This window comes from Bufo gargarizans, chromosome 6 (genome assembly GCF_014858855.1).
Source record: "Bufo gargarizans isolate SCDJY-AF-19 chromosome 6, ASM1485885v1, whole genome shotgun sequence".
NCBI lineage: Eukaryota > Metazoa > Chordata > Amphibia > Anura > Bufonidae > Bufo > Bufo gargarizans.
Genome location: NC_058085.1, coordinates 77,296,484 through 77,368,572, shown reverse-complemented (window position 1 = coordinate 77,368,572; position 72,089 = coordinate 77,296,484). Strand labels below are relative to the sequence as shown.

General features: G+C 43.5%; 5 non-coding genes and 1 pseudogene across 5 annotated transcripts; all 6 read right to left on the bottom strand.

The window, feature by feature from the left end:
- Positions 1-19,479: 19,479 nt before the first annotated feature.
- Positions 19,480-19,675, bottom strand: LOC122942667. Its single transcript, XR_006390630.1, has one exon. It is a non-coding gene; the product is annotated as a U2 spliceosomal RNA (small nuclear RNA).
- Positions 19,676-27,584: 7,909 nt separating this feature from the next.
- Positions 27,585-27,767, bottom strand: LOC122942801. The gene has a single exon (XR_006390720.1). It is a non-coding gene; the product is annotated as a U2 spliceosomal RNA (small nuclear RNA).
- A 6,660-nt stretch (positions 27,768-34,427) lies between these two features.
- On the bottom strand, positions 34,428-34,610 carry LOC122942777. The gene has a single exon (XR_006390704.1). It is a non-coding gene; the product is annotated as a U2 spliceosomal RNA (small nuclear RNA).
- Positions 34,611-40,024: 5,414 nt separating this feature from the next.
- Positions 40,025-40,203, bottom strand: LOC122942966 (annotated as a pseudogene).
- A 7,109-nt stretch (positions 40,204-47,312) lies between these two features.
- Positions 47,313-47,501, bottom strand: LOC122942942. Its single transcript, XR_006390781.1, has one exon. It is a non-coding gene; the product is annotated as a U2 spliceosomal RNA (small nuclear RNA).
- Positions 47,502-53,922: 6,421 nt separating this feature from the next.
- On the bottom strand, positions 53,923-54,116 carry LOC122942808. Its single transcript, XR_006390724.1, has one exon. It is a non-coding gene; the product is annotated as a U2 spliceosomal RNA (small nuclear RNA).
- Positions 54,117-72,089: the final 17,973 nt, after the last annotated feature.

Sequence of the window (72,089 nt, the reverse complement as noted above, 5' to 3'; positions counted from 1 at the left end):
GTGATGTGACAGACTGATGGGCTTGGTTTTCAGGTGCCATTTGTGCGCTTTCTGCAGAAGACTGGGTGGGAGATAATGTGAACGTGCTGGATCCACTGTCAGCCACCCAATTGACTAATGCCTGTACCTGCTCAGGCCTTACCATCCTTAGAACGGCATTGGGCCCCACCAAATATCGCTGTAAATTCTGGCGGCTACTGGGACCTGAGGTAGTTGGTTCACTACGACATGTGGCTGTGGCAGAACGGCCACGTCCTCTCCCAGCACCAGAGGGTCCACTAACACCACCACGACCATGTCCGCGTCCGCGTCCCTTACTAGATGTTTTCCTCATTGTTACTGTTCACCACAATAAGAAAAAAATTATTTGGCCCAATGTATTGAATTCAAATTCAGGCCTTTTTTTTACAGACACCTAACACTATCTGGCTATCTATTTAGGTACCGTATTACACTAATATAGGCACAGCAGTAACGACAGATTTAGCTGAATATACATTGTAGGCCTAGTATTTAGGCCCTGGATGACAGGTATACGTTTACGGACAGAATTAGACTTCGGAATGCACGGTAGCGTGTGAAGTTATTGAGGATGACCCTATCCGCACCTTCAATCTAATATACCCTTTTATGGATCGATTTAAAGTTGGCCTGATACAGCAGAAACCACTGATTTAGGGAATTGCTAAGTTGGGAATTGTATTTCAAACCAGAACAAAAATATATCCTTTGCCAGACAGCAGACAGTATTACAATTGGCTAGCCACAGCTGAAACACCAGATTTAGGGTACTGCTATTTTGGCAATTGTATTTCACCCCTCAATAAAATAGCAAGCATAGCCAAGCCCCTGATGTAGGATATAGCAAAAAAAAACAACAACACACTATTGATGGTTACATGGACTTGGTGGCAGCTTGTGCTGGCTCACCACAAGACACAAAATGGCTGCCGATCACCCCAGAAAAAAGTGACTGAAAAACGCTCTGGGCAGCCTAAAAACAGTGAGCAATTGAATAGCAGAAGATGAATGATTCACAGCTGTAGATCGATCACTTCATTAGGTGTTTTTGCTGAGTAAATCCCTGTCTAGTGCCTAATCTCGCCCTAACAGCAGCTGCATCCTCTCCCTACACTGATCAGAGTGACGTGCGGCGCTACGTGACTCCAGCTTAAATAGAGGCTGGGTCACATGCTGCACTGGCCAATCACAGCCATGCCTATATTGGCATGGCTGTGATGGCCTCTTGGGGCAAGTAGTATGACGCTTGTTGATTGGCTGCTTTGCAGCCTTTCAAAAAGCGCCAAGAAAGCGACGAACACCGAACCCGAACCCGAACCCGGACTTTTACGAAAATGTTCGGGTCCGTGTCACGGACACCCCAAAATTCAGTACGAACCCGAACTATACAGTTCGGGTTCGCTCATCCCTATTTATAATCAATATTCAATAGAGTGATAGGTCTCCAATTCTTTATCTGCTCCTTCTCCCCTTTCTTAAAAAGCAAAACAATCACTCCTTCTGTCCAAGATCCAGGTAATATAAATAAAGACAATACTTTTTTAAAAACCTCATACAACTCCTCTTTAATTTTATTTCAAACAACTTTGTAAAATTCTGCAGGTAAACCATCTAAACCAGGGGTCTTATTATTTGAAAAACTCTGTAAAACCTCAAAAATCTCATTTTGTGACATACTTTCAGTTAATGTAAAGTGTAGCAGGGCACACCTACACTTGAGGTCACACAGGAGAGTAGGGTGGATAGTTATATATATTTATTTATGTCAATTCAATACAACAAAATAATACAACAGAATAATCCGGATCACTACATGACATCGCAGACAAGTGATCTTGGATACAAAGAAATATCCCATTACAACATGTATCTCTGGTAAGAACTGCATCAGAGATACATGATTGATAGAAACCGCAGCGATGATGTAACATCACTGCAAAGGACGAAATTTGTTCGATCCTTGGAAATTACAGTAATAGCTCAATATTGCTGTAAAATCATATACCACTCTGTGCCTGGGCAAAAATATTAGTATCAGAAGGGTTAATATATGATGACTAATGCATTTTACACATATGTTGTGTTTCACATTTATACTATATTTTATATTTTATATTTTTTATGTACATATGGGTTTTTATTATAAGTATATTTCTGTTTTTTATTTGTAACACATCAGTATATACTCTACTTGTATATATACAGTTAAGGGAAGGATATGTGCTACAAAGAGCCCTGTGGGTTTACTAATCAGTCCACTCCGTGATTTCAACATAGCCGAATCAAACTAAGCTGGACTACACCTGGACATACCTCTATATAAAGTCGATCATTCTCATGGAAAAGTCAACCACTGAGGAAGGAGTCAAGTTAACTCCGAAACGCGTCTGGTAGGACAATTCCATGAGACTAAGGACGTATTGAAGCGCTTCAAGTCGACCAGGAGTAACGGGATTGGTAACCACAACTTGGTAGAAAAAACTGAAAAATCTTTTAAAACTCATCAGCCGCAGCAAAAAATGACCTGCCTGCGTGATTGAGTACCTGTGCAGGAATCGAAGTCTACCAAATTACTGAGACTGCACCTCTACAACTGACCACCGTGGATTACCGTGGATCCCTGAGTTTAATTCCTGGAGGATATACCGCAGCCTGAATAACGCATTACACGTGGGACGCCACGTGAAATTTCAGCACAGTCGGCACAAACCTACAGAACTGTAAGTAACAAAAGTGCCGAACGAGTGTATACACAGGCAGAGCGATCAGTTGCATTGTCAACTAATGGCAAAAGAAATCGGAGTGAGTGGCACTCTGACTATACGGCATTCAATCTATAACTCCTGACAATACAAACCTGACTACACCAAGTGTATTGGACACTATCAGTAGTAAGGAACTTGGCCATTGAGATATCCTTCCCATAGGATCACACATGTGTTGTTATATTTTAGCGATACCCATTTTTAGAGGAATCTAAGTCTATATAGCATATTGTTTAATAATTTTATAGGTATATTCTGTTGTATTATTTTGTTGTATTGAATTGACATAAATAAATATATATAACTATCCACCCTACTCTCCTGTGTGACCTCAAGTGTAGGTGTGCCCTGCTACACTTTACATTTACTAAATCCTTTTGAAGATTGGGTGTAATCTTCTCGCAGGTGCACCCACTCCATTTTTTGCCTAGGAGGTGAGCCTTCTCTAAGCTTTTTTTCATACTTTCAGTTAACATATCAATTTCTTCTTTACTAAAACGATTCTCCACTTTTTCCAAAAAGAAATCTCTCAAACACGCATCACAATTTTTTTCCAAAATATAGATTCCAATAAAATGTCTGTTCTTTCTTAATCTTTTCCTCAATCAACATTTCTCCTTCCAATTTCTCAATAAAATCTTTTTTACCTATTATTTTTTTAAACAAAAAACACTTTTCATCTTGTTCTAAAACCTTAACTCTGGAATTAAAGATAATTTCTTTCCCTTTTTCATGTAAAACCTTACTAATTTTATTTTTCACACGCTCAATATCATCATCCATATTCACACCATTCTTCTTAAGATAAAAACACTGAAGTTTTGCATTTAAATCTTCATAATATTCTTAATCTCTCCCATGCCTTCCTTTTACCAACACGAATAAAAAACAACTTAATCAGATTTTTATCGAAGTCCCACCATTCTAGAATATCCCTAAAACTATCTTTTTTCACACACCATTTTCTATACATCAAACTAAACTCATGTTTGACATGTTCATCCTCCAAAATATTTGTATTAAGTTTCCAGTGAGAAGATTTCTTAGCTTCCATTTCCTCACATTCTAACAAACAAATCAACAATTTGTGATCAGAAAAACAAGAAGTTTCTGTCTTAAAGGAAATTATTTTCAACTTATCTGAATTAAAAACATAATCAATCCTTGACTCAAAATTCTTGTTTCTCCAAGTAATTTTATCCTCATCCTTTTCCCCACACAAAACCCACACATCTTTCAAATTCACTGCTGCCAAAATCTCCTTCAAACATGAGAGAGATCCATTTTTTTTTTATCTAGATGACTGGATCTACACCAGTTAAAAAAAGACTTAAAGTTTAAAATAACTCACTTCTCATCCTTTTTTCCATATAACCATATACACAAAAAAAAAAATTTGTCTTTCTCACTTCCACCAATAAAATTCTCCCAGGACAGATCTCTACTACCTTTTCTACATTCCAGTCCTTAATACATAAAAACGCAACACCATCACTTTTAAATTGATTCCCACCAGAGAAAACTGCATTACCATTCCAATGTTCTTTTAAAACATTATAACACAACCTTTTTTCCAGGTTACATTCTTGAAAAAAAATAAAATCTAAATTATTTTTCTCAAAAAAATCATAAACTGCAGCTCTCTTCTGTTTATTTTTTAAACCCTGAACATTTAGGGAAGCAACACGAATCATCTCTAAACATTTAAAATAGGGCTTTCTCCCCCGCCCTCACACTGCTTATTTTTTATCTATCCTTAAGCCATCAGAATCCACTGGACTTATAAGAGGTAACAGATCAAGCAACTCCACTTCTCTCTTTTTTTCCGCCCTACCATCATCCTCAGAATCTCCCGAACAACTTTCCTCACGAGGCTTCTTTTTATTCTCTTACACTCTAAATCCATCCCTTCCTGATTACATGGCACACCACTAGACATAGCACTTGGTCCTATGCTAGAGATAATCTCATTTAATTTTGTCAAATCATCATTAAATATTTCAATGGGATCACTTCCTTCTCCATTACTCCTATCCTTAGATTTCTTTTTCCCTTTTCCATCTCTTTCCTTTCCCCAACATCTTCACTCTTAGAACTCTCCTCCACCTCTCCCTCCATCTCCTCCACTTGCACCTGATCAACAATTTGCGGCTCTTGTTTAGCCTGTTCCACCTGAGCCTTGACATTTCTCTTTTTTGGACAGTCCTCCGCTTGGTGAACTTTCTCTGGACAATCTTCACATCGATTACAATGAAAATCACCATGACCATATTTTTTTTACAAGATTTGCAATAAGGAGGCATCCCAGAAAAAAAAAAGATATCCTCTACTGCAACCACTATAGACCACCAGTGGAGGTCTACAAATCCCACTCTCTTCCTTTGGATCTGTTTTGAAAATTATTCCAGACACCAAATGGCGTTTTGCTGAACTGAACTAAGGACAGTTTTTCACAATAGTTCCACAGGAACGATTCTATTTCCTGGTCTGAAATAAAGGGACTGTACATCTGTATAGTTAATAATCTAAAATGAAACTGAAAAAGAGGGACAACTTTTATCCCCCAAAAAACATTATTCTCCTTATTAACTTCATAACGAGAAAAAACCTGCTCACATAGGAAATTACTCTCCAAAGTCACATCCACAATCCCTCTTGGAAAAAAGAAGTCTGAACACAAAAATAATCCTGGATATTTAGAATAGGAACAAAAATATTTCTATATAAGAAGTTTAAATCCTTACGTTCATGTCTTTCAGGCCATAATACTCTGAAAAGAAATCCGGACGATCTCCACCAGCGAAGCCACCTCTTCCTCTTCCGCCAGGTCTCCTTTCAGACTCCATCTTTCAGACAGGAAAGAAATCCTCTCTTCTCCTCTTTATTCAAAGAAAGCCCCACAACAGAGCTAGACCGCCTCTGCTTCCACAAGGAAAGGAAAATCAGGAACCGGACGACAAAAGATCTTCTCCTTTACCTCAGGACCCCTCTGAGAAAGGAAACAGCTTCTTCAGCGATCCACGGTGATCACCACCCGTTTATCCTGGGGACTAAGCCGTACTACCCAATAGCAACGAGAAGGTTAAGACCTGGCAATGAACCAAATCGATCCTCCAGGGCCGAGTAGACGGGTACCCCAAGAATACCTTCCAGCAAGAACCAAATGCTTTATTTGATTGAAAACTTATTTTTTACAATCAGTCGTCATACATACATACTGTGGTACTGTGACGCAGCACAGCACTCAATAAATTACAGATATTCGTCTTGGCGAGCATGGCATTGTTATGTAAAGACACAGGCTACCCTACGTTATACATCACAATGCATGCTACACTATCATACCTATTAAATCACAATAAACCTTACAACAAAGCATACAGACAGTGATGTGGGTGGGGGGTGGGAATGAGGGTGTAGGGAGGGGGAAATCACATGCCCAAAGCTTTATTGATAAGACAAAAACACACGGGGGGAGAAGGGGGGAAGGAGAGGGGTTTAGTCCTCTTCTTCGTCGACGTCCTCGGAGATGTTGTAATCCCGCAGCAGGCTGTGGATAAGTCTGCGGCAGTCGAGGACGGACTTGATCTCCCTCCTGAGCACGAGCCGGTTCCTGGAGACCCAAATAGCGTTCTTAAAACTGTTCATAAGTCGCCAGGCCTCCTGGATGACCTCAACAGTATAAATCCCAGGAAATAGTCCATACAGCACCAAAGTGCATTGCATGCTGTTCCTGGGCACAGAGTCTTTGAGTTCGTGTTCCAGGGAGTCCAACAGGCACTGTGCAAAGGGGCACTCCCAAAACAGGTGATAAGATGTTTCCTCCATGAAAGGGCACCTGGGGCAGTACCGGGTTTTGCACAGATTGCGGGCATGCATGAATGACCGGATTGTCAGTCCACCCTGGATGGCCATCCAAGATAAGTCCTTATGCCAGTTGGTCAACCTGTTTGATGACACATTAGTCCAAACTATCTCTACAGTGTCGTCGTGGATCGCTGGAATTGACTCCACCACATCCTTTGCTCTGATGAGTTTGTGGATAGTTTTTGGCTTCCACAAGTCGGGTTTGAGGCCCCCCAGCTGGTGTTCCCTCACAAAACTGACGACGTCCCCGTTGAACCAGGGAGCGTGCCAGTTGTAAGGGATGGAGCTGTCCCACTTGTCCCAGCCCAGACCCCTCCAGAGGGGCAGGATGAAAAAGCAAGGCAGAGCCGTTGGCAGTTCTTAGAGTCTGACGAACGCTGTCACAAACAAAGGCGGTCCGCAGTAAGGGGGGCAGGTCTGATATGCCCTTTCTGCCCTTGCGGGGCTCTTTGTGCATGATCACTCGTTTCACTCTGTCCATCTTAGATCCCCAGATGAAGCGAAACACTGTCCTGATGATGGCCCTGGAAATGGTGGCAAGAGGGGGCCATGCCTGTGTGGTGTACTGGAGAACAGGCAAAGCTTCATTTTGCAGGATGAGTGCTTTGCCCTCAATCGTGAGGTGTCTAAGGCTCTACAGTCCGATTCTTTGGTTGACTTTGGCCAAGCGTTCTTCCCAAGACTTGAGGGCTGCACTTTCCTTCCCGAACCAGACTCCAAGGATTTTGATGAAGTCCTATTTGATGTTGAAAGGGAAGGGGGCAGAAGAGGCCAGTCCCTGAAGAGTATGGCTTCTGACTTGCCGCAGTTGACTTTGGCCCCTGAAGCTTGTCCGAACTCCTCGCAGGTCTGGACGAGTGCAGTCACCGAACGCCGATCAGCGCAGAAGACGGTCACGTCGTCCATGTACAGCGAGCACTTGACCTCATAATGTCCTAGTCCTGGTGCGGTGATCCCTCTAATCTCCCCATTCTGCCGGATAGCCTCTGCGAAGGATTCTATAACACAAACAAAAAGGAGAGGTGAAAGAGGGCAGCCCTGCCTGACCCCAGAGAGGACAGGGAAGGGGTCAGTCTTCCATCCGTTCACCAACACCGTGCTGCAAATGTCAAGGTACATTAGGTCAACAAAGGAACAAAACCTCCTGCCTAGACCTAGCCTGCGCAGCGCCTTGCCCATGTACTCATGAGAGACCCGGTCGAATGCCTTCTCCTGGTCCAGTCTGACCAGGATGGCATGAACACGATGGTTCTGGATGTAGTGCACCGTGTCTCTCACAAGAGCGAGGCTGTCTGCGATCCTGCGGCTTGGAATGTCGCAGGTCTGGTTCGGGTGGACGATTCCGCCGATGACGACCGTGAGCCGGTTGGCTAGTACCTTGGCGGGGATCTTGTAGTCCACGTTCAGGAGAGAGATGGGACGCCGGTTTTTCAGGTCACATCTCTTCCTCTTCCGCTTATACAGGATCGTGATCATTCCTTCCCTCCACCACCATCTCCTCATAGAGTTCCAGCAGGTCCGGACAGATCAGATCCCCCAGCGCTACATAGACCTCTGCTGGGAGGCCGGCACTGCCCGGGGTCTTGCGGCAGAGAGCACCTCCCCCATGGCCTCCGTACCTGCAGGGTCAAGATGGTTAGTGATACCTGACAGGAATTTATCGGCAGCCGTCTCGTCTGTGTTCTTCAGGGAGTAGAGGTCGCTGTAGTAGTCTGTGACGACTCCTATTACTTCCTCCTTCCCCAAGCGCATGTTGCCGTCTCTGTCTCGGAGTTCGTTCAGGGGCGTGAGTTACACTTTTCACCCTTCTCCAGGTTTTCCACGTTGGAACGGAAGACGATGAGTCTGGATTCCTCCTCAAAGTGCCTTTTCAGGCTCTTTTTGGTCTTCTGCAGGTCCTCCCTCACGTCCCAGCCGCACCGGTGAAGATCTTGCAGGGACCGCAACTCACGCTGCAGTGCTCTGAAGGCCTTCTTTTTCTCACACGCCTGATGTTGTTGCTTGGCCTGAAAGAAACAACAAAACTGGACTTTAACATACTCCTACCAGTCACTAGTACATTTAAACAAGCATTTGTTGTTCCGCCAGGCTATGTAGGTGTCCCTAATCTCTGCCAGCACATCTCCCCGACTCAACAGAGCGCAGTTCAGCTTCCAGGACCCACAGCCCGGGGGGAACCCGGTGCCTAGGGTGCATTGGACTTGAATGGCCCTGTGGTCGGAGAAGAAGCAGGAGACCATGGAGTGCCTACACCGCCTGACTGCCCGAGAGGTAAACACAAAGTCGATCCGAGAATGGAGTGAGCCATCGGGCCGACACCACGTATAATTAATGAAGCCGTTCCCCATGGATCCCACAACATCCTGCAAGGAGCTGCGTCCGTCCCCGGCCATCACTACGGCCCTGGTGGTAGCGAGCTGCGGTCGTAGGGCCTAGAATAACTCCAGTCGCTCACCCTTGGCAGGGGAGGCATACACGTTGATGAGCCTAACCAGCTCTCCCGCCCAGGAGCCGTCTACGACAAGAAGCCTGCTGCAGACGAGCTCCTGGACAGAGTCAAGTGTGAACGTCTTTCCCCTGCGGAGGATGGCAACCCCAGCCGACTTACAGCCGCCACCACCGGACCAGTAGGAGGGGCCATGGGACCACTGCCTGGTCAGGTGATTGTAGGACCTAGAGGGGGGCAAAGCACACTCCTGCAACATGTAAACATCAGCAACCTGAGAAGTAAGGAAGGTTAGTATCGTCTGACGTCTAGACCGATCCCTAATGTTTCTAACATTGATGGAAAAAGGTTAAAGTTTGCCATCATGTAAGAGAAAGAAAAAGGTTAGCAGAGAACGATACAGCCTAGTTACCACTCCGGACGTCCAGCGGTTCTTCTATTTCTTGTCCGCTGTCTGTGGGTTGCCCCTGCAACAGCGCAAAGGTGGCTACAATCTCTTCTAGAGTTATCTGTTGCCGAATTGGGTCGGCGGTTGCCCGGTTGGCCACTATTTCCTCCACTTCGGTCTCGTCGAGGCTAATGGGGGGTGGAGGGTTTGATGTTGGGGTTCCTAGTTGGTGGCCACTGGTTCTCCCATCTGTTGTTCTGTTTCTTCTTTGTTGGTTGAGGCCATGTCCTCTACCTCGAACATCTTCTTTTTAGAGTGGTCAGCCACGGGGCTGTCCCTATCCTTTCTCTCCCCTTTCCTCTGGCTGACATCTGGGGAGACAAGAGGGGGAAATTCCTCCATAGAGAGGGCTACAGCAGCTGGAGGAGAGGTTAGTTCTGCTGTAGTGGTGACAACGGGGCTGGTTGGGCTGGGGGCACGGGTGGGTGCCACTGAGGTGATAGGGGGTTGGATGTGGATGCCCTCAGCGGTGGTGACGAGAGGGCGGGGGGCGGTTGGGCAGGAGGAGGAGGGAACGGGAGCATGGACGGGGGGAGATATCCGCTTACTCTCTTAGATGGCTTCTCTTTGGGCTGTGTTGCCGCCTGGGCCGAGGCTTGGGAGGGTTAGCCCAGGTGCGGTCCCTCTTTGGGCAGTCCTTGTACAGTCGTGGCCAAAAGTTTTGACAATTACATAAATATTGGAAATTGGAAAAGTTGCTGCTTAAGTTTTTATAATAGCAATTTGTATATAGTCCAGAATGTTATGACGAGTGATCAGATGAATTGCATAGTCCTTCTTTGCCATGAAAATTAACTTAATCCCCCAAAAAACTTTCCACTGCATTTCATTGCTGTCATTAAAGGACCTGCTGAGATCATTTCAGTAATCGTCTTGTTAACTCAGGGGAGAATGTTGACGAGCAGAAGGCTGGAGATCATTATGTCAGGCTGATTGGGTTAAAATGGCAGACTTGAACTGTTAAAAGGAGGGTGATGCTTGAAATCATTGTTCTTCCATTGTTAACCATGGTGACCTGCAAATAAACGTGTGCAGCCATCATTGCGTTGCATAAAAATGGCTTCACAGACAAGGATAATGTGGCTACTAAGATTGCACCTCAATCAACAATTTATAGGATCATCAAGAACTTCAAGGAAAGAGGTTCAATTCTTGTTAAGAAGGCTTCAAGGCGTCCAAGAAAGTCCAGCAAGCCCCAGGATCGTCTCCTAAAGAGGATTCAGCTGCGGGATCGGAGTGCCACCAGTGCAGAGCTTGCTCAGGAATAGCAGCAGGCATCTGCACGCACAGTGAGACAAAGACTTTTTAGAAGATGGCCTGGTGTCAAGAAGGGCAGCAAAGAAGCCACTTCTCTCCAAACAAAAATTAGGGACAGATTGATCTTCTACAGAAAATATGGTGAATGGACTGCTGAGGACTGGGGCAAAGTCATATTCTCCGATGAAGCTTCTTTCCGATTGTTTGGGGCATCAGGAAAAAGGCTTGTCCGGAGAAGAAAAGGTGAGCTCTACCATCAGTCCTGTGTCATGCCAACAGTAAAGCATCCTGAGACCATTCATGTATGTGGTTGCTTCTCATCCAAGGGAGTGAGCTAACTCACAATTTTGCCCAAAAACACAGCCATGAATAAAGAATGGTACCAAAACACCCTCCAACAGCAACTTCTTCCAACAATCCAACAACAGTTTGGTGAAGAACAATGCATTTTCCAGCACGATGGAGCACCGTGCCATAAGGCAAAAGTGATTACTAAGTGGCTTGGGGACCAAAACGTTGACATTCTGGGTCCATAGCCTGGAAACTCCCCAGATCTTAATCCCATTGAGAACTTGTGGTCAATCCTCAAGAGGCGGTTGGACAAACAAAAAACAACTAATTCTGAAAAACTCCAAGAAGTGATTATGAAAGTATGGGTTGCTATTAGTCAGGAATTGGCCCAGAAGTTGATTGAGCGCATGCCCAGTCGAATTGCAGAGGTCCTGAAAAAGAAGGGCCAACACTGCAAATACTGACTCTTTGCATAAATGTCATGTTATTGTCGATAAAAGCCTTTGTAACGTATGAAGTGCGTGTAATTATATTTCACTACATCACAGAAACAACTGAAACAAAGATCTAAAAGCAGTTTAGCAGCAAACTTTGTGAAAACGAATATTTGTGTCATTCTCAAAACTTTTGGCCACGACTGTAGACGTGGGAGGCCAGCCCGCACAGGTTGCACGCCACCTTCTTTGGACAGCCTTTGGTCTCGTGACCTATGACCCGGCAGATTCGGCAGGGATCCTCCTTGCAGTTCCTCAACTCGTGGCCCTTCTGTCCACATTTCCTGCAGAACTGTGGAATATCCGGGTAGTAGGTGAGGCCGTGGAAGTTTTCGAGGGAAAAAGACTGGGGCAAGTGCTGGAGGCAGTCTTCTGCGGTCGCGTCTTTGTTCAGTTTCACGACCGCTGACCACTTTCTGGTCCAGAAGCCGAGTCCGTTCAGGATGTGGGTGGGTTCCCTCACCACTGAGCAGAATCGATTCAGGAAAGTTGTGATGTCTTTGCCGGGGGTGTGTGGATTCCTCATAGACACCGTAATCCTTCTTTCCTCCCTCTGAATGGGGGCAATTCCCGACAAAGTGAGAAAATGTGGAGTCCAATGCCGCCGATTTCACCTTCTCCCAATATCTTCTACAGATGTTGATTGACGCAAAGGTCACGTAGAAGATCCCGGTCATAAAGGCTTGGACGCTGAGGGTCTCCGGCTCTGAAAATCCCTGGTCCACCAGCATCTTCTGGCATTAGATTTCCTCGGTCATCTCCGGGGTCTTTCCATCCACCTCCTTCAGCTTCATGGCGATGGTCTGCCGCATCCAGGGCTCCAGTAAAGGGGTGACCTGGCCGGGCTTCCCGCCGCCTTTCTGTCGGGCAGAGGTGTCTGGTCCGGCCCCAGAGGGTCCAGGTGGCTTGGGGCTTCTTGGCTGGTTCTGCAGCATCCTTCTTGGTCATGGGGGGCTTGGAGGTTGTGGCCATGGTTACTTCCTTCTAGCCCTCTTCCTGTGGTGTTTTCGCAAAGTGTCCCTTTGCTGCAGGGGGCGGGGCTTTGCCGAGCTTCTTTCCCTCGTCGGAGTCTTCAGTCCTCGTCGTCGGGGTTCCTCGTCGAGTCTTCGCAAAGTCTTCTCCCGAATCGCAGTTGGAGAAAATCGTCCGGTAGTCGTGTTCAGGCTGTTGAGATCCAAGTAAGCACTGTCTAACGTCGTACACCAAGACTATTAAGCCACAGGCCAAGAGGAGGTCGGCGACCAGAGCACTCTTGTTCCCTGGGGAATAGCCCTACACCCAATAGCAGCAGTGAGCTGAAGCTGAATTTAATCAACGATGCTCAAAGGCAGAGTGCGGGGGTATCCACAAGGACCTGGGCCGGCAAGTCAAGGCAGACTGATAAGAACAGATTTTTTTATGTTTCAATTTGTTCTTATAAACTCAGTTTTTCGCTAAACCTCTAAAACCTTCAAACTAAGGTTAGAGCATTAGAGTAGCTCATTCCACATATAGATGTTCCATCTTGTTGCTGCTGATCTCCCAAAATTCTTACGGTCCCTCAAGTAGTATACATACTGTACATCTCGCTGAGAGCTAATCTCACACAATCTTTATCTTCTATTATGTCTCTTTTGAATAGAAGAATATTCCGAGTCTTCCATAGCACATTTTTGATGCAGTTTAACATGATCCATAGTGTTCTTTTCTTATCAAGGTTTAAGGCACTTCCCAACCCATACATCACCACTTCAAAATTCAAGAATTTCAAATCACATGTGTGCTTTAGAATGTTTCCCACCAATCTCCATACTTTCTGGGCATAGGCACAATTCCAGAAGATGTGAAGCGTTGTCTCATCATTCATACAGTCAGACCTAGGACACTTTGATGTCGCGCTTAGACCCCTTCTATGTTGGAAGGCTCTGGTTGGAATACAATCGTGCATTATCATCCAAGATCTTTTAAGGTGTTAGACAAATATGGCATGTTGCATAGCTTCCAGCACTCAGTTGACTTATTAGATGGGAAGTTAGCTACTGGCTTCATTTGCTGTTCACAATCGAGAGTCCATCTTAGTCTTCTTGCATTTTTCAACAAGTTATGGTCATATTTTTCTAGATGGTATAATCATTTTTTCCAATTAATACGTACTGTTTTGGTGGAAATAATAATACTGATGTGATGTTAGGGGTAATTGAAGCCAATTCCTTTTCCTGTAGGAATATCCAGCTGCATATCTAAGGAAGTATACCCATGTGTTTTCTGTTTTAATTGATTTGAAACATAAGAAAAAAAGAACTTTAAGTATAGAAAACGTTTTAGGTTCGGGATTCCTTTTCCACCGTGTTTCTTAAGCTTGTACATCACCTCCCTTCTCAGTTTCTCCATTTTGGAATTCCAAATAAAATGAAACACAACTTATTATAAGATTTTGATGCAGTCTTCTTTAGGTGGAAAAACTTGACTTGGGTATAACAAGATTGGTATGATGATTTCTTTTATAATCAAGTTGTTTCCCTCTATGGACAGATGTCTCAGTTTCCAGAGTGGTTAAATATCACTCCAAGTATTTTCACTTCTTCACTTTGTATTTTTACGTCAGGTAAATTTATGTCAGACCATGTCCCCATAGTGAAACAATCACATTTTTGCTGATTCAGCTTAAAACCTGATGCAGAACAAAATAAGTTAGTTACTTGCAACGCTCTTTTTAGTGACGGGACAGTTGCACAAAGGATGGTGACGTCGTCCATGTAAGCATTTGTTTTTACAGTTATTCCACTTCCACCAGGTATTGGGACACCTCTAATCACTTTGTCTTTTCTTATCATTGCCAGGAGTGGTTCTAGTGCGCAGATGAATAAGATCGGAGACAAGGGGCATCCTTGCTTCACGCCTGACAATAAGGACACTTTATCAGTCAGGAAACCATTAACAGAAATTTGACTATATGTTTGCTTATACAACAGGGAGATCTGCTTGATGATGCTTTCAGGAAAATTCATCTGTTTCAGTACTACCCAGTCGTAAGCCTTCATGAAGTCCAAAGTCAAAATAGCCAGGTTCTGTTTTCTGTCCTTTTGGTACCATATGCAATCTCTGATGACGTTTTAGATTCTCACAGACACTTCTTCCTGGTACACCACATACTTGGTCCTTGTGAATTACTTTGTTGATTACTTGTTTGATCCTGTTTACTAAGATTTTTGTCATAATTTTGTAATCCACATTAAGTAGAGTTATGGGTCTCCAATTTTCTAAGTTGTTCTTTTCACCTTTTTTATGAAGTAGGGTCACAATACCTCTTCTCCAAGCACCTGGTAGTAGGTCACTCTTTAAGGCTTCTTTGAAGACCTGGAGTACATCATCTGTCATTATGTCCCAAAAAGTTGTGTAGAACTCTACCGGGATGCCATCTGATCCTGGCGTTTTCCCTTTAGCGAAGCTCTTTGTCACTTTATACAGTTCTTCCACAGACAACTCTATACTCAGCAAATCATGGTCTGTTCTTTCAAGTTTGTTCTCCAAAGCATTTAGTGCATCTGTCACAAAAGATTTGTCTATATCCTTTTTATTAAATAATTCTTGGTAAAAGTTCTGTGCCTCTCTTAGCATATCTTCCTTATCTTTTTTTGCCAGCAATTTCCGTAAAGACGCTTTTTTGTTCTATTGCCGTTTTGAAGAAAAATAGTGAGTATTTTTCATCTTCTTCTAGCAACTTCACTTTTGTATTAAAGATTACCTCTTTACCTTTATCATATATAGCTTTCTTAATCTTCTCTCTCGTTTTCTCTATTAGATCAGTCACATCAATTCCTGCATTCCTCAGCTTCAGATAAGTTTGCCATTTTGTATTTAAATTATTGAACCATTGTTTTTTCTTTCTGGCTCTACGGATTCCAGCTTTAAGGAAGAACTGTTTAATCTGGGTTTGATGTATTCCCACCACTTTAAAGTTGACTTGAAGTTGACTTTGAGTCTTGTCCATTTGCTATAGGCTTGAACAAAGTATTTCCTGCTATCTTCATCCTCTAGCAGTTTCGTGTTCAGTCTCCACACACCTCTGCCTTTCTCTCGTCCAGGGATTTGTATTTTAGTTTGGAGTAACTTGTGATCTGAAAAAAAATTATGTTTTAGAACCATATCTTCTGGTCAAGACTTTAGAAAATAAGAAATAGTCGATTCTTGACTGAACTGAAGAGTTCCCCATGTATAGCCTGGGTCTTCTCTATTCAGGTTGCGCCAAACATCATTCAAATTAAATTAAGTTGAGATATTGTCTTATCAAATCTTCTGGTTTATTCACTAGATCTATCTTTGTCACTCCGTACACAGTTCAAGTCTCCTACGATGATGATTGGTGAAGAACTGGCCAGGTAGGGTTGTATGTCTTCAAGCATTTCATTCTTTCATTCACTTCTGGAGAAGCATATAAGTTCAAGAGTTTTATATCCATTTCATTAATTTTTAGATCCACCATCAGGGCTCTTCCTGGTATTATTTCTGTGAAAGACACGACTTGGCACTTTCTGCCTTTCAATCAAATGCCAACACCAGAGGATTTATTGCTGTTATCTCCAGACCAGATTGAAGTACCCATAGTCCAATCTTTTCTCAAGGTAGAGTAGTTTTGCTCATGATCTATTCCACATTCCTGTAGACATATTATGTCGTGGCTTCGTGAAGACAGGCATAATAGCAAAGCAGCCCGCCTCGTCGGGCTCTTGATACTCCTCACGTTCAGTGAGGCTACTGAGATTGTCTGGTCCATGAAAGAGTAAGTGTCATTTTTACAGGTTGCTACCTCCTCCGTACAATTCTCTGCTATGTGACCTATGTCCAGACACTTACGATAAAATGGAAGGCATGTCAGGGTAGAAAAGCCTGCCTCTGTCTCGGCCAATCAAAAAAACCGGAGGGTGGGTCTTCTATGAGTTTCACAAAGAACTTGTATTTGACAGTCCATAACTTTTCACCGTTCATAACTTTATGGAAATAACGGACTTCTTGACAGAATCTTTTTAGAAACTGGGTGATGTCGCCCAGGGGAGTAAATGGATTACTCATATGTACCACCGCTTTCGCCACTTGAATAAAGTGCGATAAAAGAGAGTCCCTTTAAATCTTCATGCTGGAGGTTCTTTTGTATTTCTCTGTAGATGTTGAAGCAGGCGTGTTCAGTTTCCAAGGTGAGAACGTAGCGTCCGACTGAATCTTGCAAGGATAGGATATCTTCACGCTTGACCTTGAGGATGTCGATTAAGATTTTCCGGACAAAAAAACTCAGTTGCATCTTCTACTTCAATTTGTAAAGCGTTTCGGATTCGCTGCTCTCCAGGTTCAGCATAGTGCACAGAGGCCGCATAGACCATGGTTCCGGGAGAAGATAAGGCTGTCCGCCCACGGGATCTCCACTCGTTTCTGCCGGGCTAAGCCTCTCCCCTAATAGCAGCAGGGGGGTGAAGCTCAGGCAATAAACCTGAGTGATCCCCCCAGGCTGAGGGAGAGGGTACCAACAGAACCTCCAGACAAGACCAGTCAGTCGCAAAAGCAACTGATATTTGCCAAAAGGCCGAGACGCGATACCCAGTCGGCCTCGACGACGGGGCCGCTTCTCACCAATGCAGAGCACTTCTCAATGCAACAGCCTACAGGCCCCAGCCACAGCCACAGTCACAGTCCGGGAGGCTTCTTGCTCTCTCGCAAAGCAGCGTCCTCTGCCCAGCAATCACCATCATGCTCCTCTTTGTGTTCGCTATCTGCATAGATCCGCCCACTTTTGGCCACGCCGTTTCTTCGCACGTAAGTCCTTGTGCCAAAGCACGCCAAGCAGAAAAACTGATAAGACGAGTGAATGGAGAAGTAGTGAACAAAAAAAAAAAAAAGGGTATGCATTGTTGATTGTGATGTCACATTTAGTATTTTTCAGGTAACTGGAATTTCACTGTTCCACTAACCTTTTTTCCCTCCTCTTCTGAGGTAGACATTTCCAATTCTAATTCTTGTTTATGAATTTCCTTTTTTTCTTACATCTTCCTTGCTTTCAGATTCCTTGACATCTTCTTTTTCCTTCTAGGACAGGAACTGTATAAATGCTGATTACTTCCACATAAATTGCAACATTTTCTGTTAACACAGTCCTTAGCCTCATGACCCTCTTATTCACATTTATAGCACCACTGATACGTACGATTTTCTTTTTCATGACCATATTTCTTGCATTTTTTGCAAAATGATGGCATACCAGGAAAAAATATATTCCCATTAATAGAGCCTATTTTAAACAGGCTAGGGGGGTAAACATTTCTCCCCTCTTCTTCACAATATCTTGCTAGGAAATATGCAATTTCCTCCTTTGGTACGAACGGGCTATACATTTGTACTATCAAAAGCCTTTCTCTTCTTGGGTAATGTGGTATTATCCCCACACCCAATAAAACCGGAGCATTTTTAACTTTATCAATTTTGTTCAAAAACCATATACATTCTTCCTCAGACTGAAAAACAATATCATATATTCCCTTTTTGGGGAATTCAAGCATTGACAGTACCTGTTCCTTTTTAATTCCCACCAAGGCAAACAAGATCTTCTCCACTACGAAGCTTAAACCTTTCTACTTCTTCTGGGGGTATTTCACAATAAGACGAACAGCATTCTTGATTCTGCCATAGGATGGAACCTCTTCTCCACACGAAGCTTGATCCTTTGGTAGCTCTTTAGTCGCCATCTTTCTCAGGACCACACAAAGAACCTCACCCACTAGTAAAACCAGCAGGCAGGTAAGGTGATCGCCTCTCGTTACCTGGGGACTAAGCCGACCGCCCAATAGTAGCAGAGGTTAAGACCCTGGCTATAAACCAGGGCCCGCTCCAAAGACCGAGCGGCCGGGTACCCCAGGCACCTTCTTACCAAGACCCAATGTATCCCTACACTTGATCTTAGCCAAAAGGCCGAGAAGCGATAACCTGAAAAGGGTTTGCAGTACAGGCCGATGGTCGCCAATGCAGAACACTTATGAAGGCAACAGCCTACAGGTCCCAGCCCCAGACACAGTCCAGGAGGCTTCTTTCTCTTACAAACCAGGGAAAACGTGCGTCCTACGCTCAAAATTCACCAGCATGCTCCTCTTTGTGTTTGCCATCTGAATAGCTCCGCCCACATTTGGCCACGCCCTTTTTTGCACGCAAGTCCTGGTGCCAAAGCACGCCAAGCAGGAAGACAGATGAGAGGTGAATGGAGAGGTAGTGAAGAATTGTGAGAGAAAAAAAAAGGGTATGCATTGTTGATTGTGATGTCACGGCCCCATTGTTGAGTGTTCCGTCAGGGCCCTTGTGATGTCATCCACTGACCTGACCTTACTTGACCTCTGACTTGACAAGCCGCCTGTGACACGTGCAGTGTTCCGTCCATTGTCCAGACAAGGTAGGTCCAGCTGCTGCTGATACATAGGAAGTGCTGGACTACTTTTTAGCCTCCAAGTAATCCAAAATGGTTACATCCAGCCAACTTGCTACAAAAGGGTCAATTTCCAGTAACAACTCAGCATCCCAGGTGTGCATAACAGGCCCAAATCAAACCCAAGGTGCGTGGAGGGAGGTCACAACACTTAATTCAGGTGATAAGCAAATTAACTAACCCATCAGTCTTAATTGAATTTTGGGTGTGAGGAGACTGGCTGGCTGGGTTGCTTGGTGCTGGAACAAACCAACAGCTGATGCAATTAGGAGATTGACAGACTAGATGCAGGTACGCAGAAAGCAGCACAGCACTGACTGGGCAGAGAGAAAGGAGAAGCTGAGGTGCAGACTCCTGCCTGAGGCAGGACACATGCAACTTTCCACTTGCTTGCTGGAAGGATGCTTGCAATCAATCTATCTATTTCATTCTGTTTTTTTATACTGGATTAGAAGGGGTGCACCGGTCCTGGAGGTACTGCAATACCAGGTCAATGCGTGGAGTGGACAGAGCAAGCTCTTTTTCCATCTCCCTGTTCGAAAAATCCATTTAATATATGGTCCCCAGATAGGGGACGTATCAGATATTAAACTGATAAGAACCGATTTTTTTTATTTATTAATGATTTATTATTAAAACAAAAGCAATACATACAGGAAAAAAACTATATTAGGGAAAACACCAACATCAAAACACAACAGTATTCCACATAATTACTTAATCAATGATCTCCATTTTTTTAATTTCCAAACTCCCTCAGAATCTAGACCACAATCCCGTTTTCTCTCCCACAAATAAATCACATAAAGTCTTGACAAAAATATTTTGACACACTCATTCACAGGTATCTCTTCTCTCTTGAACACTAATATATTTCTGCTTTCCCACAGGCTTTCTATCACACATACTATTATAAGCCACAACATTCTTGTATTTGTCCTACCACACGCACCAATCCCAAACAAAGCCACCTTCCAATCCATATACTGAACTCCTGTCCTAACTAATCCACCCACTCTTCTCCATATTTAATTCGCATACCCACAGTCCCACAACAAATGTGTCACTGATTCACACTTTCCACAGCTTTCCCTTGGACACATTTCTGTCCTTACTAAGCCTCTTCTGTTATGCATCTCTCGCACTGGCAGAATATTTTGTAAAGACATCCACACTATGTCCCTCTGTCTATTTGATACTCCCTGTATCGCTAGTTTCTTCCACACAGTTGAAGCCACATCTGATCTTAAACCCACTATATCACATACATTCTCTCTCTCTCTTAGTTTAGCTAACACCTTTCTCTTATCTTTAAACTCTTCCATTCCTATTGACAATAAATCATACTTTCTAATAAACCTTTCAATTACCTCATACCACACTGGACACAGGCACTCTTGCATCCCTTTCACAGCACTTTAAACCATACATCATCCATCCAGACATGTATCTCGCCATACAAGCACTCTTATTGTTCTTCCCTACCAAGCACACAAGGCAAATCCAAACCACCATTCACACTCCTTTTGTGCACATGTTCTCTCTTTAGCCTCTCCATACGGCTCCCCCAAAGGAAAGTTAACACACATTTTTCGGCTTTCCTAACATTTCTTGAGGATTCCGGATATACCCCTGCAACAAAAAGGATAATTGGCAAAATCACTGTCTTTATGATGAGTATTTTCCCTACAAGTGAAAGGTCTCTCAACCTCCAAAAATTAAATTTACGCTCCATCTTTCTCCCACATTCTTTTCAACTCTCACTCCACTTTAAATCATCATTGAAAAAAATACCTAACACTTTCACTCCACCACTTTTATCCCCAAAACACTTAAACACGCATTTGCTCCAGTTCATTTTAAACGCAGACGCTCCACAAAACATATCTAACCATAGTCTTCCTCTCCTTATCGCAGCCAAATTATCACTTACAATCACCACATAATCCATATATCCATATATCCTAACACACTAACACATCTCCCCATACTCCCTGGGATCAACAAACCCCTCATTACTTTGTCCTTTCTCACCAAACACATTAACACTTCAACCACACTAATAAAAAGCACTGTCTCACACCGCTCCTAACATTCACCTTTCTACTTAGCCAGCCATTCACCAAAAATTCACTCAATACATTTTTATAAAGACTCCTCACACCATCCACAAACTTTCTTGGAAAACCCATCCTCTCTAACACAGCAAACATAAAAAAAATGTGCCACTCTGTCAAAAGCCTTCTCAAAATCAATAGCTAATAACATACATCTCTGCCTTCTACTCATACAGTCCCCAATCAAATCTGTCAGCAAAACTAAATTCTCAATCATACACCTCCCTGGTACCGCACACACCTGGTCTTCATTCACAACCTCACCAATCACATCTCGCATCCTGGTCGCCAACAATTTACAAAAAATCTTATAATCTACATTCAATAGACTAATCAGTCTCCAATTCTCTAATCTGTTCTTGTCCCCCTTTTTAAAGATCAGAGCCACTACACCTTCTTTCATCGAGTCACAAATCACTCAATTCTCCCACATATACTTACATACTTACACAAAATCACTCGCTATCCAATCTCACACTCTCTCATACAGCTCAATCGGGATCCCATCCTTACAACTCCAAACAATCTTTTTTACCTCTTTTACAGAAATATCCTCACACCGAATCTTTTGACTTTCCACATTCAGTCTCTTCTCCAACACACTCAACACCTCCCTCATTAATCCTTTATCAATCCACTTTTCCGCATACAAATTCTCAACTGCCCCAATCACACTCTTACCTCTAACACACTCCCCCAAACTATTGACTACTTCCAGCATCTCCTCTCTTTTACCACATACTTATTTTTAAAAAGAACCTAGAACGTCTTTCATTCTTCTCAATCATCTCCACTTTTGATCTGAAAATTATCTCTTTACCCTTTCTCTCCATAAACAACCTTCTCTCCTTTCTTTGAATCAAAATGGGTGGTTGGCTCTCACCTGGTGAACTATGATGAACTATCATCCAGCTGAGACGTGCGTGACAGGACGCCGAAGTAATCGACATATCACGCACCTCGTGAAAGGACTGGCCGGCTGACACAGCAGCGAGACGCAGTGCCGGGACCCAGGTAGGAACCTGTATCACTATTTGGAATAGTGGCGACATAAACTTACCAGTTGAAGCGGTTATATTGATAGCTGTATGAGGAGAACCATTGGAGGCATTCATCGTGTTTTAACACTGGAATTTTACATGCACTATCAAGCAAGCTATTCAATTAGCACTTGAAAAGGTTGATCACAGACATTTTTTGGGACATCTCCAGTTGAATTGTGAACTGTTACTAACCACAGCAATCCCTGGAAATCAATATTGAACTGTGGATGGTGGCATCATGAATGTTATGTGCCTATAAGCAATACTTGTGTGCAGGACGTGCGATCAAGTGATTCACCCCACCAATAGGTTTTCATTGGTAGCTATTTGTATTTTAGTATATGTTATGCATTTTATTTATTGGACACAGCAGGTCCTACTTTAATAAATTTATTGTGCATCCTTTGGTCCAAGTATTGTGAGTGCTCACTCCCCTTCTTTTTCCCATTCTCTCCTTTCTTGCTTCATCCAACAGACACTTTACATCCACACCCATAGCATTCAACTTCCATAACCTCTTATTAGGCTCACTATATTCATTCCTCAATCTTCTCGCTCTCTTACATCCCCATTTCTTGAAAAAAGCTTAATCCTGGATTTAACCCACTCCCACCAAAGCAACACACTCCCAAATTCATCCTTTCTCAATCGCCACCTTTCATACTGATACTTGAAAGCCCTCATCACTCGTTCATCCTCCAACAAAACTGTATTTAACTTCCATACACCCTTACTATACGTAATTTCTTCATCCCCTTCCACACAAACAAACAAACACATGTGATCAGAAAAAAGGACATCGTATTGTGACATTTTCTTGCAAACCAGATTTTTGGAAAGAAAGACAAAATTAATTCTGGAAAAGATATCTCCTTTGTCTTCTTTGAAAGTAGCAGGCGGCGGCTTACCTGAAATCAAAGCAGAGTCATGTAACGAAAAATAAGCAATAATTTTATGTGACTTATTCCCAGTCACATCCATTTTATCCCCCAACAAAATAGTCGGCATTCTGCCTATCAAAAAAAGGTTAAATTTATCCAAAAGCTCTAAACGGTCTTTCTTTCCAGTAGGACAATACACATTTATAACTCTAAAACGCCACCCCTTATAATTAACTAAAGCCATAATACACCGCCCCACCACCACAGTGACACTTTAAAAAGAAAAATCCTTACGTCCCAGTAAAATTCCGACACCATCATTTCTATTTGTGCATGAGCCTGACCACATTGAATCACCATATGGCCAATCCCCAGCACACACAGATCCCTGAATACCGCATTCTTGCAGGCATGGAATATCAGGGTTAAGTTTTTTAACAAAATCAAAAATTGAGGTTCGTCTAGTCTTTGCCTTAAGTAATCTCACATTCAAGGATAAGACATGTACCGCAATTTTTTGCCCCATTGTAGAATTTTTTCACGGACGTAATTCCCAGTACCCCATTACTTCCTCAACCAATCCCGCCGGGAGGTTGGCCTCTGGAGCTTGTCTCGTCGAGATTCTGGCTACATCTCCTGTCTTATTGGGCTTTGTTCTTCCTCGCTAAAATGTGGCGGCAACAAACGGGGTTTCTTGACTACCGAATCCAGGACTTCCTCCGCCGATCTCGTGGAGCCTGATGCAAAATCGCTGGTAGATAGAAAAAAAATCACCCTGGTCAGCTTTTCCTTATTCCTGTAACTCCTCCATCTCATCCCATCTGAAATCTGGAGATCTGGCTAGGGACGAATCTGGGTTATTTCCAAAACGTTGCGGGAAAACTTCCTCTACTTGGGAAATGTCCATCCCCTAATTTTCACGACTTAGTCACCTGCTGAGCATTTTCCACTTCTTGTACACTGGTCTGTGACTGTACTGCACTCTGAGATGCTTGGTCTGAAGCTTCAGGTGGCTGAACTGTAGTTTGAGGTGGCATAGTTGAAACTTGAGGCGGGAGGACTGAGGTCCAAATCGGTGGCTGGACTGAAGACTGGAATAGCCCTGCAGCCTTTGCCCTGGTAACATCAACATAGTATCTGCTTGCTTTTTCAGCTCTATATCCACGAGCAGGACAATTCTTAAAAGCATGTCCTTCCTTTTCACAAATGTTACAGACAATAGTATTCTCACAGTCCTTTGCAGCATGCCCACTTTTATGACATTTCGGGCAGTCTCTTGTTGTTTGATCGCAAGACTCCTGTACATGACCATACATCCTGCATTTCCGACAATAAGATGGTGCATCCTGAAAAAAAGATGAGACCTCTGTCCTTACCAATGGAAAAGCTTTGAGGGGGATGACTCATTCCTCCCGGTCCTCGTGGGTCAGGACGGAAACTGACAAAATATTTGTGTTTACCGGTCCTTGGACAGTGACTGCCCATAACTTTGTGTGAGTACACAACCTTCTCACAACATTTTGACAAAAAAAGAAAAATATTGTCAGTGTCCACATACAGATTAAACATAAACACAACAAGATGAACGTCTCTGTTATAAAGCACAGTGAAAGTTAATCCATCTAAATCTGGATTATTCTTGTTGGATTCCAAAAATAAAAATAAGTTATGACAGGCAGCAATTGAAGTCAAGACCAGTGTACACCGTCCTCCAATTCGATCTTGCAGACATAGTATATCCAATACATTAATATTCAAAGTTTTCAGTAGTATCTCTTTGACGAGATATTCGTTGGTGAACTTTTCTTTCTTTTCCTCCGCCACATGGATTGCAAAAGCATTTCTGACCCGGAACTCTCCAGCCGCGGCGTAATAAATTTTCACGCCCATTCCTCGTCCTCCGATCGACTCCGTCTTCCGTTTGCCTCCTCAAACCTCAGCCTTGACTACAGTTGTGTTCAAAATTATTCATCCCCCACTGAAATTGAGTGTTTTGGCCAGTTTGACATTGATTTTGATCATTTCAGTCATCTTGTTTACAATTAAATCAAAGAGGCACTTGTAAGTCAGACAAATATAACATAACATTTATAATGAAATAACCACAAATGTATTTTCTGTGCTCACATCATTATCAGTTTTATTCAACCCCCATTTGACATTCAATCTTAGTACTTAGTACAACATCCTTTTCCAGTTATAACAGCTTTTAAATGTGAAGCATAGCTTGACACAAGTGTCTTGCAGCGATCTACAAAAAGCCTCCAGTTCAGTCACATTCTTAGGCTTGCGTGCTGCAACTGCTTTCTTTAAGTCCCACCAGAGGTTCTCAATCGGATTTAAGTCTGGTGACTGCGATGGCCACTTCAAAATGTTCCAGCCTTTAATCTGCAACCATGCTCTAGTGGACTTGGAGGTATGCTTGGGATCATTGTCCTGTTGAAAGGTCCAACGTCTCCCAAGCCTCAGGTTTGTGACGGACTGCATCACATTTTCATCCAATATCTCTTGGTACTGAAGAGAATTCATGGTACCTTGCACACGCTAAAGCTTCCCTGTACCTGTAGAAGCATTCAGCCCCAAAGCATGATTGACCCCCCGCCATGCTTCACAGTAGGTAAGGTGTTCTTTTCTTCATAGGCCTTGTTCTTCCACCTCCAAACATAGCGTTGATCCATGGGCTCAAACAGTTCTAATTTTGTTTCATCAGTCCACAGAACACTATCCCAAAACTTTTGGCATACTGCAGTCGACTCTTCTTATTCTTTGGAGACAGCAAGGGGGTGTGTCTGGGAGTTCTGGCATGGAGGCCTTCATTAAGCAGTGTGCGCCTTATTGTCTGAGCTGAAACTTCAGTACCCACATCTGACAAATCTTTTTTCAGTTCCTCAGCAGTCACACGGGGACTTTTCTCCACTTTGCACTTCAGGTAGCGCACAGCAGTCAAAGTCAGCATCTTCTTTCTGCCACGACCAGGTAGCGTTTCAACAGTGCCCTTTGCCCTTTGCCTTGAATTTGCGAATGATGCTTCCTATGGTGTCACTTGGTATGTTTTACATCTTTGCAATCTTCTTATAGCCATTGCCCTTCCTGTGAAGAGAAATCACCTCTTCTCTTGACTTCACCATGTTTGTAAACACACCAGTAAATGTCTAGAAGGAGCTGAGTATCACAGTCCTTTTAAATCTGCCTAATTGGTGCTTATTATGCTTGATTGCTGCTCATTGACATCCACAGGTGTTTTCAATACCTGATTGAAAACACTTGAATGAACCTCTGTTCTTAAGAGTGGCAGTCTTTAAGGGGTTGAATAATTGTGTCAGTGAAGAAATCACAAAAAAAACATTTAATACTGTATTACAAAAACAATTGATGTCATTTTAGTTGCATTTGGTTCTGTAAAAAGTCCTTGTAAGATTTCATTCAGAACAAAATTACAAATGTACACTAAATTCCCTAAAACCCTTTACAGCATTGGGGGTTGAATAATTTTTGAACACAACTGTACGTCCGGACATGCCTTGATCGAAGCCACAAGGCCGAGAAGCGATAACCTGAAAAGGGTTCGCAGTACAGGCCGATGGTCCCCAATGCAGAACACTTATGAAGGCAACAGCCTACAGGCCCCAGACACAGTCCGGGAGGCTTCTTTCTCTTACAAACCAGGGAAAACGTGCGTCCTATGCTCAGAAATCATCTGCATAGCTCCGCCCACGCAAGTCCTGGTGCCAAAGCGCGCCAAACAGGAAGACAGATGAGAGGTGAATGGAGAGGTAGTGAAGAATTGTGTAAGAAGAAGAAGAAAAAGAAAAAAAAAAAGGGTATGCATTGTTGATTGTGATGTCACGGCCCCATTGTTGAGTGTTCCGTCAGGGCCCTTGTGATGTCATCCACTGACCTGACCTTACTTGACCTCTGACCTGACAAGTCTCTTGTGACACATGCAGTGTTCCGTCCATTGTCCAGACAAGGTAGGTCCAGCTGCTGCTGATACATAGGAAGTGCTGGACTACTTTTTAGCCTCCAAGTCATCCATCCAGTTCAAAAGATCCACAAGAGGGAGACACAGGCAAACTTTACTCAATTAATAAAGCACTGGAAAAGGAAAATGATTACATCCAGCCAACTTGCTACAAAACGGTCAATTCCCAGGGACAACTCAGCTTCCCAGGTGTGCACAACAGGCCCAATCAAACCCAAGGTGCGTGCATGGAGGTCCAAACACTTCATTCAAGTGATAAGCCAATTAACTAACCCATCAGTCTTAATTGGATTTGGGGTGTGAGGAGACTGGCTGGCTGGGTTGCTTGGTGCTGGAACAAACCGACAGCTGATGCAATTAGGAGATTGACAGACTAGATGCAGGTACGCAGAAAGCAGCACAGCACTGACTGGGCAGAGAGAGGAGAAGTTGAAGTGAAGATTCCTGAGGCAGGACAAACGCAACTTTCCACTTGCTTGCTGGAAGGATGCTTGCAATCAATCCATTTCATTCTGTTTTTTCATACCAGATTAGAAGGGGTGCACCGGTCCTGGAGGTACTGCAATACCAGGTCAATGCGTGGAGTGGACAGAGAAAGCTCTTTTTCCATCTCCCTGTTCGAAAAATCCATTTAATATATGGTCCCCAGATAGGCTACCTATCAGATATTAAACTGATAAGAACAGATTTTTTTTAGATTTTTTTTAAAAAACCGCTCAGGGTTAAATATCAGCAACACAGTATGCAAGATCAAAGTAGCTTCATACTCTTCCCTGCTGTTATCAAACTCATCATCGCAGTTATTCTTTATTTCAAAAATTAGTACTAAATCAAAACATCACCAGAAAACGCCATTTTAAATGCTTCCAAACACCCTATGCATCCATTCCCTTTTTCTGACATTCCCATAAATAAATCACATAAAGCCTTGACAACACAATCTTCACACATTCACAAACCGATACCTCTTCCCTTTTGAAAACAATCAAATTACGGACATCCCACAAACTTTCCATTACACATAACATAATAAACCACAACATTCTTGTTTTCAATTTCCCACATGCTCCCATTCCGAACAAAGCACACCTTAAATTAATTTTTGCAACCCCAGTCAATTCCTTTGTCAAAACTCCAAGTTTCTCCCATACCTCTTGTGCATAGTCACATTCCCACATCAAATGCATAATAGATTCACACTCACCACACCCTTCTCGTGGGCATACATCCGATCTAACTAAATCTCTTTTTTTCTGTACCTCACGCATCGGTAAGATATTGTGAAAACACATCCACGCAATGTCTTTCTGACGATTTGTTACACCCTTTTAGCAAATTTCTTCCACACACTTTCAGCTTCATTCAACCTCAAACTTAAAATATCACACACTATCTCCTTCTGCCTAATTTTCTTCATCACCAACATCCTATTTTTTAAAATCATTCATACTAAATGATAACAAGTCATTCTCCTTAATAAACTTCTCTATCATAACATACCATACCGGACACCTGAACGCAACGGGTACTCTAGCATCACGCACATACCATCTTAGACCATAAAACATCCAACCTGCCATATATCGCACCATACAAGAACTTTTCCTTTTCCTGTCTACCAAAACCACTGCTAACTTAATGTAACTTACCCCTAAAAAAAGATAAAGATTAACAAGCTCCAGACCACCATTCTCAACTAGCTTATACACATGCTCTCTCTTCAATCTTTCCATTCGTGTGTCTCCCATAAAAAAGTTAAAATAATTTTTTCTATTTTTTTTTCACATTTACCGGATAAACTGAAAAACTAACAGAATATTTGGAAGTATCACTGCCTTAATAATTAACACTTTACACTTTAACACTTTACCTCCCAGAGTGAGATTACGCAATCTCAACAATTCTATTTGTTTTCTATTTTCTTTCCGCACTCATTCCAACTTTCATACCCCTTCAAATCATCATTAAACCAGATTCCTAAAATTTTAACAGCACCTTCCTCATTCCTTACAGACTCAAGTTTGATACTTTTATCTCCAAAACACTTAAAGGTACATTTCTTCCAATTTACCTTGAAACCTGAAACTCCACAAAATAAGTCTAAACACAATCTTCCTCTCCTAATTGCAGACATATTTTCATTCAAAATCACAACATAGTCCATATAACTCAAAACATTCACCGATTTACCCATACTACCAGGGATCAACATTCCACGCATAACCTTGTCCTTCCTCATTAAACATAACAAAACTTCAATCACACAAATGAACAACATTGGTGACATTAGGCACCCCTGTCTTACTCCTGATTTAATCCAAATCACCTCACTCAGCCATCCATTAACTAAAAATGTACTCTTTGCATTCCTATACAAACCTTTTATACAATTTAGAAATTTATTCGGAAAACCCATTCGCTTCAAAACAATAAACAAAAATTCATGCACAACCCTGTCATAAGCTTTCTCGAAATCAATCATTAAGAGCATACATCTCTGTTTCCTACTCACACAATCTCCAAGCACATTACGTAACAAAAGTAAATTGTCTGACATACATCTCCCAGGCAGAGCACATACTTGATCTTCCAATCACTCTTTTCATCCTATTAGCCAATAGCTTACTGAAAATTTTGTAATCAACATTTAACAGTGAAATAGGTCTCCAATTTTTTCTTATCACCTTTTTTGTAAATTAATACAACTACACTTTTCTCCATAGTTCTACTTAACTTTCCATGCATCCACATACATTTGCAAATTTCCAACACATCCTCTCCAATCCAATCCCAAGCTTTTATGTATAATTCAATTGGAAACCCATCCAAACCAGGAGTTTTATTTTTCTTAGCCTCCATAACCACCTTTTTTACTTCCTCAGCAGAAATTTCCTCAGTCGTCCACACTCATCATCATTAAGACTCATCTCCATATTTTTCAACACATCACCCATGAGACTTTTATCAATCCATTTGCCAGCAAGCAATTCTTGGTAGAAATTTTCAACCGCACACATTACCTCTTTCCCTTTTAGACATTCCCCTTTTTTATTCATCGCTTCATCCATATCCATATTTTTACCACATACTTTCTTGAAAAAGAACCTAGTGCATTTTTCTTTTTTTTCCAGATGCTTAACTTTGGATCTATATATAATTTATTTCCCCTTCCTCTCAATAAATGCATTATTTTGTTTTCTTACTTCTTCCAACAGATCATTCACATCTACACCTAATGCTGTGAGTTTTATTAACCAATCATACCTTGCACACAAATCTTTGTATTCATTCCTCAATTTTTTTTGCTTTTTTATATCCGTTTTTTCGGAAGAACATTTTCATTTTGACTTTGACCCAATCCCACCACTCTAATACGTCCCTATATTCATCTTTTCTTTTCCTCCACATCTCATATTCTAAATTAAATTTACATTTAATTTCCATACACCATTTCCATGCTCTTTTCCCACCATACATTCCATACGACAAAGTAGAGCCCTATGATCAGAAAAAGGAGCCATCTTCAGTGTAAACTCCCTACATTCTAATCCATTATTAAAGAAAAGGAAATCTATCCTAGAGCTGATGTTACCTCTATCTGAATTATACGTATCTGATGGAGATTTTCCCAAACACACGGCAGCATCAAAGATAGAAAAATCTGTTAGAATTTGGTTCAATTTGTTCCTAGTGATATCTTTCTTTTCCCTCACAATCTCACAATTAAAGTCCCCCAGCATTATTGTTGGCATTCTTCCTGTCAGATACACTTTTAATTTCTCAAACAAGTCGAGTCTTTCATCCTTTTGCACTGATCCATAAACATTCACAATCCTCATCTTCCATACACCATACTTCACCACCGCAATTATACATCTACCTATATCCACCACTGTATAGCTATCGAAACTACGTTTTTTGTTATTAAGTAGGATCCCTACACCATCATTCCTATTAGATAGTGAACCGGTCCAAACCGATGCACTATTTGTCTAGTCATTTTCACATGAGTGGTCACTAATACCACATTCTTGAAGGGCTATGATGTCTGCCCCCTGTTTTTTGAGGAAGTCAAAAACGGCTATCCGTCTTGCCTTTGATCTTAATAATCTTACATTTAAGGATAGCGCATTAAATGAGGTTTTGGCTTCCATATGTAAATTTTTTGTAATACATAATTACAGCAACCCCAAATCTTTCTCATCCTACATCTCCTTGAGGATGGTAACTTGATGTGAAGATCCCTACCCCTATTGGGTCTAAAAAAGGAGCATGATCCGGAATTTGGGATGTTAGATACACACCCGATCTAATTGGACTTGCTTCTTCTCCGCCTACTGGAGGAGTCAATCTCTGTCATTTCGGAGTTCCGCCACTTTTAGATGGGATGAAGAAAAGTCACCCTGACCTTCTCCTTCTTCAGTTTCTGTTGCAGCTCCAGTCCAGATAACCGGGGTTCCAGGAGATCAAGCGAGGGAAACTTCCCCCTCACCTTCAACCACTCCCGATAGACCAGCCATAATCTCGGATATTTCCGGAAGGATGTCATCTGCTGAAGAAAGCTCAATCCCGCCTTCCTCCTCTGCAGGTACCTCTGTTTCAGGCTCTTCTACTTCAGGCTCTTCTACTTCAGGCTCTTCTACTTCAGGCTCTTCCACTTCAGGCACGGGGTTCACTGCCCCCCGCCCTGGTGGGTCCCACAGGATCCCTCCTAAGGACATCCGCATATGTATGGACCCCGGACTTTGAAGGGAATTTACGAAAAACATGACTTTCTCCACAACAAACATTACACACCGGTAAGTTTGTGCATGAAGCAGCCAGGTGTCTTGACTTGCCACACTTGTTACACAGAAGGGAAGATGCAGTACATCCTTCCTGGGTATGACCATACTGTCTGCAGCGCCGACAATACTTTGGGGCGCCAGTAAAAAAGAGGAGACCTGCATCTCTCCCGATTGCAAACGTTTGGGGGGGGGGGGGGGAGGATAGCGCATACTACCCCGCCCATCTGCATCCTCGGCAAAATGCACATAGAACTTGTATTTGCCTGTCCACAACCCTTCTGAGTTTTTAATTCTCTTCTCACATGCGGGTTATACATTAATACAACCAAGTGCATGTCATCCTCATTGTAAAGTGCAAGTGCAAGTGCAAGATAATGCACCTGGGGCGCAAAAACCCAAGGGCAGAATATAGAATATTTGACACAGTCCTGACCTCAGTATCTGAGGAAAGGGATTTAGGAGTAATTATTTCAGAAGACTTAAAGGTGGGAAGACAATGTAATAAAGCAGCACGAAATGCCAGCAGAATGCTTGGATGTATAGGGAGAGGTATAAGCAGTAGAAAGAGTGAAGTGCTTATGCCGCTGTACAGATCACTGGTGAGACCTCACTTGGAGTATTGTGCGCAGTACTGGAGGCCATATCTCCAGAAGGATATAGATACTCTAGAGAGAGTTCAGAGAAGAGCTACTAAACTGGTCCATGGATTGCAGGATAAAACTTACCAGGAAAGGTTAAAAGACCTTAATATGTATAGCTTGGAAGAAAGAAGAGACAGAGGGGATATGATAGAAACTTTTAAATACATAAAGGGAATCAACTCGGTAAAGGAGGAGAGCATATTTAAAAGAAGAAAAACTACCACAAGAGGACACAGTTTTAAATTAGAGGGGCAAAGGTTTAAAAGTAATATAAGGAAGTATTACTTTACTGAGAGAGTAGTGGATGCATGGAATAGCCTTCCTGCAGAAGTGGTAGCTGCAAATACAGTGAAGGAGTTTAAGCATGCATGGGATAGGCATAAGGCTATCCTTCATATAAGATAGGGCCAGGGACTATTCATAGGATTCAGATATATTGGGCAGACTAGATGGGCCAAATGGTTCTTATCTGCCGACACATTCTATGTTTCTATGTTTCTATGTAAAGAACAATAAAGGTTAACCCATCCAAGGTTGGATTATTCTCATTGGCTTTAAAGAGCAAGTAGAAATTGTGGCATGCAGCAGGAGAAGTCAGGACCAAAACTTGCTTACCTCCTCTGGGATCTTGAAGGCATAAAATATCCTCTCTCTTTAAATTCAAGGTCTTGAAAATAACTTTGTGCACCAAATACTGCATCGTGAAGATATTCTTCTTGTCCTCATCAATAGCAATGGCGAAGCCATACTTGATCCGGGGTTCCCCGGTCTCAGCGCACTTGATCCTCATGATCACTTTCACAGGTAAACTTGGGACTAGGCCGCTCCCCTATAGCAGCAGTGAGGTAAGACACTGACAATGAAGGCCGAGGAGTCGGGTACCCTTGCAAACCACCCTCGACAAGACACTTGATCTTGCCAAAAGGCCGAGAAGCGATAACCTTAAAAGGGTTCGCAGTACAGGCCGATGGTCCCCAATGCAGAACACTTATGAAGGCAACAGCTTACAGGCCCCAGCCCCAGACACAGTCCGGGAGGATTCTTTCTCTTACAAACCAGGGAAAATGTGCGTCCTACGCTCAGAAATCACCAGCACGCTCCTCTTCGTGTTCGCCATCTGCATAGCTCTGCCGACCTTTGGCCACACCTTTTTTTGCGCGCACGTCCTGGTGCCAAAGCACGCCAAGCAAGAAGACAGATGAGAGGTGAATGGAGAGGTAGTGAAGAATTGTGTGAGAAGAGAAAAAAAAAAAGGGTATGCATTGTTGATTGTGCTGTCACGGCCCCATTGTTGAGTGTTCCGTCAGGGCCCTTGTGATGTCATCCACTGACCTGACAAGCCTCTTGTGACACATGCAGTGTTCCGTTCATTGTCCAGACAAGGTAGGTCCAGCTGCTGCTGATACATAGGAAGTTCTGGACTACTTTTTAGCCTCCAAGTAATCCAGTTCAAAAGATCCACAAGAGGGAGACACACAGGCAAACTTTACTAATTTAATAAAGCACTGGAAAAGGAAAATGGTTACATCCAGCCAACTTGCTACAAAAGGGTCAATTCCCAGGGACAACTCAGCTTCCCAAGTGTGCACAACAGGCCCAATCAAACCAAAGGTGCGTGCGTGGAGGTCCAAACACTTCATTCAGGTAAAAAAGCCATCCAAACACTTCATTCAGGTGATAAGCCAATTAACTAACCCATCAGTCTTAATTTTTGGGGTGTGAGGAGACTGGCTGGGTTGCTTGGTGCTGGAACAAACCGACAGCTGATACAATTATGAGATTGACAGACTAGATGCAGGTACGCAGAAAGCAGCACAGCACTGACTGGGCAGAGAGAGGAGAAGCTGAAGTGCAGATTCCTGAGGCAGGACAAACGCAATTTTCCACTTGCTTGCTGGAAGGATGCTTGCAATCAATGAATTTCATTCTGTTTTTTCATACTGGATTAGGATGGGTGCACCGGTCCTGGACGTACTGCAATACCAGGTCAATGCGTGGAGTGGACAGAGCAAGCTCTTTTTCCAGAGCAAGCTCCCTGTTCGAAAAATCCATTTAATATATGGTCCCCAGATAGGGGACGTATCAGATATTAAACTGATAAGAACAGATTTTTGATTTATATTTGAAGAAGTTTCTCTAATTATTCCCCACCCCTTAAATCTGCAAAACAGGTGCAGAGTGCAAAGTTCATAAATCCAAATTTTTCATAACTAAAATAAGAAATACTTCTTTCATAACAAAACTATTTAACTGCAAACTCAGTAAAGCCTTTATCCGATCGGAATAAACTTATTATTAATGCATATTGCAAAACATTGAGTTCCTTCATTGACACATTGATTTTATCATCTATTGCTTTCTTCAGCCAATCATCAAGGGGAGACTTTTCCTCAAAATCAGCCGGATCACATTCATTGCACTGCAGGGCTGCGGCTCTTGCTCTTTGTAAGTTTTCCCCATACCTTCTAGCTATCTTTATTTTCCACTCCTTCATATTTTCTGGCAACTGTAGTTCCTCAGATTTTTTATTTACTTCATCTTTGGTAATTTCTAAGCCCATTTCTTCTTCTAATCTCTGTTTTCTCTCCATTTCCTCAGTGTCTGAGAATTCAATATTTGCTGGGTCAGATAATGTAGTACCAGGAACTTGTTTAGGCTGCCTTTTAATAGCTACCTCCTGATCAACTTTCTCTGGCTTCCGCTTCTTATGCTTCTCTGTACCAACTTTTGATGCAGTTGAAGTTGAAGCCGACTCCATAGGATTCTCACCAGATTGCTGTGCCAACGATAATTCTGGAATGATGGTTTCTTCCTCTTCGTTTATTTCCATCTCAGCAGCTTCGGCTGGGGTAGGCGCTCTTTGCTCTGGAGGTGACTGGATCCTTACTACATCAGCCCATGTCCTTTGGGTTGGAGTCTTTAACCCCTTAAGGACTTGGCCATTTTTTGCAAATATGACCAGTGTCACTTTAAGTGCTCATAACTTTAAAACACTTTGACTTATCCAGGCCGTTCTGAGATCGTTTATTTCGTCACATATTGTACTTCATGACACTGGTAAAATGAAGTAAAAAAAAATCCCCATATGTCTACTTCATGTAAATTTACAAAAACCCAATTTTTAGGGACCACTACAGGTCTGAATTCACTTTGCGAGGCTTACATAATAGAAACTGCCCGAAAATGACCCCATTCTATAAACTATACCCCTCAAGGTATTCAAAACTGATTTTACAAACTTTGTTAACCCTTTAGGTGTTGCACAAGAGTTATTGGCAAATGGGGATGAAATTTGAGAATTTCATTTTTTTGCCTAATTTTCCATTTTAACCCATTTTTTCCACTAACAAAGCAAGGGTTAACAGCCAAACAAGACTGTATCTTTATTGCCCTGATTCTGCCATTTACAGAAACATCTGTAACTACTACTGTACGGCCACACAGCGGGGCGTAGAGTGAAAGGTGCGCTGTATGGTTTTTGGAAGCCAGATTTTGCTGGACTGGTTTTTTGACACCATGTCCCATTTGAAGCCCCCTGAAGCCCCCTGATGCACCCCTAGAGTAGAAACTCCATAAAGGTGACCCCATCTAAGAAACTACACCCCTCAAGGTATTCAAAACAGATTTTTACAAACTTTGTTAACCCTTTAGGTGTTGCACAAGATTTAATGGAAAATAGAGACAATTTTAAAATTTCACTTTTTTGGCAGATTTTCCATTTTAATATTTTTTTTCCAGTTACAAAGCAAGGGTTAACAGCCAAACAAAACTCATTATTTATGGCCCTAATTCTGTAGTTTACAGAAACACCCCATATGTGGTCGTAAACCGCTGTACGGGCACACGGCAGGGCGCAGAAGGAAAGGAATGCCATACGGTTTTTGGAAGGCAGATTTTGCTGGACTGTTTTTTTTGACACCATGTCCCATTTGAAGCCCCCCCCTGATGCACCCCTAGAGTAGAAACTCCAAAAAAGTTACCCCATTTTCGAAACTACGGGATAGGGTGGCAGTTTTGTTGGTACTAGTTTAGGTTACATATGATTTTTGGTTGCTCTATATTACACTTTTAGTGCGGCAAGGTAACAAGAACTAGCTTTTTTGGCACTTTTTTTTGTTATTTACAACATTCATCTGACAGGTTAGATCATGTGGTAATTTTATAGAGCAGGTTGTCACGGATGCGTTGATACCGAATATGTTTACAGTTTTATACAATGACTTCATTTTGAAAGCCCAAAATTTTTTTGTGTCTCCATAGTCTAAGAGCCATAGTTTTTTCAGTTTTTGGGCGATTATCTTAAGTAGGGTCTCATTTTTTGCGTGATGAGATGACGGTTTCGCACTATTTTGGGGTGCATATGACTTTTTGATCGCTTGCTATTACATGTAAGATGACAAAAAATGGCTTTTTTTACACCATTTTTATTTTTTACGGTGGTCACCTGATATTTTTATAGAGTCGGTCGATACGTAATATGCATACTTTATTTTTACACAATGATTTCATTTTTGAAACAAAAAAAAATCATGTTTTAGTGTTTCCATAGTCTAAGAGCCATAGTTTTTTCAGTTTTTCGGCGATTATCTTGGGTAGGGTATGATTTTTGCGGGATGAGATGACGGCTTGATTGGTACTATTTTGGCGTACATGCGACTTTTTTGATCACTTTTATTACCTTTTTTGGGAAGTAAGGTGGGCAAAGTTTAAATTTTCTCATAGTTTTTATTTTTTTATGGCGTTCACCGTGCGGGGAATGTAACATGATCGTTTTATAGATCAGGTCGTTACGGACGCGGAAATACCTAATATGTGTAGTGTATTTTTTTTTTATTCAGTGATAAATGTTTTTTTTTCTTAACTTTTTTCACTTTTTCAAAAAAAAATTGACCCAGACCCACTTGGTTCTTGAAGATCCAGTGGGTCTGATGTCTGTATAATACAGTACAGAACGCTATATAGGGTTCTGTACTGTATTTTACTTACACTGAACAGATCTATGCTTTTAGCATAGATCTGTTCAGCACCATGGACAGCAGGACGCCTGAGAAGGCGTCCTGTTGCCATGGGAACCTTCCCCGTCTGCCACAACTTCGCAGATGGGGAACGGTGAGCACGGGGCTGGCGGGGGGCTCTCTCCCTCTCCATCGGGGGGCTGCAAAGGCACAGCAGCTGACCGATGACAGGATAACCCTTTCCATACCGCGGTCCGTACGTGCACAGATGTCAGCCGTTTATACCAGGGTGTCAGCAATGTGCTGACACCCTGGTATAACCACTAGAAGCCAACAAATTTTCAAGGGGAGGCGGGCGGGGGATCGCGATCCCGCCTGCCGCACCCCCCCACATAAATTATGCAGGGGGGGTGCAAATCGGCATTTTGGGGATTTTAAAAGTTTCTGATCCCCGTGGTCAGGGACCGTGGGGATCAGAAACTGCAGAAATCGCAGCAAACCACAGGTCTGAATTGACCTGCGGTTTGCTGCGATCGCCGACGCGGGGGGGTCACATGACCCCCCCACCGGCGTTGTGACAGGATGCCGGCTGAATGATTTCAGCCGGCATCCCGTTGCGATTAACCCCCGCGGCGCCGGAATACTTATTTAAAGTTAGGACGTACTGGTTTGCCCTGAGTCCTTAAGGACTCGGGAAATAGGGTGTACCGGTACGCCCTGCGTCCTTAAGGGGTTAAAGGACATTTTTTATATCCATGACCAGTTTTCCCACACAGATTACAGATGATATCATTATCTTTTTGAAAACATCGCTTACAGGTAGCGATTCCTTGCTGGCAACCATCTGCAGCATGTCCAAAGACTAAACACTTCCGGCATACCTGAATAATACAATCTTCCTCTTTCTCGGCCGATCAAAAAGTTGGATGTTGGATGAGCATATCCTCCTACTCCTTCTGCATCTTCTTTAAGTTTTACAATAAACTTGTGCTTTCCAGTCCACAGCCGTTCACTGTTCATGATCTCATGGGACTACTGGACTTGATTGCAGTAGCGCTGTAAGAATTGGGCTATATCATCAGCCAGGATGTGAGGACTGCTCATATGAGCTACAAGATGGAGTTCAGCACTTGGAGACAATAGAACAAAAGATAGTCCTTTTAAATCCTCATGGCTCAAGTTACTCTTGATCCTCTCATAGATGTTGAAGACTTCAAATTCGCTGTCCAGGGTCAGGATGTAACGCCCAATAGAGTCTTGCAACGCCAGGATCTTCTCCCTCTTCACTTTCAGAATCCCAAGCAGAATGTGACGGACGAAATAGGTCAGCTGCATCTTCTTTCTCAAATCCTCATTCTCCTCGATGTCGATTCGGATGGAGTTCTTGATATAATGTTCGCCTCTCTCAGCGTGGCTCACGGTGGCCAGACACACCGTAATGGCTCAGAAGACGGGTTTTCACCCCAGGGATCCACAACTCGTTGTCACCGGGACTAAGCTGCTCCCCAATAGCAGCAGGGAGGTAAGACACCGGCTATAAACCGATGCCCCCCTCCCAGGCCAAGGAGACGGGTACCCAGTGACACCTTATAACAGCCCAGACCAAGCGTTTGATGACACTTGATCTTAGCCAAAAGGCCGAGAAGAGATGCCAATGCTCGCCAATGCTGAGCACTTCTCAATGCAACAGCCTACAGGCCCCAGCCCCAGCCACAGTCCGGGAGGCTTCTTGCTCTCTCACAAACCAGGAAAAAACTTGCGTCCTCTGCTCAGCAATCACCATCATGCTCCTCTACATGTTCTCTATCTGCATAGCTCTGCCCACTTTTGGCCACACCCTTTCTTCGCACGTAAGTCCTGGTGCCAAAGTACGCCAAGCAGAAAAACTGATAAGAGGAGTGAATGGAGAAGTAGTGAAAAAAAAAAAAAAGGGGGTATGCATTGTTGATTGAGATGTCAGGGCCCCATTGTTGAGTGTTCCGTCAGGGCCCTTGTGATGTCATCCAGTGACCTGACCTGACAAGCCTCTTGTGACACGTGCAGTATTCCGTCCATTGTCCAGACAAGGTAGGTACAGCTGCTGCTGATACATAGTAAGTGCTGGACTACTTTTTAGCCTCCAAGTAATCCAGTTCAAAAGATCCACAAGAGGGAGACACAGGCAAGCTTTGCTTATTTATTAAAGCACTGACTAGAAAAGATAAATGGTTACATCCAGCCAACTTGCTACAAAAGGGTCAATTTCCAGGAACAACTCGGCATCCCAGGTGCACAACAGGCCCAATCCAAATCCAACAAAGGTGCGTGGAGGTCCAAACACTTCATTCAAGTGATAAGCCAATTAACTAACCCATCAGTCTTAATTTGATTTGGGGTGTGAGGAGACTGGCTGGCTGGGTTGCTTGGTGCTGGAAGTAACCAACAGCTGATGCAATTAGGAGATTGACAGACTAGATGCAGGTACGCAGAATGCGGCACAGCGCTGAAGTGCAGACTCCTGAGGCAGGACAAATGCAACTTTCCACTTGCTTGCTTGCTGGAAGGATGCTTGCAATCTATCTATTTCATTCTGTTTTTTCATACTGGATTAGAAGGGGTGCACCGGTCCTGGAGGTACTGCAATACCAGGTCAATGCGTGGAGTGGACAGAGCAAGCTCTTTTTCCATCTCCCTGTTCGAAAAATCCATTTAATATATGGTCCCCATATAGGGGACGTATCAGATATTAAACTGATAAGAACAGATTTTGAATTTATATTTGAAAAGTGTTTGTGTGTTTGTGTGTTTTGTGTTTCACGGTAAAGTGCTTTTCATATGTGGTAAAGTGCTTCTACAAACCGGATTCCCAAAAAGTTGGGACACTAAACAAATTGTGAATAAAAACTGAATACAATGATGTGTAGATGGCAAATGTCAATATTTTATTTGTAATAGAACGTAGATGACAGATCAAACGTTTAATCCGAGTAAATGTATCATTTTAAAGGAAAAATACGTTGATTCAAATTTTCACGGTGTCAACAAATCCCAAAAAAGTTGGGACAAGTAGCAATTAGAGGCTGGAAACAGTAAATTTGAGCATAACAAAGAGCTGGAAGACCAATTAACACTAATTAGGTCAATTGGCAACATGTTTGGGTATAAAAAGAGCTTTTTTAGAGTGGCAGTGTCTCCCAGAAGCCAAGATGGGTAGAGGATCCCCAATTCCCACAATGTTGCGCAGAAAGATAGTGGAGCAATATCAGAAAGGTGTTACCGAGCGAAAAAATTGCAAAGAGCATCTATCATCATCAACTGTGCATAACATTATCCGATGATTCAGAGAATCTGGAACAATCTCTGTGCGTAAGGGTCAAGGCTGTAAAACCATACTGGATGCCCGTGATCTCCGGGCCCTTAAACGACACTACACCACAAACAGGAATGCTACTGTAAAGGAAATCACAGAATGGGCTCAGGAATATTGTCAGTGAACACAATCCACCGTGCCATCCGCCATTGCCAGCTGAAACTCTACAGTGCAAAGAAGAAACCATTTCTAAGCAAGATCCACAAGCTCAGGCGTTTTCACTGGGCCAGGGATCATATAAAATGGAGTGTGGCAAAATGGAAGACTGTTCTGTGGTCAGACGAGTCACGATTCGAAGTTCTTTTTGGAAATCTGGGACACCATGTCATCCAGACCAAAGAGGACAAGGACAACCCAAGTTGTTATCAACGCTCAGTTCAGAAGCCTGCATCTCTGATGGTATGGGGTTGCATGAGTGCGCGTGGCATGGGAAGCTTACATGTCTGGAAAGGCACCATCAATGCAGACAAATATATTCAGGTTCTAGAACAACATATGCTCCCATCCAGACGTCATCTCTTTCAGGGAAGACCCTGCATTTTTCAACAAGATAATGCCAGACCACATTCTGCATCAATCACAACATCATGGCTGCGTAGGAGAAGGATCCGGGTACTGAAATGGCCAGTCTGCAGTCCAGATCTTTCACCTATAGAGAACATTTGGCGCATCATAAAGAGGAAGGTGCAACAAAGAAGGCCCAAGACGATTGAACAGTTAGAGGCCTGTATTAGACAAGAATGGGAGAGCATTCCTATTTCTAAACTTGAGAAACTGGTCTCCTTGGTCCCCAGACGTCTGTTGAGTGTTGTAAGAAGAAGGGGAGATGCCACACAGTGGTGAAAATGGCCTTGTCCCAACTTTTTGGGGATTTGTTGACACCATGAAATTCTGATTCAACATATTTTTCCCTTAAAATGGTACATTTTCTCAGTTTAAACTTTTGTTCCGTGATTTATGTTATATTCTGAATAAACTATTAGAAGTTGGCACCTCCACATCATTGCATTCAGTTTTTATTCACAATTTGTATAGTGTCGCAACTTTTTTGGAATCTGGTTTGTAGAGCAACATATTCCAAAGGTTAAAGTGCCATATGCTCATTGCTTTTTTTCCACCAAGGTGCTTTTTGTCATATAAATAATACAGATAAAGTTCACTGAGTGCTATCTTTATGCATTGTTTTTCATCAATAAGATCTCTTTTGAACACTAAAATATTGCTGCATTTCCATATTGCACTTTTAATACGGTTTATAAAACACCATAAAACTCTTTATTTTTCTTTAGGTAAAACCGGATGGATTCCATAAAACACAACTTTGTGAGATAAAAACCTGAGATCAGTTAAACAATTTTACATTCCTGCTTCATAGGTCTCTAATTTATAACAGCGGATGAGTTTCTCCAAGATGACATAATGCGCAGGAGGTGAGATTAGCACTGGACAGGTAAGTGGGATGGAGAGCCATTTTCTTTTATGGAAGTTATGTCCAGCAGCAAATCTTAGAAAAAAGGACCAACTATTTGTAGAGGTTAGGTGTTTAAAACAGAAGCTGAAATATTTGGTGTATAAGAACTTTTTGACGTTTGGGATGTTCTTACCTCCAGATAAAAGTGACTTGTGCATGATTTCCCTCTTTAATTTTTCGAACTTGGAACTCCAGACTCTGCAATTTCCTTGCCATCGGGTCATTAGGTGGGTATACCAAGTTGATATGCAGCAGGATGAGCAACAGAATAGCTCTGATGATTAAGTTCTTACCAGCCAGAGTCAGCTTTCTCAGCTTCCAGTAGTCAATCTTCCTCTGGATCTTTTATTTTGCTATTTCCCAGCTCTCTTTACCTTTATTCTGTTTGTCAAAGATCACTCCAAGGATTTTTATCTTGTCACTCTGTAGTTTTAGAAGCGGAATAGACACATCTTTCCAGTTGCCAATAGTAAAGCAATCACTCTTATCAATGTTCAATCTAAAAGCCAAAGCTTGGCAAAAGTGCTTAGTGATTTGAACCGCTCTTCTTAAGGCAGCTTGAGTTGTGCAAAGGATGGAGCTATCGTCCATATAGCCGATGACTTTGGCAGCGAGTCCACTATCTCCAGGCAGGGGCACACCTCTTATTACTTTGTCCTTGCGGATCATTGCTAGCAGCGGTTCTATAGAACAAATAAATAAGATGGGTGACAGCGGGCAACCTTGTTTCACTCCCGAGAGTAGCTGTACTTCTTTGGATTGGAATCCGTTCACTAGGATTTTACTATAATTTTTGTATAAAAGTTGTATTTTCAGTATAAAAAAGTTCGGAAAGCCCATTTTTTTTTTAACTGACCATAAAAACACATGAGACACCCTGTCAAAAGCCTTCTGAAAGTCTAATGACAGTATTGCTTTCGTTCTTGCTGGAACCATAGGATGTCTTTTATGGCATTAAGGTGCTCAGTTATGCTTCGGCCTGGTACTGCACAGACTTGGTTCTCATGGATAACAGATGGTAAAACTCCTTTAAAACAGCTAACTAAAATCTTATAGTCTGATAGTCTGATCTTATAGTCTGTATTTAACAATGTTATAGGCCTCCAGTTCGCCAGTCTTGTCTTATCCCCTTTCTTGAAAATGAGAGATACTAGGCCACTCCTCCAGGAGACTGGTAACACATCCGCATTGAAGGCATCTAAAATCACATCATAAAAATCAACTTTTAAAATGTACCAGAATTCTTTGTATATTATTGTAATAATATACAAAGAATTCTTTGTAAAAGTCCGTAGGGAGTCCATCAGAACCTGGTGCTTTTCCAGTGGTCAAGCTTTTAAGTGTAATGTTGACCTCATCTAGGGTTACTTCTTCAGTTAGCTGGTTTTGTTCGCCTCTAGATAAAGTGCATTCAGTGCATCTTCTGTGAAGGACTTATCTATATCTTTTAGGTTAAAAAGGTCTTGGTAAAATTCATGAGCTTTTTCCAGCATTCCATTGATCTCTGTTTCACCTTCTAGCTCTGTGGTGACTTCGCGGGCCTTAGTGGTTTCTTTGAAGAAGAAACAAGAGCACTTTTCATTTTCTTCAAGTACTTCTACCTTGGTGCTGTATATGATCTCTTTGCCTTTACTTTCAATGTGCTTTTGTATCTTTTCTTTCTGCTTGGCAATTAGATTGTCCACTTCTACTCCAACACTTTTGAGCTTGTAGAAGGTTTGTAGCTGGGTATTTAAGTTCTTAAAAGTCCTTGCCTTATCTTGGGCAATGGCAACACTTTTCCTTACGAAAAATTCTTTGATCTTCAGTTTACACATTTCCCACCATGTAATTGTGGACCGGAATTCTATTTTCTTGTTTTGAAGAAGAGGACAAAATCTGTTCATATTTCAGGGTTTTGAAGTAAAGATGTGTTAAGTCTCCAAGCTCCTCTGGCTTTGAGGAGTCTGGGAATCTGTAAGGTGGTATTTAGTAGTTTGTGGTCAGAAAAGATGTTTTGTTCAAGCTTAGCAGATATGGGTGTTATTCTCTGCGATGTTAAAGTGAAGTCAATGCGTGATTTAATGTTTGTGTTTTCCCAGGTGTAACCCGATTCAGAAAGGTTGAGCTTCCTCCATACATCCTGAAGTCTGAGTAGGTTTTTCAGTTGTACCTCCTGTTTTATCTTTCCTGGGCTCACCTGAGCTTCTTTTCTCCCAGATATTATACAGTTGAAGTCTCCTGATATGATGATCTCAGAGGGACCAGGTCTGTAGACTTGAAGAGTTTCCAACAATTGGGCTCTGTCTTCTTTTGCAGGGGAGGCATAGACATTAAGCAAGCGAAAAATTGACCCCCCAGGTAGGTGATATTAACAAGGAGGGCTCTTCCAGGGATTATCTCAGTGTAGGAATTTACTTTAAAGTCTCTTGATCTAAACAGGATTCCCACTCCGGAAGACTTGGACTCGTTTTCGCCAGACCATATGGATTCACCCATTGTCCAATCTTTCCTGAGGTATGCATAATTTAGATCATGTTGTATTCCGCATTCTTGCAAGAAGAATATGTCTGCTTTTACAGTGGTCAAGTAGTTAAGTAAAGCAGCCCGTCTGGTTGGGCTCTTCAAGCTCCTCACGTTCAGTGAGGACACGCAGATGGTTTTAGACATTCATCATTCCAGGGAGTCCGTATCCGACATGAAGCCGACTGATGGAACCAGACTATCAACAATATCAGAGTCCACATCCTGAATTTGAATAGGGTCAGACAGATGGATCTTATCTGTTGGAGCCTTGGCTGGTGGTATGAGGGGCTCAGGCCTGTAAACTGGCAACCTCTTGCACGAGCTGGTGGATCCCTGCTCTCTGGGCATTTCACCACCATATTTCCTATTTCTGGCGGTATCTGTCTCCATTGCCTCACCAGGGGCTCTATCTGGCACAACAGAACCTTCAGTATCTTGCCCATCAGGACAGTCACCCCAACTTTCTGGGACAACTTCCAAGGGATCAGGTGGTACTGAATCAGCTGCCGATGCAGGTTTTGCTGTTGGAGCCGGAGGTGGTCTGGGCCGACTCCTAGCGGCTTCAGCAAAGGTTTTCTTCAATTTACAGTCTCTAAATGCATGTCCAATTGCTCCACAGACATTGCACCTTCTCTTGTTGGGGCAGCTGGATGTAGAGTGCCCCTTTTCGTAACATTTTTTACAGATGGGTGTTCCCTCAGGACAGTCCTCCTGCTTGTGCCCAAAGGAGTAGCACTTCCTGCAGAAAATGGGCATTCCACTATAGAACAGTCTCCCTCTGTCCTTCCCAATAATGAAAATGGAGGGTGGATGACTGCGGCCTTGTACTCCATCTGGGTCATCGATACGTTTGACAATAAATCCATATTTTCCAGACCAGAATCCTTCAGAGTTTTCGATTTTCACTCCTCCTTTTTTGATGGTGACGTACTTTCCTAGGAAGTAAGTGATGGCTTCAACGGAGACAAAAGGGTTCCCCATATGGACTGTGATCACAGTCTCTTCTTCTGAAAGAAAAGCAATAAAGCGGAGTCCCTTTAGTTCCGGATGGCAGATGTTCCTCACGATGCTCTTGTAGAAGGATCTGGCTGCAGAGACCGATGTAAAAGTCAAGGTGAACTTGAGCGGAGCCTCTTGAAGAGCTAGGACATCGTCACGCTGTACTTCCAGGACACCAAGCAGGACAGTGTGGACCAGGTGTTTCAGGGTCATTCTCTCCTCAGCATCTTCCTCCACGGAGAACAGTAAACTGTTGCGGATCTTCTGTTCGTCTATTGCGTAACGCAGAGATGCGGTCGGGATCGCCGAAGTCGCCATGTCTGGATGCCTTACCCCCCTATAGCAGCAGGTGGCTTAAGGTGCAATGCCGATGCCACCAAACCGAGGGTTCAAGGGTCCTGACTCAGCTGCCTCTTTGGTTAGACACTTGATCTAGCCAAAAGGCCAAGAAGCAATACCCGGTCGGCCTCGACGACGGGGCCGCTTCTCTCCAATGCAGAGCACTTCTCAATGCAACAGCCTACAGGCCCCAGCCCCAGCCCCAGCCCCAGCCCCAGTCCGGGAGGCTTCTTGCTCTCTCACAAACCAGGAAAAAACTTGCGTCCTCTGCTCCACAATCACCATCATGCTCCTCTAAATGTTCTCTATCTGCATAGCTCCGCCCACTTTTGGCCATGCCTTTTCTTCGCACGAAATTCCGGATGCCAAAGCACGCCAAACTGAAAGACTGATAAGGAGTGAATGGACAGTGTTAAGAGAATAAAAAAAAAAAAAAGATGTAGGCATTGTTCATTGTGATGTCACGGGCCCATTGTTGAGTGTTCCATCAGAGCCCTTGTGATGTCATCCACTGACCAGACCTTGCTTGACCTCTGACCTTACTAGCCGCTTGTGACACGTGCAGTGTTCCGTCCATTGGACAGACATGGTAGGTCCAGCTATTGATGATACATAGGAAGTGCTGGACTACATTTTAGCCTACATAGAAGTCACCCAGTTTAATAAATCCACAAGAGGGAGACACAGGCAAACAAACTTGACTTATTTAATATAGGAATAGGAAAACAAAATTGGTTACATCAAGCAAACTTGCTACAAAAGGGTAAATTCTAAGGAACAACTCAGCTGACTGCCCAGGTGTGCACAATAGGCCCAAATCAAAACAGGGGTGAACAGAGTGGAAGGAGGTCCAAAAACTGCATTCAGGTGTTATCGTGACACTTCAATCAGGTGATAAGCCAATTAACACAACAATTAAGCCATCAATCTTAATTGGATTTGGACTGTGAGGAGAGGTGACTGGCTGGCTGGGTTGCTTGGTGCTGGAACAAACCCACACACAGGTGATGCAATTAGGAGATTGACAGCAGCAGGCTAGATGCAGGGATGCAGAAAGCAGCACAGCGCCAGCCTCACAGGGGAGAAGCTGAAGTGCAGACTCACTCCTGAGGCAGGACACAGCAACTTGAATACTTACTCACTTGCTTGCTTGATGGCAGGATGCTGACAATCCATTTCTCTCTCAATTTCATTCTGTTTTTTCATACTGGAATAGAAGGGGTGCACCGGTCCTGGAGGTACTGCAATACCAGGTCAATGCGTGGAGTGGACAGAGCAAGCTCTTTTTCCATCTCCCTGTTCGAAAAATCCATTTAATATATGGTCCCCAGATAGGGGACGTATCAGATATTAAACTGATAAGAACAGATTTTTTTTTTTTAAGTTGACTACCCCAAAGGGGTATATTTTATTAAAAACTAATCAAGTTTACAGAAATAAAAAACTCATTATCAATTTTACAACATTAAATTAAGACATGTAAAAGAGTTTTTAAATATATTAAATAACTGATCCCCATTCCCTTAAAAACCATTTGTGACACATAAAAGGAGCATTCTTCTTATCAATTAAAAAATAGTTATGCATTTCCTCTAAAACCATCTTTAAAACATTTTCTTCTGTAATAACCTCATTTTTAAAACATAAAATGTTTCTGGCCGACCACAGAGCTGCCTTGACACAGTTAGTAATCTTCCATGCCATAGTCCTTTTGATTCTTGATGGGCATTCCAGGCTCCCATAAAAAACACCGTCCATTGTTAAGGCCTTTAGTCCGGTAATCTTCTTCATCAAGGGGAGCATTTTAGTCCATATTTTTTTGGCGAAATAACAATAATAAAACAAATGAAAAACGTCCTCCTCCTCTCTGCATGCTCCCCTGGGACACTCCGCGGTGCTCGTTAGTCCTCTTCGGTGCTGGAATGCCCGGCATGGAAGACACTCGTGTACGCAGCTCCAGGCCAGGTCTTTCTGTGAATTAAAAAGATAGTTAATACTTGTGTCTTTCCATATTTGCTTTACTCTGGTTTCGCTAAAATTCTTAATAGGGGATGTCAACTTTTCATTCTCAATTTCCTTTAAAATTGCTTTACTGTTTTTTAAAATATCTACCCTTTTCTGGCTTAAATTAAAAGAATTTGTTACTTTTTCTAAAATCTTATAAGAACCGGATAGATTAAAAGAATATGGAGAGTTTAAAACCGTCTGAAACCAACCATGCTTCCTCATAAAATATCCAGTATTGTAACGCATAAAATAAGACCAATAGTTATCATTAAAAAGGGCATTAAAACAGAAGCTAAAATATTTGACTAAAAGAATAGTTTTAATATCGGGGAAATCCTTTCCCCCTTTATATTTTGGAAGCATTACCGTGATTCTTTGTAACTTGTCCATCTTCGAACCCCAGAAAAAATTAAAACATGCTTTATTAATTTTCTTAAAAACACGGTCAGATGGAGGGAACACCATACTTAAATATAGTAAAATCGGTAAAATTATCATCTTAATAATTAAAACCTTTCCCTCCATCGTCAGCTTCCTTAAATTCCACATACATAATTTTTTGTTTATTTTTTCGGTTGCCGCATCCCAATTCCTGAGGCCATCATTCGACTCACTGAAAGTGATTCCTTAAATCTTAACTGACTGAGACTCAGGAATGTTGATATCATTTAAAACCATATCTCCAATATTTAAAATTTTACTTTTGTTAAATTTGATTTTAAAACCGGAGCCACAGCAAAAATGTTCTACTTGCTTAGAAGCTTTCTGGATTGCAGGGGTGTCCCTACAAATCACAGCGACATCGTCCATGTACTCCACTACTTTTGCCCCTAGTCCACCCCCGCTCGGCAGGGGGACTCCGCGTATCTGTTTATTGTTCCGTAATTGGATTAAAAGAGGCTCTAGGGCGCAAATAAAAAGTAGCGGGGACAAGGGACACCCCTGTTTCACTCCCGACCTTAAAAAGACATCCTGAGTCTTAAAACCATTAATTAAAATCTTACTGGTACAATGGTCATAAAAGGCTCTCAAAGATTGCACAAACCCTTCTGGTATACCCATTTTCTTTAAAACCTAAAAAAGATAAAAATGTGACACACGGTCAAAGGCTTTTTCAAAATCTAAAGATAAAATGGCAACTTTTCCGCTCCTTTCATTAATATCATTGATAATATCTTTTAAAAGGTTTAAATTATTCCAAATGCTTCTCCCGGGCACACCGCAAACCTGGTTCTGATGGATAATTTTGCTAATTATTCCTTTTAACCTATTTGCGCATAACTTCGCCATTATTTTATAGTCACAGCACAAAAGGGTAATGGGCCGCCAGTTTCTAATATCGCTCTTGTCGCCTTTCTTATAAAGTAATGAAACTTCGCCCTTCCTCCAGGAGCCCGGGAGCAGCTTGGACCTAAAAACCTCCTTAAAAAGATAAAATAAGTCATCTTTTAAAATGCCATAAAAAGTAATGTAAAACTCAATGGGTATACCATCGGGGCCAGGCACTTTCTCCTTCTTAAAACTTTTGATTGTCTCTAAAACTTCTTGTTCCGTAATATCTCGTAATAACAATCTTTGAGAGTCGAGGTCTAAGATATTCTCAATCCCCTTCAGTGAGTCTTTCATAAAGGATTTGTCTATCTTCTTTTCGTTAAATAAATCTGAATAAAAATCATGTGCCTTCTTTAAAATACCTTGTATGTCTTTTTCACCCCCAAGCTCCTCGAATCTGGGTACGTTTGTCTTGAATTTTCTTAAAAAAGTACCTGGAGCAGGTCTCAGTTCTCTTCCAGGTGTTTAACTTTAGAACGAAACATAATTCTCTTTGCCTTTCTGCTCCAGGCACCGAGATATTTCTTTTTTACTTTCTAAAATCTCTTTCTTCATATCAATACCCAGATCTCGGAGCTTATATTGCGTCTGCAGACGGGTATTTAAAAAATTAAAAAACTCTCTCTTCTCACGAGCCTTCCTTTTGCCTACATTAATAAAAAAGGTTCTTATTTTCCCCTTCATTACCTCCCACCATTCGGTGATTGGCATTTTGGGGTTTTTTTCCCCGTCTACAGCGCTTATAAAACGTAATAAAATCAGATAAGACCTTTGGATCCTTTAAAAGGGAGACATTTAGTTTCCATGTTTTTTTCTTTTTGCACTTACCACCAAACTGTACCTTAAAAGATAAAAATTTGTGATCGGAAAAGATATTAGTTAAAAGCTCACAATTAAAAGGCAGTACTTGATAAGAGCAGAAGATAAAATCAATTCTTGATTTGCAATTCGCATTACTCCAGGTGACGCTGGCCTCTTCAAATAAATTACTATTACATTTTTTTAAAACAACAGTGAGTTTAAAATCTAAAATAATATTTTTTAACAGAGATGAGGATTTGTCATAGTTTCTACTCACTGCGTTGGAGAACCAGCATTCACCCCGTAAAATACAATTAAAATCTCCTGCTAAAATCAATGGCTCAGAATCATTTATAAAAAGGGGTAAAAGCTCTAGCATTTCTATTCTTTCCTTTTTATCTGTAAAACCATAAAAATGTAAAAACTGCCATCTAATACCATCGATAAAAGCTTTAACTAATAAAATTCTTTCCGGTAAAATTTCATTTATATATGGTCTATTAAAATATTTCCCTTGAATAAAATAGCCACACCCCCGGACTTACTTCCGTTGGAACCAGACCACACTGAAGGTCCATCCTTCCAGTCCACTTTATATTTATTGTAATTTTGTCTGTGGGGAATGCAGCATTCTTGCAAAACAAAACAAAACAAAACACCGTAGCCGATAAAACGGATAAATAATTAAAAAGAGCAATTCTTCTAGATTTTGAGTGTACGCTCCTGGTGTTTAGGGAAATACCTTCTAAAACAGCCATAATAAAAGATTAAAAGGGGAGTTTTTATCTTCTTACCTGGGCACAGTTTCAGACAGCATCAGCAATGCCAAGGCACTCGTTACCACTCTCCGCACCACCTAATACCCCGGATGTTACGGTATCTATCGAGTCAGTCGGAGGGGAGCTACCATCGCTCAGCTGGCCTCCCTCACCTCCCAGCACGTTTCTCGGAAGGGTGCTCCCAGATCGAAAACATGGGAGCAGTATCAGGTTTCGGAGTCAAGACGTCATCCCCCTCCCTTTCTGGGGCAGAGGGCTCGATCATATCGGTTTCGGGAATAGTGTTTGTGGCATCTACCCGACTGCTTGGGTGGGGAGAGAGACTTTGTGGGGCGCCCCCCTTAGGTCACCCTTTACCACACTCGCCCAGTCTCTCTTTTTTTTTAGACGCCGCGGCTCCACCTGGATCCTCTGTAGTGCTGGGCCCAGGGACCGAGTGCGAGCCAGGTGGATCAGCATCATCCAGTCCGCCCTTATTCTCCCTTCCTGGAAGGGTTTTGTCTGTCCGCTGATCACTGGACTTTCGCTTATTTCGCTTCTCTTTCGGTTCAACTGGTTGGGGGGGGGGGGCTGCTCGAGGTATCCATTTGGTCCGGCTCCTCTCCTTGGGGTTGTGGTTCGGCTTGGTCTTTCTCTTCAGGTCGTTGGTCCGCCCGTTCCCCCGGCTGTGCCACAGAACTAGACTTAAAAGGACAGTCACGAGAGAGATGGCCTAATCTTGTACAAGCATAACATCTTTTACCTGCGGCACATTCTCTCGTCTCATGTTGGGTGCTGCCGCAATTTTTACATGTACTTTCACAAGTTTCAACATAATGCCCGTATTGTTTGCAGTTTCTACAGAATGGTGGCATATTAGAAAAAAAACATGTCTCCTACCATGTCTCCCAGTTTAAAACAGGCTGGGGGTAAGATGAAACCTCCTGGATGTTTGGAATCACATCCAAGGACATAAAACAGCCATTTTGACGTCCAGATCCCGGCAGTATTCAGAATTTTTATAAAAGCAATGATCTTTTTAAAATATGTAGCTTAAAAGGCAGAGATAATATTAACATCAGCAAACAGTGAGTACATTTTTATAATAACGGTTAAAGATTCATCACATTCATGTTCGTATATTTTAAGACCTTGTAACCTTATGTCATTTATATTTGCTGGAATTTTGCTAAAACACTTTTAAAAATACAATTTTGGGTGAATGTCACATCATAAAGGAGGTCTAGTAAAGGAGGTCTTGTATGGTGTTTTTGGTATACAGAAGCATGAGATCTTGGCCATACAAAACTATCCTTGGCGTCGGGTACACCTAGGATAGTTTTGTATGGCCAAGATCTCATGCTTCTGTATACCAAAAACACCATACAAGACCTCCTTTACTAGATACTCTAGATTGTACTCCCGTTTTTTCTTCTCTGTGACGTAAAGGCGTATAGTATCTTTAATCTTAGCATACTCCGGGATCTGGTGCTCTTCTTCCTCTTCTTGTCTGGGTATGTTTTCTCTCAAACTTTCGGTTCCTCCACGGGATTCTTCTCTCCTTACTCCTTCTCTTCATCTAGCTCCATCATCTTTAGAATTCTTCCTTCTTTCCGCCTTTCTTTTTCTTCTCCTTCAAAACAAATCCATCATCTCTGATAACTCCGGCACCTACAGTTCCTCCTCCTCCTCCTCTGACTCCTTCTCCGACTCCATCTCCTCCTCTCACTCCGTCTCCTCCTGGGCCGTCAGACATAGATGGTTCTTTGGCGCTTGTCTCTGTGGACAAAAAATACAAATGCTCCCCTAGCTGTTCTAGGACCTCTAGGGGTAACGGGGATCGCAACCCTATAGCAGCAGAGCTTCCAGTGCAGGCTATAAACCTGCACCTTTCACTAAGGCCAAGCACCGGGTACTCCAGACACCTCTCAGCTAAGATCTCCTGTACAAGTACACTTGATCTTAGCCAAAAGGCCGAGAAGCGATACCTGGTCGCCCTCGACGTCGGGGGTGCTTCTTGCCAATGCAGAGCACTTCTCAAGGCAAAAGCCTACAGGCCACAGCCACAGTCCAGGAGGCTTCTTGCTCTCTCACAAACCAGGAACAAAACGTGCGTCCTACGCTCAGAAAATATCAGCATGCTCCTCTTCGTGTTCGCCATCTGCAAAGCTCTGCCCACTAACCACTTTTGGCCACACCTTTTCTTTGCACTCAATTCTTGGTGCCAAAGCATGCCAAGCAGAAAAACTGATAAGAGGAGTGAATGGAGAAGTAGTGAAAAAAAAAAGGGTATGCATTGTTGAGTGTTCTGTCAAGACCCTTGTGATGTCATCCACTGACCTGACCTTACTTGACCTCTGACCTGACAAGCCTCCTGTGACACGTGTAGTGTTCCGTCCATTGTCCACATAAGGTAGGTCCAGCCGCTGCTGATACATAGGAAGTGCTGGACTACTTTTTAGCCTCCAGATAATCCAGTTAAAAAGATCTACAAGTCCGAGACACAGGCAACCTTTACCCATTTAATAAAGCACTGGAAAAGCAAAATGGTTACATCCAGCCAACTTGCTACAAAAGGGTTAATTCCCAGGAACAACTCAGCATCCCAGGTGTGCACAACAGGTCCAAATCAAAACCGAGGTGCGTGGAGGTCCAAACACTTCTTTCAGGTGATAAGCCAATTAACTAACCCATCAGTCTTAATTGTATTTGGGGTGTGAGGAGGGAGACTGGCTGCTTGGTGCTGGAACAAACCAACAGCTGATGCAATTAGGAGATTGACAGACTAGATGCAGGTACGCAGAAAGCAGCACAGCACTGACTGGGCAGAGAGAGGAGAAGCTGAAGTGCAGACTCCGGAGGCAGGACACACGCAACTTTCCGCTTGCAATCAATTTCATTCTGTTTTTTTTTTTTATATTGGATTAGAAGGGGTGCATCGTCCTTGCGGTACTGCAATACCAAATCAATGCGTGGAGTAGACAGAGCAAGCTCTTTTTCCATCTCCCTGTTTGAAAAATCAATTTAATATATGGTCCCCAGATAGGGGATGTATCAGATATTAAACTGATGAGAACAGATTATTTTTTTCATTTTTTTATTACACATATCAAAGTAAATATACAATTTGACATTTCAGTAAATTGACAGATAAGGTACATAATTGTCACATAAGAAACTTTCCCATAAACAAAACCAAATATAAATGACAAATATTTTCATCTAATATGACAAAATATTTCCCAATGTACAGACTAAGTAAAAAATCAGGAATTTGGCAGCCATGCACACCATTTTTTACATTTCCAGATACCTTCTGCATCAACAGAACATACAAAAATAACTAACCTCGGATCATGCCCACACAGTCTCTCACTTCAAACACATTCTTATTAAAAATCAAAATATTCCTCACATCCCAAAGAACCTCTTTCAGACAATTAACCAAAAACCACAACACTCTAGCTTTTTGCCTTTCCAAACTTGACAACCTGAACATCATCATTCTTACAGATAAGCACTCCACATTCGTCAACCCTCTAATCATACTTCTCATACATCTCCATACTTCCTTGGCATACATTCCCACAATAAGTGATATTAACTTTCACCCCCCCCCCCCCCCCACACAATTCTCTCTAGGGCATACTTCACTGTCAACCAGACCTTTTCTCCTTTGAAACTCCCTTGGTGGGAGACAGCCATGAGCTGCCATCCAGGCCATGTCTTTCTGTCTATTGACTAAAGCCTTGTCATTCACTTTTTTTCATACTTGTACACTCTCTGTCACATTCAAACCATTCACACACTCTACAATCTTTTTCGTTTCTAATTCTTGCATTACTTTTTTATTATCACACCATGCTTTCCTATCTACCTCATCCAAACCATACCTCCTAATGCACCTCTCAATCCTAACATAAAACTATGGCGCATCGAACTTACTTGGTCTTCTTAAATCGGTATCCAACAATTTATACTTCCTCAAGACACTCCCAGCCCAAAATCTCCCCATACAACCAGGCACACTATCACTATTACACATTTTTATACAATTACTCACATACTTTACAGCCAAAAACTTTTCCACATCAGGCACACCTTTACCACCATTCTTCCTACTTTTCGTCACTTTCGCACGACTCAATTTCTCCATCTTAGAGTTCCAAAAGAACACAAAAATAAATCTAATAATCTTCCTCAAACACCTATCTGGAGCTGGGAACACATTACTAACATAATTGAAATAATAACTGCCTTAATAATAAGCACTCTGTCTTCTAGCGATAAAGTCCTAAGAGACCAAAAATCTATTTTCTTTTTTATTTTATCATGTACTAATTCCCAACTTTGTCTCCTTATTAAATCATCATTAAATGTAATGCCCAACACCTCTATCCCTCCTTCTCTCATTGGCCAAACGCACAGTTCACGTTCTCTCCACTCCCCAAAATACTTGCACCCACTCTTTTCCACATGCAACTTAAAAGCACTCGTAAGACAAAAACACTTTTTACACACAATAGTCACGTCAGCCATATATCCAATCATTCTTAAGTCTCCCCCACCACTTCCTGGTACCTCTACCCCACGCATTACTTTATCTCTTCTAAACATCCCCAACAAAGGCTCAACAACACAAATAAACAATATGGGAGACAGAGGACACCCCTGCCTCACCCCTGACTTTATCTCTACATTACGACTTAAAAAGCCATTGAACTGTATTTTGCTCACTATGGCGTTATAAAATACCCTAATCTATTCAACCATCCGCTCAGGTACACCCATCTTACGCAACACACTCAACATAAATTCATGTTCCACCCGATCATTAGAGATGTCGCAAACGCGAATTTCCGCAAATGTTCGCGAATCGGGCGAACCACTATTGACTTCAATAGGCAGGCGAATTTTAAAACCCACAGGGACTCTTTCTGGCCACAAAAGTGATGGAAAAGTTGTTTCAAGGAGACTAACACCTGGACTGTGGCATGCCGGGGGTGGATCCATGGCAAAACTCCCATGGAAAACTACGTAGTTGACGCAGAGACGGGTTTTAATCCATAAAGGGCATAAATCACCTAACATTCCTAAATTGTTTGGAATAACGTGCTTTAAAACATCAGGTATGATGTATCGATCAGGTAGTGTAAGGGTTACGCCCGCTTCACAGTGACAGACTAAACTCTGACAGACCAAACTCCCCGTTTAATGCACCGCAAACAACCGCAAACAGTCCATTTGCAAGGTTGGATACCAAGCTAGTAGAGTTGAGCGAACACCTGGATGTTCGGGTTCGAGAAGTTCGGCGGAAATGTTCGGGTTCAGGATCTGAACTCGACCCGAACTTCGCCCAAAACCCCATTGAAGTCAATGGGGACCCGAACTTTTCGGCACTAAAAAGGCTGTAAAGCAGCCCAGGAAAGGGCTAGAGGGCTGCAAAAGGCAGAAAAATGTAGGTAAATCCCCTGCAAATGTGGATATGGAAATGAATCGAACTAAAAATAAAATAAATAAAAATTAACCAATATCAATTGGAGAGAGGTCCCATAGCAGAGAATCAGGCTTCACGTCACCCACCACTGGAACAGGCCATTGTCAGATATTTAGGCCCCGGGACCCAGACAGAGGAGAGAGGTCCCATTGCAGAGAATCAGGCCTTACGTCACCCACCACTGGAACAGGCCATTGTCGGATATTTAGGCCCCGGCACCCAGACAGAGGAGAGAGGTCCCATTGCAGAGAATCAGGCTTGATGTCATAGCAGAGAATCATGCTTCATGTCACCCACCACTGGAACAGGCCACTGTCAGATATTTTTAGGCCTCGGCACCCAGACAGAGGAGAGAGGTCCCATAGTAGAGAATCAGGCTTCCTGTCACCCACCATTGGAACAGGCCATTGTCAGATATTTAGGCCCCGGCACCCAGACAGAAGAGAGAGGTCCCATAGCAGACAATCAGGCTTCATGTCATAGCAGAGAATCAGGCTTCATGTCACCCACCACTAATACAGGCCACTGTCAGATATTTTTAGGCCCCGGCACCCAGACAGAGGAGAGGTTCATTCAACTTTGGGTTGTCCCGCAATATAATGGCAAAATGAAAATAAAAAGAGGATTGAATAAGGAAGTGCCCTGGAGTACAATAATATATGGTTAAGGGGAGGTAGTTATAAATGTCTAATCTGCACAAGGGATGGACAGATCCTTTGGGATCCATGCCTGGTTCATTTTAATGAACGTCAGCTTGTCCACATTGGCTGTAGACAGGCGGCTGCGTTTGTCTGTAATGACGCCCCCTGCCGTGCTGAATACACGTTCAGACAAAACGCTGGCCGCCGGGCAGGCCAGCACCTCCAAGGCATAAAAGGCTAGCTTTGGCCACGTGGACAATTTGGAGACCCAGAAGTTGAATGGGTCCGAACCATCAGTCAGTACGTGGAGGGGTGTGCACACGTACTGTTCAACCATGTTAGTGAAATGTTGCCTCCTGCTAACACGTTCCGTGTCAGGTGGTGGTGCAGTTAGCTGTGGCGTGTTGACAAAACTTTTCCACATCTCTGCCATGCTAACCCTGCCCTCAGAGGAGCTGGCCGTGACACAGCTGCCTTGGCGACCTCTTGCTCCTCCTCTGCCTTCACCTTGGGCTTCCTCTTGTTCCCCTGTGACATTTGGGAATGCTCTCAGTAGCATGTCTACCAATGTGCGCTTGTACTCGCGCCTCTTCCTATCACGCTCCAGTGCAGGAAGTAAGGTGGGCACATTGTCTTTGTACCGGGGATCCAGCAGGGTGGCAACCCAGTAGTCCGCACACGTTAAAATGTGGGCAACTCTGCTGTCGTTGCGCAGGCACTGCAGCATGTAGTCGCTCATGTGTGCCAGGCTGCCCAGAGGTAAGGACAAGCTGTCCTCTGTGGGAGGCGTATCGTCATTGTCCTGCGTTTCCCCCCAGCCACGCACCAGTGATGGTCCTGAGCTGCGTTGGGTGCCACCCCGCTGTGAACATTCTCCATCTTCATCCTCCTCCACCTCCTCCTCCTCCTCCTCCTCCTCGTCCTCCTCGACCTCCAGTAGTGGGTCCTGGCTGGCCACATTTGTACCTGGCCTCTGCTGTTGCAAAAAACCTCCCTCTGAGTCACTTCGAAGAGACTGGCCTGAAAGTGCTAAAAATGACCCCTCTTCCTCCTCCTCCTCTTCCATCATCGCCCTAAGTTATTTCTCAAGGAGACATAGAAGTGGTATTGTAATGCTGATAACGGCGTCATCGCCACTGGCCATGTTGGTGGAGTACTCGAAACAGCGCAACAAGGCACACAGGTCTCGCATGGAGGCCCAGTCATTGGTGGTGAAGTGGTGCTGTTCCGCAGTGCGACTGACCCGTGCGTGCTGCAGCTGAAACTCCACTATGGCCTGCTGCTGCTCGCACAGTCTGTCCAGCATGTGCAAGGTGGAGTTCCACCTGGTGGGCACGTCGCATATGAGGCGAGCAGCGGCAGGATGTGAACGCCGGAAGCGCGCACAGACGGCCCGCACTTTATGCAGCAGCTCTGACATGTCGGGGTAGTTGTGAATGAACTTCTGCACCACCAAATTCAGCACATGCGCCAGGCAAGGGATGTGCGTCAAACCGGCTAGTCCCAGAGCTGCAACGAGATTTCGCCCATTATCGCACACCACCAGGCCGGGCTTGAGGCTCACCTGCAGCAACCACTCGTCGGTCTGTTGTTCTATACCCCGCCACAACTCCTGTGCGGTGTGGGGCCTGTCCCCCAAACATATGAGTTTCAGAATGGCCTACTGACGTTTACCCCGGGCTGTGCTGAAGTTGGTGGTGAAGGTGCGTGGCTGATTGGATGAGCAGGAGGAAGCCGAGTAGGAGGAGGAGGCAAAGAATGTTGCCCTGCGATCCTGGGCGGCGGAAGGACGTGCGCCAAACAGCTCTCCGCCTGGGGCCCAGCCACCACTACATTTACCCAGTGTGCAGTTAGGGAGATATAGCGTCCCTGGCCGTGCTTACTGGTCCACGTATCTGTGGTTAGGTGGACCTTGCCGCAGATGGCGTTGCGCAGTGCACACTTCACTTTATCGGAATACTTGGTTGTGCAGGGAAGGCACGGCTCTCTTGGAGAAGTAGTGCCGGCTGGGAACAACATACTGTGGGACAGCAAGCGACATGAGCTGTTTGAAGCTGTGTGTGTCCACCAGCCTGAATGACAGCATTTCATAGTCCAGTAGTTTAGAAATGCTGGCATTCAGGGCCAGGGATCGAGGGTGGCTAGGTGGGAATTTACGCTTTCTCTCAAATGTTTGTGAGATGGAGAGCTGAACGCTGCCATGTGACATGGTTGAGATGCTTGGTGACGGAGGTGGTGGTGGTGTTGGTGGTACATCCTCTGTTTGCTGGGCGGCAGGTGCCAACGTTCCTCCAGAGGCGGAGGAAGAGGCCGAGGCGGCAGCAGCAGAAGAGGTAGCAGGGGGAGCCTGAGTGAGTTCCTTGTTTTTAAGGTGTTTACTCCACTGCAGTTCATGCTTTGCATGCAGGTGCCTGGTCATGAAGGTTGTGCTAAGGTTCAGAACATTAATGCCTCGCTTCAGGCTCTGATGGCACAGCGTGCAAACCACTCGGGTCTTGTCATCAGCACATTGTTTGAAGAACTGCCACGCCACGGAACTCCTTGAAGCTGCCTTTGGGGTGTTCGGTCCCAGATGGCGGCGGTTAGTAGCAGACGGAGTCTCTTGGCGGCGGGTGTTCTGCTTTTGCCCACTGCTCCCTCTTTTGCTACGCTGTTGGCTCGGTCTCACCACTGCCTCTTCCTCTGAACTGTGAAAGTCAGTGGCACGACCTTCATTCCATGTGGGGTCTAGGACCTCATCGTCCCCTGCATCGTCTTCCACCCAGTCTTCCTCCCTGACCTCCTGTTCAGTCTGCACACTGCAGAAAGACGCAGCAGTTGGCACCTGTGTTTCGTCATCATCAGAGACGTGCTGAGGTGGTATTCCCATGTCCTCATCATCAGGAAACATAAGCGATTGTGCGTCAGTGCATTCTATGTATTCCACCGCTGGGGAAGGGTTAGGTGGATGCCATTGGGAAACCCTGCCAGCAGAGTCTTCAAACAGCATAAGAGACTGCTGCATAACTTGAGGCTCAGACAGTTTCCCTGATATGCATGGGGGTGATGTGACAGACTGATGGGCTTGGTTTTCAGGCGCCATCTGTGCGCTTTCTGCAGAAGACTGGGTTTGAGATAATGTAAACGTGCTGGATCCACTGTCGGCCACCCAATTGACTAATGCCTGTACCTGCTCAGGCCTTACCATCCTTAGAACGGCATTGGGTCCCACCAAATATCGCTGTATATTCTGGCGAATACTGGGACCTGAGGTAGTTGGTTCACTAGGACGTGTGGCTGGTCCTCTCCCAACACCAGAGGGTCCACTAACACCACCACGACCATGTCCGCGTCCCTTACTAGATGTTTTCGTCATTGTTACTGTTCACCATAATAAGAAAAAAATTATTTGGCCCAATGTATTGAATTCAAATTCAGGCCTTTTTTTACAGGCACCTAACACTATCTGGCTATCTATTTAAGTACCTTATTACACTAATACAGGCACAGCAGTAACGACAGATTTAGCTGAATATAAATTGTAGGCCTATTATTTAGGCGCTGGATGACAGGTATACGTTTACGGACAAAATTAGACTTGGAAATGCACGGTAGCGTGTGAAGTTATTGAGGATGACCCTATCCGCACCTTCAAGCTAATATACCCTTTTATGGATAGATTTAAACTTGGCCTGATACAGCAGAAACCACTGATTTAGGGAATTGCTAAGTTGGGAATTGTATTTCAACCCAGAACAAAAATATATCCTTTGCCAGACAGCAGACAGTATTACATTTGGCTAGCCACAGCTGAAACACCAGATTTAGGGTACTACTATTTTGGCAATTGTATTTCACCCCTCAATAAAATAGTAAGCACAGCCAAGCACCTGATGTAGGATATAGCAAAAAAAAAAAAAACAACACTATTGATGGTTAAATGTATTTGGTGGCAGCTTGTGCTGGCGCACCACAAGACACAAAATGGCCACCGATCACCCCAGAAAAAAGTTACAGAAAAATGCTCTGGGCAGCCTAAAAACAGTGAGCATTTAAATAGCAGAGGTTGAATGATTCACAGCTGTAGATCGATCACTTCATTAAGTGTTTTGGAAGAGTAAATCCCTGCCTAATCTCGCCCTAACAGCAGCAGCTGCATCCTATCCCTACACTGATCAGAGCAGAGTGACGTGTGGCGCTACGTGACTCCAGCTTAAATAGAGGCTGGGTCACATGCTGCACTGGCCAATCACAGCCATGCCAATAGTAGGCATGACTTTGATGGCCTCTTGGGGCAAGTAGTATGACGCTTGTTGATTGGCTGCTTTGCAGCCTTTCAAAAAGCGCCAAGAAAGCACCGAACACCGAACCCGAACCCAGACTTTTACAAAAATGTTCGGGTTCGGGTCCGTGTCACAAACACCCCAAAATTCGGTACGAACCCGAACTATACAGTTCGGTTCGGTTCGTTCATCCCTACAAGCTAGCCATGTCCCGTTCCTTATCCTCACTGATGTCATTGAAGGTCTCTTCCTCCACCCGGCCACGTACAACACCAAGGGTCCCCGAAATGTGACAACAAGCCCCCTGGGACGCCTGCTGTGGTTGGTCTTCCACCTCCTTAAAGCCACCTTCCTCCTCTGACTCCTCTCTGTGCGTTGCCACAGGTTCAGCAATAGACAACGACAAGGCTGCTTCTGGTGGTGATAGTGACCACAACTCTTCCTCTTCATGCTCATCTACGGCCTGATCCAGCACTCTTCGCAGGGCACGCTTCAGAAAAAACGCATATGGGATAAGGTCGATGATGTTGCCTTGGGTTTGACTGACCAGGTTTGTCACCTCCACAAAAGGACGCATGAGCCTACAGCCATTGTGCATGAGTGTTCAGTAACGAGGCCAAAAAATACCCAGCTCCGCAGTGGCTGTCCTCTTTTATTTTAATTTAAAAAAAAATCTGTTCTTACCAGTTTAATCTCTGTTTTGTCCCGGTGTATGGAATAGATTTTAGGAACTGGGAGATGGAAAAAGATGCTTGGTCGGTCCTCTTACTTCCAATTTGGGGCACTGAGCGTGTGCGCCGTGTAATGTACTATGCAATCACAATACGAGTGGTATGTTAAGTAGTACTATTCCTATCAGTTTAATCCCTGTTATGTCCCCTATTATTATTATTATTATTATTATAATAATAAGGTGTGTTAAGTAGTACTATTCCAATCAGTTACATTTTAGGAACCGGGAGATGAAAAAAGATGCTTGGTCGGTCTTCCTACTTCCAATTTGGGGCACTGCGCATGCGCCGTGCAATGTACTGTGCCACCAGATATGAGTGGTGTGTTAAGTAGTACTATTCCTATCAGTTTAATCCCTCTGTTACGTCCCCTATTATTATTATTATTATTATTATTATAAGGTGTGTTAAGTACACTGCTCAAAAAAATTACGGGAACACAAAAATAACACATCCTAGATCTGAATTAATTAAATATTTTTCTGAAATACTTTGTTCTTTACATAGTTGAATAGGCTGACAACAAAATCACACAAAAATAAAAAAAATGAAAATTACATTTTTCAACCCATGGAGGTCTGGATTTGGAGTCACACTCAAAATTAAAGTGGAAAAACACACTACAGGCTGATCCAACTTTGATGTAATGTCCTTAAAACAAGTCAAAATGAGGCTCAGTAGTGTGTGGGGCCTCCACATGCCTGTATGACCTCCCTACAACGCCTGTGCATGCTCCCAATGAGGTGGCGAATGGTCTCCTGAGGGATCTCCTCCCAGACCTGGACTAAAGCCTCTGCCAACTCCTGGACAGTCTGTGGTGCAACGTGACGTTGGTGAATAGAGCGAGACATGATGTCCCAGATGTGCTCAATTGGATTCAGGTCTGGGGAACGGGCGGGCCAGTCCATAGCATCAATGCCTTCATCTTGCAGGAATTGCTGACACACTCCAGCCACATGAGGTCTAGCATTGTCTTGCATTAGGAGGAACCCAGGGCCAACCGCACCAGCATATGGTCTCACAAGGGGTCTGAAGATCTAATCTCTGTACCTAATGGTAGTCAGGCTACCTCTGGCGAGCACATGGAGGGCTGTGCGGCCCTCCAAAGAAATGCCACCCCACACCATTACTGACCCAATGCCAAACCGGTCATGCTGTAGGATGTTGCATCCCGACTTTCGCTTGCTTTCTGACTCTCTTCTACCACTCTCTACCATCTGTTGCCTCCAAGACCCAGAAGCTGCTACCACCCTATATAACACCACAATAAGTACAGCTCTCGACACTGTTGTCCCCCTCACACACAACAAAATCCAGAAACAGACAACCCTGGCACACCAACCTGACAAAAAAAAACTCAGACAAGCTTCCAGGGCTGCTGAGCGGTGATGGAAGAAATCCCATTCTAAAGATCATTTCACTGCATACAAGCAATCCCTTCTCATATTCAAATCCTCACTTGCTGATGCAAAACAGGCCTACTTCTCATCTCTCATATCTTCCCTGTCACACAGCCCTAAACAACTTTTTAGCACTTTTAACTCCCTTCTCTGTCCCCCAGCGCCCCCCCCCTCCTCTCCTCTCCTCTCCTCTCAGCTAAGGACTTTGCCAAATATTTCAAACAAAAGATAGTCCACATCAGAGAAAGCTTTACTGCACAGTCCCCACAGACCCTCTACACAACTGCTCAGTTCTCTTCTCCCAAAACCCACTTCTCCACCATTGCAGAAGAAAAAGTCTCCACTCTACTCTCCAAATCTCATCTGACCACCTGTGCACTTGACCCAATCCCATCCCACCTCATCCATAACCTCACCGCAGTGTTTAGCCCAGCCCTAACGCATCTCTTCAACCTATCACTAAACTCTGGTGTCTTCCCCTCTGCTTTTAAACATGCTACCATTACACCCATCCTCAAAAAGCCTTCACTTGACCCATCTTCCTTGTCCAGTTATCGCCCCATATCACTTCTTCCGTATGCCTCAAAGCTACTTGAACAACATGTCCATTCAGAACTGTCCTCCCACCTCTCCTCCTGCTCCCTCTTTGACCACCTACAATCTGGCTTCTGACCCCACCACTCGACCGAGAATGCCCTTACCAAAGTCACCAATGACCTACTGACAACCAAAACCAAGAAACAATACTCTGTCTTCCTTCTCCTTGACCTGTCCTCTGCCTTCAACACAGTTGACCACTCCCTTCTGTTGCAAACTCTCTCATCTCTTGGCATCACTGACCTGGCCCTCTCCTGGGTCACATCATACCTCACAGACCGGATGTTTAGCGTCTCCCACTCCCGCACCACCTCCTCGTCTCATTCCCTCTCTGTTGGTGCCCCACAAGGCTCTGTCCTAGGACCCCTGCTCTTCTCTATCTACACTTTTGGCCTGGGACTTTCAGTATCACTCCTACGCTGACAACAGACAAATCTACCTCTCTGGTCCAGACATCACCACCTTACTATCAAGAATCCCACAATGTCTATCTTCTATATCATCCTTCTTCGCCTCTCGCTTTCTTAAACTTAACATGGATAAGACAGAATTCATAATCTTTCCCCCATCTTGTTCAACCCCCCCCCAACAGACCTATCTATCATAATCAATGGCTGCACACTCTCCCTAGTCAACAAAGCCCGCTGCCTTGGAGTGACCTTGGATTCTGCCCTTTCCTTCCGACCGCACATCCAAGCCCTTTCCACCACCTGCTGCCTCCAACTCAAAAACATCTCCCGCATCCATGCTTTCCTTAACTTTGAATCAGCGAAAATGCTTGTACATGCCCTCATTATCTCCCGCCTAGACTACTGCAACATTCTCCTCTGTGGCCTTCCATCTAGCACTCTCGCACCCCTCCAATCTATCCTCAACTCTGCTGCCTGACTAATCCACCTCTCACCCTATTACTCCTCTGCCGCTCCCCATTGCCCAACGAATTCACTTCAAAGTACTAACAAATACATACAAGGCCGTCGATAACCTGTCCCCTCCCTACATATCTGAGCTACTTTCCCGATACACCCCCACATGCACTCTCCGATCCTCACAAGACCTCCTTTTCTCCTCTCCTCTTATTGCCTCTTCCCACAATCGACTCCAAGATTTCTCCCGTGCATCCCCCATACTCTGGAACTCGCTTCCCCAACATATCAGACTCTCACCTACAGTGGAATCCTTCAAAAGAAACCTGAAAACCCACCTCTTCAGACAAGCCTACAACCCGTGACCCTGCTGCCTCTATACCGCCATGACCAGCTTCACCCGCACCTACTGTGTCCTTCTCCCATACCATGTAGATTGTAAACCCTCACGGGCAGGGCCCTCTCTCCTTCTGTACCAGTTTGTAACTCATCTTGTTTATGATTAGTGCAATTGTCTGTATTATGTATGTGCACCCCTTATCATATGTACAGTGCTATGGAATTAATGGCGCTTTAATATCAAATATTAATAATAATGTGCCATGCACGGCACATGTGTCAACTTGCCCAAATTCAATGCCACCAACAAATTGCTTCCGTTGTCACACACCACTTTGCCGATCTCCAGTTGGTGCGGAGTCAGCCACTGATCCACCTGTGCATTCAGGGTGGACAGGAGTGCTGGCCCGGTGTGACTCTCTGCTTTCAGGCAAGTCAACCCGAAGACGGCGTGACACTGTCGTATCCGGGATGTGGAATTGCCCCTGGGGAGCTGGGGGTGTGCAGTTGATGTGGAGCAAGACGCAGCAGCAGAAGAGGACTCAGCCGAGGAGGTTAGCGAAGAGGATGAAGTAGGAGGAGTATAGGAGGTGGCAGCAGGCCTGCCTGCAAGTCGTGATGGTGTCAGCAACTCCTCTGCAGAGCCACGCATTCCATGCTTGGCAGCCATGAGCAGGTTTACCCAATGCGCAGTGTAGGTGATATACCTGCCCTGACCGTGCTTTGCAGAACAGGTATCAATGGTCAGATGGACCCTTGCCCCAACACTGTGTGCCAGACATGCCATGACTTTCTTTTGCACAATAGAGTACAGGTTGGGGATTGCCTTTTGTAAAAAAAGAAATTTCGGCCGGGTACCTTCCACTGTGGTGTTTCCGATAACTACAAATTTTTTGAAGGCCTCAGACTCCACCAGCTTGTATGGTAAAAGCTGGCGGGCTAAGGCTGCGTTCACACGGGCGAGATTTCCGCGCGGGTGCAATGCTGCAGTAGGTGAACGCATTGCACCTGCACTGAATCCTGACCCATTCATTTCAATGGGTCTGTGTACATGAGCGTTTTTTTTCATGCATCACTTCTGCAATGCTTTAAAATCGCAGCATGTTCTATATTCTGCGTTTTTCACGCAGCCCTGGCTCCATAGAAGTGAATGGGGCTGTGTTAATAACGCATTGCATCTGCAAGCAAGTGCGGATGCAATGCGTTTTTCACTGATGGTTGCTAGGAGATGTTGTTTGTAAACCTTCAGTTTTTTATCACGCGCGTGAAAAACGCATCAAAACGCATTGCACCCGCGCGGAAAAAACTGAACAACTAAACGCAATTGCAGACAAAACTGACTGAACTTGCTTGCAAAATGGTGCGAGTTTAACTGAACGCACCCTGAACGCATCCGGATCTAATCTGTCACGCTCGTGTGAACTCAGCCTAAGGCCCCTTTCACACGAGCGAGTTTTCCGCGCGGATGCGTTGCGGGAGGTGAACGCACAGCACCCGCACTGAATCCTGACCCATTCATTTCTATGGGGCTGTGCACATGAGCGATGTTTTTCACGCATCACTTGTGCGTTGCGTGAAAATCGCAGCATGCTCCTCTTTGTGCGTTTTCCACGCAAAGCAGGCCCCATAGAAATGAATGGGGCTGCGTGAAAATCGTAGTGCATCCGGATGTCATGCGTTGCATTGCGTTTTAAACGCAAGTAACTTAGCAACCCAGAATGGATTTCAGACAGGAAGTTGAGTTGCTCAGTGTGTGACTGAAGGCAGCACATGAGGCAGGAGTTTTGTAGTTTGCTCAGCACACACTTCCATCCCTTGCGGAGCTTTGGATTTTCTTTGCTAACATGCCAAAGACACCACGGCCAATGGATGTTGGTAGGCTGATAGTACTTGTGCAAGATAGGCCATGCATCTGGGATACGCGCAGTGATGACTACCACGATCGGTATAAAAAAGATCAGGCCTGGGTGGAAATTAGCAAGGAGCTGTTTGAATCCATCTGGGAAAAAACCCATGGCAAAAGCCAGCAGAATTTGGGTAAGTAGGCAATGTATACCTGTGTGATCCTTGCTGTCCTCCCTAGCATAGCACGTGTCGTCTTTAATCCTCCCTAGCATAGCACGTGTCGTCTTTAATCCTCCCTAGCATAGCACATGTAGTTTTTAATCCTCCCTAGCATAGCACATGTCGTCTTCAATCCTCCCTAGCATAGCACATGTCGTCTTTAATCCTCCCTAGCATAGCACATGTCGTCTTTAATCCTCACTAGCATAGCACATGTAGTCTTTAATCCTCACTAGCATAGCACATGTAATCTTTAATCCTCCCTAGCAGGGACGTGCACAGATATTTGGAAGGGCAGGGGCTTTTAAAGTTCTTAAATAAAAAAAAAAAACCTTTTTGGGTTTAACCGTACATATTATGGAAAAATGATGTCATTACCAGACTCTACAGAGTCAAATATGCAAAGAGACCAAGCACTACAACCCCCAGTATGCAAAGGGACAAAGCACTACAACTATTGTTCCTTGGCATACTTGTTTTGTTTTAAGGACTTGAAATTATATACAATATATTAACCAGGGCAGCCACTGAGAGCAGACAGGCAATAAAGGAACTTAGGCAGCAGACGGAGTCATACAGGCCGGCGCTTGCTCCCCTGCATTAATCCCGCTTGGGGGGGAGGGGGGGGGTGACGTGTCGTTGCAGACATGCATCATGCATGTCTGTCACCCAGGCAGCCCCTGTGCTAGCCTTTAAAAGACCCTGTCACCCTGATCCTGCACTAGTGAGCGTGCGGACTGGTGAATAAATTGTGCTAAAGGCCCCATGCACACGGCCGTGTTTCACAGCCGTGTGCGGCCCGTGGAACCGCAGCCTGGATCCCTCCTGAGAGCAGGAGCGCACGGCGTCACTGGTTGCTATGACGCCGTGCGCTCCTGCTCTCAGGAGGGATCCAGGCCGCGGTTCCACGGCCAGCACACGGCCGTGAACAACGGCCGTGTGCATGGGGCCTTACCTGAAGGAATGGATGTAGGCATTAAAAGAGGCAGGGGCTCAAGCCCCCTTATCGAGCAGTATGTGTGCACGTCCCTGCTCCTTTTAGCATAGCACATGTATGTCATATGTTATAATTTGTCGGACTGTTTATTTTGGTAAATAAAATTATATTTTTTTGATTTATTTTAAAGTGGACGATGTCAAGAATCGTTGGCGGAGTTGCAGGGACCAATTCCGCAAGGAAATGCTGCTACATGCGAGGAGCGGGTCCGGGGCCAGCAAGAAAAGGCCATACATGTTCAAAAACCAGCTGATGTTTCTTCGTGAGGTCATGGAGCTGCGTCCGTAAGTTTATTTGACTCAATGACCATTAGATATTTATATCCATATACACTGTTTGTAGACTATGTAATTAAAGGGGTATTCCCATCTTAACACAATGAGGGCATATCACGAGGGCATATCACTAGGCAAGAAAGGAGGAGGAGTGGCCCTGTATGTGAAAGATAGCATTAAATCTAACCTAATACAAGTTGGTGAGGCCAACATAGAGTCAGTTTGGGTTACGTTGCAGTTTGCTAATCATGCAGTAACTCGTGTAGGTGTGATATATAGACCACCTGATCAAGTTAAAGAACTAGATGATCTACTAGTTGAAGAAATAGCTAAAATGACAATGAAAGGAGAAGTTATCATTATGGGAGATTTCAATCTTCCAGATATAAACTGGAAAACCAAAATAGCAAGTTCTACCAGGAGTACAGATATTCTAAATTCCCTACTGGGGTTATCCCTACAACAAATGGTTGAGGAGCCAACCCGGAGGGAGGCCATTTTGGATTTGATATTCACAAATGGGGATTCGGTATATGATGTCATTGTAGGCGAAACCTTGGGATCTAGTGATCACCAGTCAGTGTGGTTTAATATAAGAACTGTGAAAGAGTCCCACCACACAAAAACAAAAGTTTTAGATTTTAGAAAAACAGACTTTTCAAAAATGAAATTAGTCATAAATGAGTCCTTATCAGACTGGAACGGATTACATGGAGTCCAGGAGAAATGGGACTACTTAAAAGGTGCATTATTGAAGGCAACAGAAAATTCAATTAGACTTGTCAGTAAAAGCAAAAAAAGGAAGAGACCACTGTGGTACTCGGCAGAAGTGGCCCAAATCATTAAAAATAAAAAGCTAGCATTTTGTAATTATAAAAAAAACCAGAGCAATGAAGATAAGGAAATCTACAAGATTAGGCAGAAAGAGGCCAAGCAAGTTATAAGAACTTCTAAAGCGCAGGCAGAAGAAAAACTAGCTCAGTCTATGAAAAAAGGGGATAAGACATTCTTCAGATATATAAATGAAAAAAGGAAATTAAAACAAGGAATAACTAAATTAAAAACAAAGGACGGAAGGTATGTAGAAGAGAATAAAGGGCTAGCCGACTGCCTTAATGAATACTTCTGTTCAGTTTTTACAAAAGAAAAAGAAGGAGAAGGACCTCCACTAGAAAGGATGACTAATAAATCGTTTGATGCATGTGTCTTTACAGAGGAAGATGTTCTAAGTTTGCTGTCTAAAGTGAAGACAAATAAATCACAGGGGCCTGATGAGATACACCCAAAATTATTAAAAGAGCTTAGTGGTGAGCTGGCAAAACCGTTAACAGATTTATTTAACCAATCATTAGTAACAGGAGTCGTCCCGGAAGATTGGAAATTGGCAAATGTCGTGCCCATTCACAAGAAAGGTAGTAGGGAGGAATCGAGCAACTATAGACCAGTGAGTCTGACATCAATAGTAGGCAAATTAATGGAAACCCTATTAAAGGATAGGATTGTGGAACATCTAAAATCCCATGGATTGCAAGATGAAAAACAGCATGGGTTTACTTCAGGGAGATCATGTCAAACAAATCTTATAGATTTTTTTGACTGGGTGACTAAAATAATAGACGGTGGAGGTGCAGTAGACATCGCTTATCTGGATTTTAGTAAGGCTTTTGACACTGTCCCACATAGAAGACTTATCAATAAACTGCAGTCATTGAGCATGAACTCCAATATTGTTGAGTGGATTAGGCAATGGCTGAGGGACAGACAACAGAGGGTTGTAGTCAATGGAGAACATTCAAAACAAGGTCATGTTACCAGTGGGATTCCACAGGGATCTGTACTGGGACCAATTTTGTTTAATATCTTCATAAGTGATATTGCAAAAGGCCTCGATGGTAAGGTTTGTCTTTTTGCTGATGACACAAAGATATGTAACAGGGTTGATGTTCCTGGAGGGAAACGCCAAATGGAAAAGGACTTAGGAAAACTAGAAGAATGGTCAGAACTCTGGCAACTGAAATTTAATGTGGATAAGTGCAAGATAATGCACCTGGGGCGTAAAAACCCAAGGGCAGAATATAGAATATTCGACACAGTCCTGACCTCAGTATCTGAGGAAAGGGATTTAGGAGTAATTATTTCAGAAGACTTAAAGGTGGGAAGACAATGTAATAAAGCAGCACGAAATGCAAGCAGAATGCTTGGATGTATAGGGAGAGGTATAAGCAGTAGAAAGAGTGAAGTGCTTATGCCGCTGTACAGAACACTGGTGAGACCTCACTTGGAGTATTGTGCGCAGTACTGGAGGCCATATCTCCAGAAGGATATAGATACTCTAGAGAGAGTTCAGAGAAGAGCTACTAAACTGGTCCATGGATTGCAGGATAAAACTTACCAGGAAAGGTTAAAAGACCTTAATATGTATAGCTTGGAAGAAAGAAGAGACCGAGGGGATATGATAGAAACTTTTAAATACATAAAGGGAATCAACTCGGTAAAGGAGGAGAGCATATTTAAAAGAAGAAAAACTACCACAAGAGGACACAGTTTTAAATTAGAGGGGCAAAGGTTTAAAAGTAATATCAGGAAGCATTACTTTACTGAGAGGGTAGTGGATGCATGGAATAGCCTTCCTGCAGAAGTGGTAGCTGCAAATACAGTGAAGGAGTTTAAGCATGCATGGGATAGGCATAAGGCCATCCTTCATATAAGATAGGGCCGGGGCTATTCATAGGATTCAGATATATTGGGCAGACTAGATGGGCCAAATGGTTCTTATCTGCCGACACATTCTATGTTTCTATGTTTCTATATGCCACCATTGTCTGATAGCAGCTATATCAAGAACACGACCATCTACCTGGGACTTCTGAGCAGAGTAGGTTTGTAGCTGGTTCCTCCACTGCCCTGAATATTGTAGGCTTTAATAAAACTAACTACAAAGTTAGGCAGTCTATTTATTGTTAATATAGTTTTAATGGATCCATCTGTGAAAGCCACCTTAAAACGCCTGGTAGATTGGGCCGACACGTATGTGTGCTAAGAGCTTAAATGACTCATTTTTAGTCGTTATTGGATCACTTTTATCTAGAATGACCCCCATTTCTTTCATCAATAGTTTGTATATCTATAACGGTGTGCAGCCATATATTTTTTTATTATTGGTATTATTGGTGTGCAGCCATATAGTTTGTTTCATGGTTATGCACCTGTGATTAGGAAGGTTCTACTCTAAATTTACGTGCTATATCACTAACTAACATAGCGGGGATGGCTGTGGCTGGAGGAGGGCAGATTTGCCAGGGTACCTCCACCACCCAGCGCAAATTCCCCACTCTCCCATATAAATGAATGTACGTCAGCTGCACATGCGCAGTGCACTCTCCTTCAGTTTTGGCTATCCCTTCTCGCTATAGGTGCTGGTTCCAT